The 60948-nt window shown below is 39.0% G+C and overlaps 3 protein-coding genes across 18 annotated transcripts; all 3 read right to left on the minus strand.

The window, feature by feature from the left end:
* Positions 1–9392: 9392 nt before the first annotated feature.
* LOC148835588 (SLAM family member 9-like) lies at positions 9393–19843 on the minus strand. Its single transcript, XM_088913929.1, has 9 exons — positions 19533–19843; positions 17749–18033; positions 15141–15380; positions 14234–14323; positions 13298–13408; positions 12925–13038; positions 12143–12253; positions 11770–11883; positions 9393–11143 (listed from the first exon to the last, which is right to left on the minus strand). The coding sequence occupies exons 1-9, from the start codon at positions 19600–19602 to the stop codon at positions 11130–11132; spliced, it is 1149 nt and encodes a 382-aa protein (XP_088770055.1). The 5' UTR covers positions 19603–19843; the 3' UTR covers positions 9393–11129.
* Positions 19844–21568: 1725 nt separating this feature from the next.
* LOC148835589 (uncharacterized) lies at positions 21569–45892 on the minus strand. Of its 15 annotated transcripts, XM_088913914.1 has the most exons (16): positions 45801–45892; positions 39081–39371; positions 38286–38528; positions 37221–37319; positions 36028–36096; positions 33027–33209; positions 32010–32192; positions 31155–31322; positions 30337–30519; positions 29324–29503; positions 28416–28598; positions 27102–27284; positions 25458–25640; positions 23551–23673; positions 22994–23058; positions 22294–22376 (listed from the first exon to the last, which is right to left on the minus strand). In XM_088913914.1, exons 1-15 carry the CDS (start codon positions 45856–45858, stop codon positions 23009–23011), a joined length of 2379 nt encoding a protein of 792 aa, XP_088770040.1. In that variant the 5' UTR covers positions 45859–45892; the 3' UTR covers positions 22294–22376; positions 22994–23008. The 15 variants fall into 15 exon arrangements, with proteins under 15 accessions (XP_088770054.1, XP_088770048.1, XP_088770044.1 ...); XM_088913928.1 differs by having other exon boundaries at positions 21569–23058; positions 27102–27281; positions 28416–28595; ... (1 more) ...; positions 32010–32189; positions 33027–33206; XM_088913922.1 differs by having other exon boundaries at positions 21569–23058; positions 30337–30516; positions 33027–33206.
* A 5173-nt stretch (positions 45893–51065) lies between these two features.
* Positions 51066–60724, minus strand: LOC148835590 (uncharacterized). 2 transcript variants are annotated; one of them, XM_088913931.1, is made up of 6 exons: positions 60591–60724; positions 59139–59426; positions 58104–58355; positions 57454–57570; positions 56703–56741; positions 51066–54105 (listed from the first exon to the last, which is right to left on the minus strand). In XM_088913931.1, exons 1-6 carry the CDS (start codon positions 60646–60648, stop codon positions 52382–52384), a joined length of 2478 nt encoding a protein of 825 aa, XP_088770057.1. In that variant the 5' UTR covers positions 60649–60724; the 3' UTR covers positions 51066–52381. The 2 variants fall into 2 exon arrangements, with proteins under 2 accessions (XP_088770057.1, XP_088770056.1); XM_088913930.1 differs by having other exon boundaries at positions 51066–54117.
* Positions 60725–60948: the final 224 nt, after the last annotated feature.

Consider the following 60948-nt stretch of genomic DNA (forward strand, 5'->3'; position numbering starts at 1 on the left):
TGTTTCATCTGGTACGCACCCACATTTTTAAGATACTTCACAAAAAAAGACATATTAGGTGACCCCTGTCAGATATACATACATAAGTGATGAATGTTTAAAACAAAACAGGCAGAAATATATTTGTTGAATTCAGAAGCAAGCAAGAAAGTGTAAATTTTGAAAACAATGCTTTGTATCTTTTTGAACTTATAAACTTTAATTCTATAGTATTCATCTGGCTGGCTGATGTCCATTTTCAAGGTGCCTTAACACGGTGGTAGTGAGCAAAGTTTAATGCCCTCTGTTTAGTGGATAAATAACTGAAAACACAGAAGAGTAATAAAACAGTGTAGTTTATGGCATCAAGCAGGAGAAGGCGGTGGTGGTTGAGGGGGAGCACAGGGAGAGGGAATGAGCAGGCGGACAAGAAGAGACAAGGGGTGGGATGAAGGTCAGGGTGAGGCTCGGAGAGCAGAGTGGGAAAAGGAAGGAGGAGCAAATGGGATCCATGGGGAGACAGAACTGCCAACAGATGAGGGCGGCACATAAGGGAAGAAGGTAGAGGAAGATGGGAATGGAAAGGATAAAAAAGTAAAGAGGAGTCAATGGGGGTTGTTGGCACAGGACTGAGTGAGAGGTTGAGAGTCAGGTTACTTGGCCCTTTGGTATTTTTCATCTCCCTTGTAGAGTCCTACACACTTCCGCCCATCACCTTTGGCCCTAGGCTCCTCCCTCTCGGCTCCTGCTGCTCATGATTCTCTCTCTCTGTCTGGCTCTATCCAGCATCCTATAGTACCTCTGTGTCAGCCAATGGGCATCCTACAGCTTATAATATCTCCCTTTCCTCCTGCTGCTTTGCCCAATGTCTAACACAGTCCAACACCTTTGTTGCCTCCCTCTCAGCCTGCTGCTCTCAATGCTGTCTCCTCAGGCCCAGGTCCCACTGGTGTCCTACCTTCAGCTCAGTCAGACCATTCCCAGGCCTCTGGATATCCAACATGACCCACCAATCACTTCCAACCAAGTTTTTTATTGGCTGTGGATGGGTTATCAAAGTGTTTCGGCCTTCTGCCTTTTCTATTACATACTCTTCTGACAAGTTTTTTGTCACATTTTTTTAATTATACACAATCATTTTTGCAGCCTTTCTTTGGGACCTGAATTGCAAGCAAAAGTCTATTCTCAAATGACTTTCTATTTCTAATCCATACTTGATGTTCTCATCACAGCTCATTTCCCAGGCTATTTAAACAATGTCAGTGATGCTCTCACTCCTTTCCAGTTCCTCTCTTTAAGAGAGGACTCATCGTGTCCCGTAACTGGTTCCTCTTTCACCTTAACAATATCTTTCTAAAAATCAGGATTTTCTAACAAGATGTTTTGTCGTCTCTTGTTTCGATATAGCCTCCCCAGCAGGTCACCATGGTATTCCCGACTACTTAACTAAGAAACTCGTCGCTGGTCTTCAGACGGACACTACACATGAATCAGAATCAATCCTGGTGCTCTGAAGAAAGCGTCCCTGTAGCTTTAATCGCTGCACTCTCCCGGTGCCTGCATGTTCCTCCCATCTCTGTCTCTGCTTGTTCTGTTTTGGTGGAGGCTGCTTCTTAACCAGGTGAGTTAAGCCAAAATGAGTAAAAATACTCAGTAAACATTCACAAAGCATCTGATTCTTGGATGTCATTATTTCTCATTATTTAAATTTCACCTCTTACCATTGAGTGATGACAACAAAAGAATTTGAACTGGGAAATGCCCTCTTAAAGAGAACCTCTTTCATTATAAATGCAGATTGTGTGCTGAAATGTTTGGCTTCAGGTGTTTGCTTAGTCAGGAGGATGTGGTTTGTTAAAATTGGTAGATTTGTCAATGCTTGTATCCGATCCCAAAAGTAATAGCCATGCTATTAGTCAAACCTTTAATTTTGTGTCATTTTTTTCAACTTTAAGGTGATAAATAGGGTATGATCAACAGAGCTGCTGGGCTCATAATAAGATTACTTCTTACAGTACCCTTATATAAACAACTATATTACTAATGTGAGTTGCAAGATCTAGAAAATAATAAGCATTAAATAAGCATTTTACCGAGGCAAAATATAAAATAACATTCAAATCATATTTCTTTCACTCAGATCTCTGTTTTAAGTTCATCTAGCATTACTTACTGTTTTTGTCTAACTCACAGTAAAGACTAAATTATCTAAATATTGTAATTATATTATTTAATGTAATCTAATTAAGAAGAGTTAAAAAGTGGAATGTTTTTATTAGGAAAATGATGATTGAAGAGCAAAAAGAACATAAACTGAAACATTGTATTGTTTCAGTGAGCAACTGTTATCAGTTTTTATGTGTATATAACCTATTCTATTTATGGATATTGTGGAGCAATTCTTATCTCACTGATCTGTTACTCCAGTTATCATGCAAGTATTGCTAAACATATTCATGGAAATGTTACAACCATACAGTATTTTGATAAGCTGTGAACTCGTTTTTTGGTTATTACCAGCAAACACTGAACTGGTGTAAGATTCACAGGAAACAATAGCCTTTTGAATTTATGATTTGATTATACAATTAACTTATTCACAATTAAAAAGTGAAATATCTGAAGTATATTCTGAACTGTGTACATACTGTAAGACAATAACTAAAATATATACTTGAATGTCAAGTCTAGAGACATGTTGAGCCATGATAATGGTACAGTACAGTATATTAGCCTGTACAGGCTAAATGTTGACAGAACTCCTGCAATCGTGACCTTCCTAAATTCTTGTCAGGGAACCAAGGAGCACAGAGCTTTGCTCATGTTAACCTAGAGCAGGCAAGGAGCTGCTCAGATGACTGAGAATATAGCCTGTCATAATACAAATGAATATACTGTACGCAGTATATTGTTGTCGAGATATTTTTCAACTGGCTACTTACCAGCATGCCTTTATTTCAGTAGGTTATATATCAGTATCACACCTGAAGAAGGCTCCACGGCCGAAACGTTGTGTTTTCTTTCTTCTTTTTTTCAGCATGGAATAAACCTATTACTTGTTCCTATATATCAGTAAGATGTTTTTCCATTCCCCTTTAGTCTGTGCAGGTAGGTTAGGTGATCACAACAAAAGTACCACATTCTATTTTACATCTGTGTTTGTTAAAAAGAATGCGGCTAAGCATATAGTAACTTCAGATTAAATCTGTGCATACTGTAACTTCATAACTAGTCCAGATGGAAAACTATTGCACCTGGTCTCCGACACACCTAATGAGCTCATGTACTGTGCAGCGTTGTTGAACTTCACTTCAATTGCGTTATACAGTATGTGACCATAACACTTACTACTGATGTGGAGGGAACTGGTTTAGAATGCTTTAGTATTTTGAATTTTTAGTGATGCTTTATTAAAAATTCACCTGATGACGCCAGGATTGTGTGATGAAATGTCTGCATCTGGAACCAAAAACCGAGAACACTCTACGCGTTCCAAAAAGTGCTTACATTTTGATAGACGTTTTCTAAAAGTTACTTCCTTTTCACAATGAAAAATAAATGAGCCATTTAATACGGTATGTAACTCGGATTCAACTACCAGAAACCATTAACAGTAGAAATAATAAAAAGGGCTGTTCAAATTATTAGGCAAATTTGTGCCGTCAGTCATTCTTCAGCATATAAAGGATAAAAAGTTTACAAAGTTTAAATTGTCCTGTTTGCCTGGAGAAACCTCAGATTTATATATTGCAGCATATGGCCTTAGAAAACAGAGGTCTCTTCACCGTCTTTTGACCTTCACATTAGATGTCCGATAAAGCAAACTGTATTGTAATAAGGGACTGAAACCTGTGCTATTTCCGCTGGAACACGTCCAAAGTTCCCGTTCGTTCACTCTGGGTGTTGCAATCCAAACAAATCGTCGGAAAATTACAGGACAAACTTTGAAATTTGAGCAAGGCAACGGATACGTTTTCCCGAAGTCAATCCTTTCATGGCGATTGAGTCAGCCGTTTACGCGAGGTAAAGACGTGAAAATGTATCTAAATCGCTGCAAAAAGGCCGTGGAAATTTCCACGCTGAGGCTCTGCTGCCTACTGCGCTCCAGCCCTGCCCTGCAAGGGAACAGGCCGTCTGCCGGCCTCTCACAGCGCAACTGCGCCCTCTGGTGGCCCTGCGTGCGGGGGAGCCGAGCTGCTTCCACCCCCAGTAATGGCAGCAACAAAAGAAATTGACGGCATAGTCAAGAAAGCAGGTGAAACAACATGTTGTTTGTGAATTAATCAATTAAAAAAAAGTGGACTCGCTGAAAATACGTTGATCGAATTACGTTCGCGAAACACGGGAGTAAAAGTGCTTCCCAGTGCTGGGATGCGACCGCTGCAAAACATCCGCACCTGCTAGATGTTTGCACAGTGTGGATGTCTAATTTCATGTCTGGGGGAGAGATTTTTAAAGCAGACGAGTGATCTGCTTAACAAAGAAAAAAATCGGTACAGTTAGGAACATTTATTTTTTTTTTAGTTGACAAAGTTAACAACGTCTACAACGATTTATTTCCTGTGAAAAATATTTTTTATATATATATAATCTCCTGAAAGACTCGCTGCGTCTTTACAGATCGATACGTTATTGTCCACTGCTGTGGAAATTTGTCTTTGGCTTCTGCCACAGCAGTACAAAAAACAGAAGCAAAACATAAGAGTCGCATAACATCACAGTATAGGATAGAATACAGTATAGGATGAAATAATGTAACATTAGTTGAAATCCTTTTATGTATTTTTGTAACCATGAAGTGCACATTACTTCAAAAGTATATACATTTACATTACCTGTCCAATATATATATATAACATTTTTTTCATATTTGATATACAGTATATCCAATTAGTAGTTCAGGTGGGTAGCTGCGTCAGCATGCGTAGGCTGCAAAGGAACAAGTAATAGGTTTATTCCATGCTGAAAAAAAGAAGAAAGAGAACACAACGTTTCGGCCGTGGAGCCTTCTTCAGGTGTGAGAGAGACAAGGCAGTAAGCAAAGGTAATGTAGTGGGAGAACAAAAGCTGGGAGAAAGGAGGAGCGAGAGCACAAAATCAGCAGCACAAATGCTAGCACTCAGTCAGTTATGGTAGATGACATTGGAAATCACAGGATCACAGGATCGATTGTTGATGAATCTTGCAATTCAGATGCCCAATTGCATCTGTCAGTATTGTTGTCAAAATCAGACAAAAGGCAGTCAAATTTGCGCAGGAAATGCAGCATGAGTTAAATTGCCAAACATGCCCACCATACAAGATGTTAATGAAAACAGTCCACCTGTATGTGTGCTGTTAGTCAATGGTACACTACAGAATGGGGTTCCACGGTCACATTAGACTTTGTCTAAGACTGTGCCGTCAGTGAGGCAAAGCACACCTATGCACAAAAAATCATGGCCCCTTCCTGGACACCAGAGACAGGCGGCGCATGTGGCAGGGCATCCATACCATTACTGATTACAGGACTACCCCACGTGTCAGTGGCAGTGATGCCTCCCTCCCAGATGTGCTGATCAACTTCTATGCACAGTGTGAAACAATGAACCTTGTGCCTGTGAGGAAAACCACACTTCCTCCCGACGATCAGGTGCTTTGCCTGTCTGCAGCTGATGTAAGGAGGACACTACCCAATGTTAATCCACGTTAGGCTGCTGGACCCAATAATACACCTGGTCGCGAGCTCAAGGAATGTACAGTACAGCTAGTTGACGTCTTCACAGATATTTTTAATATCTCCTTGTGCCAGGCGGTCATCCCCGTATGCTTCAAATCCACCACTATCATACCAGTGCCGAAGAGGTCAGCCGTGTCCTGCCTCAATGACTATCGCCCCGTGGCACTCACACCAATTATCATGAAGCGCTTTGAGAGGCTAGTCATGAGCCACATCAAGTCCAGACTCCCTACCCCTCTGGGCCCCCTTCAGTTTGCATACCACCCCAACCGGTCTACTAATGATGTTGTATCTCTTGCCCTTCACCTGGCCCTGTCCCACCTCGATAAGAAAAACTTATGTAAGAATGCATTTAATATTTCATTTCAGCATTTAATACAATCATCCCCCAGAAGGTAACAGAAAAATTGAGCTTGCTGAACCTTAACTCCTCCCTCTGTAACTGGATTCTGGACTTTCTGACCGAGAGACCTCAGACAGTCCGGATCGGTAATAACATCTCCAACACCATCACCTTGAGCACCAGAACCCCCCCCCCCCCCCCAGGGCTGTGTGCTCAGTCCACTGCTGTTCACACTGATGACTCAGGACTGTACTGCCCAGCACAGTTCAAACTGCATCAAGTTTGCTGATGACACGACAGTGGTGGGCCTCATTAGCAACAACCATGAGTCACCATACAGAGAGGTGGTGGAGCAACTAGTGGACAGGTGCACAAACAACAACCTCTCTCTCTTCATGTAAACAAAAGAAAAGAGATAATCATTGACTTCAGGAGAGCCCACGCTGATCACTCCTGACTGTACATCAACAGCTCCCCCGTGGAGACAGTTAGAAGCACCAAGTTTCTTAGTGAACACATTACAGATGACCTCACTTGGTCCCTCAAAACCACCTCCCTAGCCAAGAAAGCACAGCAGTGTCTCTATTTCCTGCGGTGACTGAGGAGGGCAAACCTCCCCCCCCCCATTCTACCACTCTCTACAGAAGCACCATTGAGAGCACCTTGACCAGCTGTATCATTGTTTGCTTAGGGAATTGCAATGCATTGCCCAGGACTAATGGTTACTGCACAGTAACAGTAAACAGGAAATGCTGTCTGCCCATGTTGTGTTATGTTGTTTCATGTTTAAATTTGTAGGTGATCAAAGTTCCTAGTAATAGATACTTATTTGTGACTATCGGTATGTGCTTTGCTTGCGGTAAGTAGCTTTCTTTGTGACAGTTGCCATGTTATGTTTGCAAAGCAAAGCAGAAACAAAAGAGAAGAAAGAAACACAATGTTTTGGCTGTGGAGCATTCTTTGGGTGTGTGACACATTGAGTTTCTTTTCTTCTCTTTTCAGCTTGGAATAAACCTTTACTTGTTCCAATATAAATACTCTCTCGCATGCTGGGTGTACAGTACATGTACAGAGTGTAAAGTCTGTCAGATTCATTTCCATCCCTTTTCTAGGTGATAAGGGAGTTCCACAGGCTTCTGTCCTGGGTTCCGTCTATTGTGTATCAGCAATATAGCTGATGTTTTAGATGTAGATGTTTTATACCATCCTGCTATAAGATTTATCACTGGTGTCCCCCATTACGGTCATCATTGTAATTGGCATTATTCTATTGATTGGCCCTCTTTGTATTCTACATAAATGCTTCACAAATTTAAATTAGATTACAGATCTCTAATTGAGACTACTGTACACCTTCATAGTTTACTGTGATGTTTTGGTTACACTACACAGTTCTAGTTTCTACAACATTTGTACAAACATATGTCCAAGATTGTGTTTGAAGCACAATGCAGCAGCCAAAAAAATCTTTTGGGGGTTTTTAAAAAGGGCATAACACTTACAGTATGATAGAAAGAAAAAACTGCATTGGTTCTCATAGTAAATAAGAATAAGTTGATTTGTATTACGACATAGAAGAAATTGACAAGACCTGAAGTAATAACAAATATGCTTTGCTGAAAATAAACATTGTACCAGTGATGTCAATAAACTATGCAGATGAGCAACTGTAGGTACCTAGGGCACTGGAAATGTTTGTGAATGCTTTTTAACAGAAGAAAATTGCAAACAACTGACCGGACACAAAGCAAAAGTTCAGAAACATTCAGATTAGGCTTGGGAATATTATACTGACATAGTGGGGATAGTCAATAATGCCAAATACAGAGCTAACAGTGTAAAATAAATAATTAAATACAGGTGTATTAAAAAGATCTCTAACCTGCATTCAGGTATCGGACATACAGTTTCTTGCAAAAGTATCCAGTAAAAGTGCAAATCCTTGAGTTTTCACATTTTGTTGCTTTAAAGCTTGCAGTCAAGACACTTTGAAATGTCAGTCGGTATTTATTATATACACAACCTACTACACGCAAAGCAAAAAAAATGAAAAAGAAATAGAAAATATGAGAGAAGAATGAAAAAGTCATGATGGCATAAGAATTCCCTAAATGAAATTTATTTAGGTTTCACAAATTACCTTAACTAGCCATTGGATGAGTGGGGTGTGTCAATGTGCATAAGTAGTTGTTCAAATGATTTTATAATAAATGCATCTGTGTCTGTAAGATCCTTATGTCAATTAGCGAATTGAAACAACTTAGAGATAAAGCTGTGTAAAAGTACAGGCCAGAAGAAAGGAATACACAATTTCAAAACACAGAGTGCTTGTAGAGTTAAAAAGTCTGATGAGTTGTGCTACTGTGAATGAAAGGAAACATACACATTAAAAGGCACATTTAAAAATGAGACTACAGGTGGAACATAGCACATCTACTGTAGTACACAGGAACCCCAGAAAGCTGAATGAAGTTGCTCAGTGATCAACAGTGCCATATGATGGTGAACTTTAAGAATTGCATCAGCGGTAGATTACTGTTATATTCTCACACACAGGTGATCTGAGAAAATCTTGAATTCTACTAATTCAGTTGTGAACAAATCTTCATCTACGAAGATTTATCTAGCCAAGAGGCTTGTACCACTATTGCACAGAAAACAAAGCACCGAACAAAGCACTGTTTCAGATTAAAACACCCCCAGATACACATAGTTTCAGGTCACTCTGTTGATTGGTCTCGTCATCTAGTCATGCCAAATTGAAATTCTTTGTCCTTGGCAGGTTCAGTTTTAATCTTAATATACAGTATCAAAATTGTAATTCCAATTGTCACCAGCAGATGGTACAATTTTGCAATGCAGTACAGCGTATTGAGCCACCACCCAATATTTCTCCCTGTCGGCTTAGAGGAGAGATCCTGGCTCTAGAGTTTCCCGTGACAAACTGTTCAGTTATGAAGTCAGTAGCTGGGAGTGGCACTTCCTTAGGAATTCTCTGGGCCAGAAGCTCCCAGCGCCTTCCAGTCTGTGTCTGTGCTACTTACCACTTCCTACATTACCGAGACCAGAGCATACCGCTTTTGTGTCAAGCTATATAATACAGCAATATAATAAAAATATAGTCATGCTGATCCAGCTGCTTACTTGAACTACTCCACTTCTGCTGCGATCAGCTATGCCTTCCTCTAAATCTCTTTCTAGATCTCTTCTTCGTTCCTTCTCCTCCTCCCTGTGCCACTTGCTCCCCGCTCGCACTAACACTAAGTATGTGTTACATACTGTACATCACACAGATGTTACTGAACATAAATTAGATTTTTAAAATCTTATTAAAATCAAAAGACACATACATTTTGGTGAGTTAGTCATTTTTTAGTCAAAAAATGTTCCTGAAACATTTTCTTTTACATTTATGTTTCCTTTCGTGGTACTGTACATTTTTTCTTAAACACATTTTAAAACTGTAGTACACACAGTAGGCCTGTTAGAATAATTGATATGCAGCATTACATTCCTGGTGAACTGTGTCACTGTTTCACTTCACAATAAATTGTATTTCCTTCTTCACCCCCAATTTCAGACAGGGACAGTGAAAGTTTGCATCGTGTCTATTTAGTGACCAAAGCCAAACTGCCTTCCTAAAGCCTCACACCTCAGGTGTACAGAATTAATGTTTCTTATCACTTTGATATCCTGTTTCTAACATCACTGTCTCTGTTTGTTAAGTGCTGATTTCCTCTGATTTATTTGTGGTGTGGTTGAATTGAATTGATTAGGAATATTGTTCATTTTTTTAATGTACTTTCTATGGTGTGAGCTGATGCCTCACACCTGAAGAAGGCTTCACAGCCGAAACGTTGTGTTTTCTCTCTTCTCTTTTCAGCATGGAATAAACCTATAACTTGTTCCTTTGCACATATACCAAATGTCTGAATCTCCAGCAACAGTGCTGTTTAAACATTAGTCCCAAATACAAAAATGCCTTCTATCATTCTCCTTCCTGCATTTTACTTACTGAAATTAATACTGAAATATTGGTGGATTTGTTCGGTCTTTGTAAGAGTTTTGGCAAAATATGTACATTTATTGTAGATAAAGTAGAATTTGAAAGACATCAAATTAAAGAACAATTTATGTTTTGTTAATTACCAGTCTTACCTAATTTTCATATGAGCCACTTGCCAAAGTTATCATCCTTTCCAAAACTTAAATAATAAGTTAGATAAGTTAAACAAAATACTAGCTGCTATCTACTCAATAAGCTAGCTGACCTGCTCTGCATGTAAGGAAGGGTTATGTCCTGATGACACGGAAGGAGAGAATATAAATATTTCCACTCTACAGCATAGATATTTGTTATTGCAACAGATGTATCATGCAAAATAAATCATAGCCTCATAACATTAAAATAATAAACACATGCAGCTAAAAATTCAACACTCACTCATCAACAAGCATTTTAAAGTACAGAAAAAGTTACTAACACAGATTATTCATTTGTTCTTCAGGTGAATGACAGTCACATGTCTTTCAGTACCACTGTATCTGGTTCAGTTCATGTCCTGTGCAATGAGCTTACGACTCCATTCAATCCTTAAGCAGTGTTGAGAACTGACATAAAAGTGATGTTTCACTACAGTGATATTAGTGCTGTGTCTCCTTAATTCAGCCACACTTGAGAAATCGAGTTTTCAAACTTTGCATTAACATATATTGATAAACATATTTTAAGGAACTTAAAATGATAAAGCATCAAAGTGGTGATGCTGCAGAATGGCTCTCACTTGTCTCATTACTACACAACATATACGAAATGCTGCCAGGTTTCCAAATAAAACTAATCAGTCCTGTTGCCACTCTTTTTCTACAACATCAAGTCACATGTTTTGTTTTGTCTTCAAAGAATTCTACTTCCTCGAAGATAACATATTGCATGTATTTATATCATCTCTTTGGATGGAGCTTAATGATATCTTTCCAGTAAGATTTACTTTTTTTCTCCATAGGCACTGCTACTGCAGTCCTCTATATATGGTATATCAAGTGTCCTCAGGCCAGAATTCCATCTTCATCAGCAAGGAAATAATATTATGGAACATCATCTGTGTGAACAAAATTGTAATTAAAACTTAAAAACTTCAAAACTGCATGTGACACCGGAACAAATCTGAAAATATCTGAATAATCAAACAACTTGCATTCTCATATCATAACACTTGCATACAGTGCCAAAAACAGATTCATGAATGCCCAATATCAGTATGGCAATTGCAACAATTACAATTAGGTGGTGAAATAATTAGATAACAGGCAGCCCAGTCCTATATAACGTCCAGAATCTTAGCGAGTTTGGCTTTCACCATAAAGATTAGTGGAAATGGATCATGCCACAATCAAAAGCAATTTCAGAAGATCTCAGAAAAAGAGTAGTTGATTCTTAAACGTTTTGTGAAGGTTACAAAATCGCTTATAAAAACAAAAAATAAACAAAATGCCTCTTCATTTTGTTTTTAAGTACAAAGTACAAGTACAAGTACAAATTTCGAACAATTTTTTTTCTTGACAAGTAATTTACTGAAATTCATTACTTGTCGTTACTTGTGATTGTGATCGTTTTTTTATTATAGTTTTGACAAAATATCTACATTTATTATAGATAATGTAGAATTAGTAAGATCTGAAAGTAAAGAAAGGTTAATGTAAAGAAAAGTATTTATCATCTATTAACCTGCTTCTGATGTGTTCTGGGTGTCTCCAGGTTGCTTCAGGGTTTCATCATCTGATGTGCTGGGGATTTCTTTACTCTCAGGCTCTTCATTCTGCTTTTTATCAGGTGTTTCATCTACATTAATTTTAAAAAGGCTGGTTATTCTAGCACAGATTTAAATTTAGAGTGAAACTATCAAAGCAAGAACAACAAAAAAAGCTGTAAGAGCAATACAACAAGGTTGTAATGTGAAATACGTTATACGGTAAATGTGAAGAATTGCTCGTCATGTAGCACTACTGGCTTTTGCTTATAAAACCAGCTCAAAGGAGAGGATAGTTTCTTATTCAAGAGGATGGTTTAATATTATTATTCCATTATTATTAGTTATTACCTTCTGATGGGACAGGCTTATCTCTGATTGTTTTCCCACCTTCTGAATTCTCTGTTATTTTTTCAGTCTCCGATTCATTGTCCACATCTGAAGCACCTTTAGCTGCAGGATCTTAGTAAAAAGAAAATAGTATTTCTGAGAAAGTTTGATTTTAAAGGTTCATAAAATAAAGAGATTCATAAAATAAGGAAAACAGTTGTAAGTCTGTTTCTGTCACTTTCGCTGATATCTTGGATTCAGATATCAACCAGTGCTACATAAGCACAGAATCTAGGGTTAGAAAAACTACCTCGCTAGGTTTAGAAAAAACATAAAACTTTGCCTTTAGTCTGGGTGATGGCTGTGTTCTTCATGGCTAAACTACGATTGTGTGAAATATTAAAGGGTGGTAGGCTTTTGCCCATGGAACCTGTTTCCCCAAGTGACACCTGAGACCAAAACTTACACTCATACTGTAATTATACTCTCATTCAAACTACAGATATACCATTATAAGGAGCCTACGTTTAAAAGGAAGTTTAACCCTGAGCCTTGCTTCAGTTTTTACCTAGAGCAATTTCACAAAATGGTAAGCACATTAAACCGAAAAAATGAAAAAAAAACTGAAAAAAGTCAATTTACCAAATTTACAATCATTTCTGCACTACTGTCTTAAGACAAAAAATTCCAGTTCACAAAAATCCACTTCATTTGGTTCTAGACAAATAAAGAACCATATTTAATTAATCACTTTCCCTACGGGATTAATAAAGTATTATCTATCTATCTTATCATCTATTAACCTGCTTCTGATGTGTTCTGGGTGTCTCCAGGTTGCTTCAGGGTTTCATCATCTGATGTGCTGGGGATTTCTTTACTCTCAGGCTCTTCATTCTGCTTTTTATCAGGTGTTTCATCTACATTAATTTTAAAAAGGCTGGTTATTCTAGCACAGATTTAAATTTAGAGTGAAACTATCAAAGCAAGAACAACAAAAAAAGCTATAAGAGCAATACAACAAGGTTGTAATGTGAAATACGTTATACGGTAAATGTGAAGAATTGCTCGTCATGTAGCACTACTGGCTTTTGCTTATAAAACCAGCTCAAAGGAGAGGATAGTTTCTTATTCAAGAGGATGGTTTAATATTATTATTCCATTATTATTAGTTATTACCTTCTGATGGGACAGGCTTATCTCTGATTGTTTTCCCACCTTCTGAATTCTCTGTTATTTTTTCAGTCTCCGATTCATTGTCCACATCTGAAGCACCTTTAGCTGCAGGATCTTAGTAAAAAGAAAATAGTATTTCTGAGAAAGTTTGATTTTAAAGGTTCATAAAATAAAGAGATTCATAAAATAAGGAAAACAGTTGTAAGTCTGTTTCTGTCACTTTCGCTGATATCTTGGATTCAGATATCAACCAGTGCTACATAAGCACAGAATCTAGGGTTAGAAAAACTACCTCGCTAGGTTTAGAAAAAACATAAAACTTTGCCTTTAGTCTGGGTGATGGCTGTGTTCTTCATGGCTAAACTACGATTGTGTGAAATATTAAAGGGTGGTAGGCTTTTGCCCATGGAACCTGTTTCCCCAAGTGACACCTGAGACCAAAACTTACACTCACACTGTAATTATACTCTCATTCAAACTACAGATATAACATTAAAAGGAGCCTACGTTTTATATATTTTTTTTGGATCTTGGATATTTGTGGACTGGATTCATCCATCTGTTCTTTAACCCCTTCTTCCAATTCAGGCTTGTGGGGTGGCCTACACAAGGCAGGATTCAACACACACTCACACCAGGGCCAATCTTTCCACAAGACAATTAACCTACAGTACCAGTATGTTTCTGGACTTTGGGAAGAAATCAGAGCACCCAGAGGAAACCCACGCAAACAAGGGGAGAACATTCAAACTCCACACAGACAGCACCGGGGTCTGGGATTCAACCCAGGCCACAGTGTTGCTAGGCAGCAACACTAACCACTGCACCCTAGCCTTAAACACTGAGTGGAGAATTGGTGAAATTAATAACACGGCATTTTTTTCATTAATACTTTGCTTACACTATTGTTGTATATTACAGATGCCAACACACCCTTACCTCTGTTTCTTCCATAGTTCACGGCAAAAGACAAAAGGGTAATGAGTACGATTACTACTGGCAGAATTAGGATTAAATGCGTACGTCCTCCTAAAAAATATAAATGATTATAATGATATAAACATAATGATTTTTTATACATTTTCACCATGATACACAACATATTAACATTTTCCTTGTTTATACACAAAATGATAATTTTCCAAATATCTCCACTGCCAAAGTGCAAAATTGCCAAGAATGGTCGTTATGAAGACCATTAAACATCACGCTTAACAAACGGGCTGGAGTAATCAGCCGGACCACCAGTTTGAATAACACTGCCATTAAGAAAGGTGTTGTCTCGGCAACCGGCTCTTCCTTGGCAAGGTCTGTGGCCGGACACAAAGAGGGACAACACCCTGGACAGGACAGGAGCCCACAGCAGGAAACACTCACAAGCAAGCAAAGGAGATTCCAAAGCCTAAACCTAATCACGGTTCTGTTAATGATTAACATGAACATATTTAAAATAGGAAGCATTTACAATAAAAAGGATTTATAAAGGCATTACGTGGGAGAATATAAAGAAGTTACCACAATAAAGCTACATTTCTTCAAAGATGGAAAAAAGATTCCATATGAAAGAACCTTTAAAAATGTTCAGCTTTTGCCATTTGAAATATATGTTTTCAACAATGTTAGCAACAATGTTATCGGAGTCTTACTTAATATGGCCATTTTTTTTGCAAATATTTTAACGAAATATAATACTTGAAAATATAAAAGGAGGGACACTGGTTGTGTCAAAATATCACAATGTAGTTTGACTGTGATACTAATTACATGATTATTTCAAGTTTGACTGCAATCAGGGGGAAGGGGTCTTTATAAAACTGAATCACAGTGACATTTTTGATTGTCTAACCTGACGGGGGTTCTATGACAAAGGGCTCGCTCTCCTCTTCACTCTTGGGGTTTCTAACTTTACAAACGTATTCAAGGATTTCATTTCTCCAAATCAGCAGCTTCTCAGCAGTGTTGCTCCATGAACCCTCCCGTCCATTGATGCTCCAGCTGTATTCTCTAACGGTACTGTCGCTCTCACAGGATAAACTGCACTGAGTTTCATTGCACCTTGCAGTTATATTTGGTTTGGAGACCGGCCCTGTAATGAAAACACTGATTAACATCAATTAACATTTTTAGATAAAAAAAATATATGAAATTCTGAATAAAATGCAATTTGGTTTCCACATTCTGTGTCTTAGTGAAAAGCACAAAAAGCCTGTGAGCTTTCTCCAGTTTACATCCTATGTCCACCCCTCATCACAAAGCCTCTAGTTCATGATTGGGGTCTTGACAAACTACTGTATGTCCATGGCAGGTATCCACAAGACACAGGTACAGGACCGCCAGGACAATTTAGAGACACCAGTTAACTTGGCCAGCATGCCTGTGGGAGATGAATGGTATACTGGCTAAGAATGGCACCTGGAGAAAACCCACACAGACATGTGGAGGACATGCTTACTCTGAGACAACACCACTGCCACACCTCCACACAGTCCTACTTCCTACTGTGTGCATGGAGCAGAACTGTATTTCCCCGCTATTCTGTTTGCAGGCTGTACATTCTACAGGAAGAGCACAAAAGGTTTCTGACTGGCTTTTCTTCCAGATCACAGGCATTCTTGGGAGGTCCAAACCTCAGGCTGGTCATGAAACTTCTGGGAAGCAGCTGCCGTGAACTAAAGACTATAGACCTGGTCCCATCTGAGCCGGAGATGGGAACTTGGGATTGAGTCCATGTCTGCTGTTTGGATTTTAAAGAGATCCTTCTTTACAGTTTTATTAATCTTCCATCTTACATTTTGCCTTGGATTTTTTTTCTGCTTGTCGTTTTGTTTGTAACTAGGGAAATGTTATGTAACCGAAAATGAAATGTAACTAAGGAAATGTGGGTGGTTTGCGCAAGAGGGGGTTACTGTTTTTAAATTTGTTTCCAGATCTGTTGAACCTAAAATTAAATTAGCAGAAGGTCCATTTGCTACAAGGGCTCTACCGTATGCTCGCTGGGGTTCTCTCTGTTATTCTTATTTACCCTAGTTTTGGAATGACAAGGGCTTGAAGTCAAGGAGCTGAACAAGGTAGCATTTCCTATGACAGGCTCTGATTGTGAATCAGTAGCAAAAAATACTAAGGGGTAAAATCTCAATTTCAGTGGTGAAGTTTCCACAGGGTTTCACCCAGCACACCGGATATTTGAGAAATATCATTGCAAAAGTTTTCAGGTATACACACAGAAACTTATGTTCCATGTGTGTCATTTCATCTCTTGAAAACGGAGCCGAATACTCCACCCTTTCTAGCTGCGGTCACTGAGTTAGTCACAGACAACCCAAGAATTAGAAAGGACAAAACTATTGCTGACTTAAGCATCAACCTTGTCATCATTCATTCTGACCTTTTCAAGTTCCCTTAGACTCCGTGCCTATTGAAGGAGGCTAACATCAGCACAATTTTAACAGTACCAAAATGTTCAGTATTTATAACCAATTACCAGCTTGGCTGATATTCTCCATATTACATTTGAATTGATATTTTGTGTTCATCTTTAAAAATCACCAAAGCTTTCCCAGTAAAATGTCAGGAAAAAATTCTGTAACTGAGACAGTACTTTTGACATGTTTAGTACAAATTGCAAGAAGTTCTGAAGGCTTGCAATCAAGTCACTACACACTTTAACAGGGTGAGTGAATAGCAAATGCAGGGCTTCAACGTACAGTACCCAGGGGAAACTAAAACACAAACTTAGAGGCAGTTTGAATTTAGTGAACAAACAGTGGTCCATTTGACCATGTAACTGGCCGAATGGTTTTCCTGCCGAATGTAACTGGCAGGATGTGGGGAGCGTTTTCAGGTTTGAAAACTAACATAGTAGCCTTTCAGGTGCAAAATTTAAAAACCTTTGGTTGTCGAAGAAATCTGCCAGTTTCCATTCAAATGGTGCTGTGTTTCATGAGGATAGAATGAAAGGGTTAAAAGGGTTTTGGAGTATACAGGTCAGGCTGCCATCTTGGTTCACACAGGACTCTCATTGTGTCAGAAATATAACGGATTATCTGTCTCAGTGTGCTGTCACTCTTTTTGCAGTATAAAATTATAACCCAGCTTCATACTTTATTTCTAACAGTTTCTGAGTGAAAATAAGGTGCACTATGAGGGTTATACACCCTACACACACCACACAAATGATTAAGCACTTTCTGTACACAATAGTATTGTTTAGGAAACAATTTAATAACAGCTAATAAAACATGAAGCACTTTGGCTCTACATGGTGCTACATTAGACCATTTTCATAACAATTTCAAATATATCTGGAAAGCCATTAAACATGCAACAAATGAGCCCTGGAACCAACAGTACTGGTTGTGCTTGTTATGCCTCTGTATATTAATTAGTATTTTGTTAATTATTTAGAAGTGTTGTTTTATGAAACTACACAAATGTAATAGATACTAAATACTTACTGATTACTTCAATAGTGAACTCTTGTGTCTGCACTATTCCATTAATGTCTACATTAAGAGTATAACCACCAGAATCTTCCTCTGTTAAGTTTTTAATGGAAAGAGTTGCATTTTTTTCAAGATGTGTTCGTCCTGCAAAAGGAGGATAATATTCTGGTTTATTTATACTGGAATCCCATTCAGCAATCTTATTAACTCCGAACTGCCATATGACGTCTTGAATTGATCCACTTAAACTTGGAGATATCTCAACGTGGCCATTTAATAATCCATAGATGATTTCATCTAAAAGAAAAAAAAATAGTTGTTATTATTACTCTTCGTCTCTTTATTGTCATCTCCATTGCATCATCACAGCCATGTTCTCCAGCACTTGTGAGCTGCCTGTTGTCTGAGGCCCCTGAGAGCCACTTTCCTCAGGTCAGGGCTAACTCCACTGTAGGCACAGTGGGGAAAAGGGCCTCGGACCAGTCTGGACTCCCCGCATGCTGGTATGAGGGCTCCAGATTATTACTGTAGGTTTACAAATGATCATTGCACAGCGAGAGAATATAAAAATAATCCGAAAAAACAAAAATGAAAATGACCAAATTTGGATTATTTAAATTACACGATTCATTGGTTTGCATACAGTATGTAGAAATAAACCATTACAGGCAAGTACAGATATTCAAAACTATTTTGTATAAAGATTCCTACCAGTTCAAGACAGGTAAAATACTTGCGGATCGGAATGAGATCTGATAATATCAGTACTTCTCCTTTCACATTCACCTACTGTATATATTGTGTTGCTGCAACAGAATATAAGAACATAAACTTTCTAGCAAACACTAAGTACACCAAGGACCTCAGCACATAAAACCCACAGAATTTAACATAACATCATGAATTGTATTATCAAGATTTCAACTAGTGCTAAACTGTAATATTGTATATACCACAATGATTAAATTATTTTTCAATGAGAAATAATAATCACTTTAAAACTAAATTTACCTTTACCACAGATGTACTGCTACTGTATATTTTTTTTCTCGCCTAAAGATAGGATATCTATATTTTTCCACAAAATGTTAATTATGCTTAATATAATAACATTGTAAGTATTGGAGTCTTCCAAAGTTGTTTCTCCTTGAGACAAGTGACAGTATTTACTGCTTAATTATTTCGTGTCAGAGACAAATGAATTAGGTTATTTTTCGATTATTATTAGGTTATAGTGTCTTCATTGTTTTAAGTATAATAAACTTAAGAGTTATAATCAAGATCCTAGTAAACTGTTTAGACGCGTTCAAGCTTTCGTACCATGTGTTGAATGAAGGGCATGTTAAAAATGGATATTTCAGGAAGTGCAATAATAACAGCTTCTCCCATTTTCTTTTCACCTCGAATAATGTGTGGAGCAATTTTATGTTTTTACCACATTCGCATTACACCCGATGCAACATTTCAACTGTTCATTTCATGTAAATGTTATTCATGCTGATATTCGGTTGTTGAAATCTACTACGCCGTGGAGCTTAATGACGCGCCGCCTCGCAATGAAGGACCCAGATCTCAGAAGGCCCGTTCATGTCCAGTCTCAACCAATACTTTCATCTTCAAGGTACGGTAAGAGATATACATCATCTCAGCTGGGCCACGAATGAGAAATAAAGGCAATCAACTCTTTGTACTAAATTATTCCTAAAGGTTTGTTCATTTTTCTTACCTCGGCTACAAGAAGACACAATACACGAGAAAAATAAACCTGATTATTTGTAATTTCTTTTGAGACATACCTGTTCTGGCGCTACGGGTCTGCTGCAGCACGGCAGGTAGTAGAATAAAGAGGCATGCGTTTATTTGCATTTCTCTACCTTTACATAATTTAAGTAAAAAGAAAAGACTAGTGTAACAAGCGTCTACAGAACCCCGGGCGAGGCTGAATTGAAAGTGAAAGTAAGAAGTCTGTTTCCTGTTTTTTTTTTCCCCTCAAATTTGCTGGAACAAAAAAGGGATTTTTAAAAGCAAAAGTGAAAAAAACAAATTTCCCATACAATTCGTATTCAGAAAAACTAAAATCAATCACAGTACTCAATATCGTAAGTATGATTGTAATCATACTGTACATTGAGGTTTAATTTATTTGTGTTACTCTTTCGCCATCTAGAGATAAAATACACTGCTACACTTCCTAAATTTGTAAGACTAATAATCGTCAATTGCATTAACCAGCAAGCACAGACAATATATATAATTAATTAGTTCAGTAAATGTAGGGGAATCGCACATAATGTAGCGATCCTTTTTATTTCTTGAAGTCTTACCGGCAGGTGTAGTAGTAGAAATCAGGACAGCATGGCTGAATCCTCACACAAGTTTATTGCCCTTTGTAATTAACAGGTGCGTGCAAGACTCTACAGTTGGTAGCAGTTAGTTTCCTATATATAGTGGATGTTTAGGATAAAATGACTTATTATTAAATTGTTATTTCTAAACATCATACACCTTTTGTTTGTTATTTCAAGCCGTAAAATAATCCAGTCCATTCATTTTTTAAATTATGCCAGTATACATAACTTACATAATATACAAGCAGATATAAGTCTTCCAGGAAAGCTGAAAAACTTTTTTTCTTTTTTACAGAACTGATTATAGTAGTGAGCTGTTCACCACATTCTAGCCATTCAAAACTGTAGAAGAAAATGATGAATCATGTAAAACTTTATCCATGTCATTATAAGTATAAATGTAAAGATAAAGACACCTGGTCAGTTTAATTTCTCATCACTACTGTGCTTTGTGTATGGAGTATTGATGATCTCCCTGTGATCACTCGGGATTTGGGGTTCTGGTGTCCCTTGCCTTCCAACCACATGCTGCCTGCGTGTGTGTCTCTCAACTATCCTCGAGGGCCCTGTGATCAACAGACTTATAGTTTCATCTTGTGCCCTGTGTCTCCTGGTTAGGCTCTTGATTTCCGCAATCGTTACCAAATGATTACATTACTTATAACTCATTAACACTGGATTCGTGAGTGCTTTATGCAGGACTAGGCATCATCATTATAACTAAAGTATTCATAGAGTGAGCTACAAAGCAAACAACACACCCTCCTTGTTCACTTTGCTATCTGTAATATTACACTGAAAGTCTAACAAGTCATTATTGTTTTTTCTCCTTTATCCCAGCTGCTTAAACATAGCTGCTACTAGTCTGGTAACACTCACCATGATCATTCAAAGGTATCAATGCATTCATTGTGTTCTGCTTTTCAATTTCATAGATGGCCAAGAATCATCCAAACAAAATAATAACTTCTCTGTACAATACGTTTTAAAAAACAGTTCAAATGCGGACACACTTGATCCTGAAAAACTGTAGATTTGCAGTGTCTGTAGTATCTTTATGAGAGTGAATGGTGAGGGAGGAGGGACATCAGGGCATGTCCACCGAATGTTGTTTTGCAAGTGTCGCATGATCAGTGCCCACAATCCTCGTCAGGTCCTCCAAAACCCTTGTCTCTTGCCAGATGGACAGAGGAGCATCTCCCATTTCCTTCCTCCATTGATCCGTAAAAGATTCTCTTGGATTCTGCCCTGCAGTTCCAAAGCTGTACATACTGCACAGTAGGGTGCTCTTCAGCAGAACCTTCTCCTCGTGTGATGCCAGTTCTGATTGCTCTCATTGCTCCTCTCTGGTTATGAAATACCACTTGGGTAAGACATTAATACTCAAATCTTAAACACTGATCAGGAAGACAAAAACTCAACTGAAATCTATTGTCCTATGTGCTAATTGTCAGTTTATGGCTTTTATTAAAAAAATATGAACATTTATTAGTGATGTGAGGGTTTTAATTTACTGTAACAATTTGAAATTGGAAGAGTAAATTGTGACAGTTCCTGACCAATTGTTTAGGAAATAAACAATTTACAATCATACACAAGTTCTAAATAAACAATATATAGAATGTATTGATACAACATTAAAACATGCATAACAAACTCAATAGAATATATTTGTGAAACAATCTGCTGTGGAACAAAAAGCTGATTGTTCACTCTGGTAAAACAAATATCAGAGTTAAAATACATTGACTAGAATGCATTACAGTGGGTTTTACAGTCTCATATAATTCAGCACATTTATATTCTATTTATAGTATACATTTACTATTTTGACCTAAACTATCAAATGTGTTTGGAATAATAGTTCAATTGAGAATTTTAATGTGAATAAAGTAGTTTTATACTCAAAGATTCATTGGAGAAAAATTTCCCCCTTCCCCTTAAAAGACTGTCAGGAGTCTGTCTCAGAAGTTAAAAGAAGCTTTTATTTCATGCGCATGGGAGCAAAAACACACAGAGATGCTCTGTGTTTTTTTCTCAAAGTAATTAAACTAGAACAGTCCTTACTTATCTTTCTGTTATCTATCACCTTCCATGTGCTTACAAGAAGTTCCAAAATCACACATCCCTATTTGCTAAAGCTAACCTCTTTTAATACAATTGGTTACTTAGGTTCGTAGCACACCATTCCTATATAACGGTTTATAATTACATAGTAGACCTTGTGTCCAGCATTCTTCCGGTCCAGTTCAAACCAGTTCTGAATGTCCATCTTGTAAAATATTGCATCTTCTGCAGGAAAAAGTGTGTACAAAGTTCAGAGACCCTCTCAACATGTCATTTTGCTTGGATCTGGCCATAGGGGAGATGTGTGGGGAGATCTCAGTTCGTCCAGGCTATAGCTTCACACTAGGATATTCAGGATATCAACAAAAGAGTCCAATTGTCTTATTGTGTTGGTCAGGTGAAATAGCAGTGGGTTCACAGACACAAGATTGCTTCTTCAGAAAGATTTTAGAAACAATATTGAGATGAGGAGCCAGTGTGTTCACCAATGAAAAACAAGTTTGTGATAGCTTTTAAGGCGCGACATCACAGCTGGTTACTGGTTGAGGTGCTATCAGCTGTAGCTCTGCTACCCACCCAACAGGTCCCCATTCGTGCATCTTCCTTTGGGTGATGAACAGTGACCTTGGACCCGTGCTCTTGGGTAGAAACAGACTACAGGCTCCCTGGAGCCCATCTGCGCTGTATATCATTTGATGGTTCAGCACTGGACACAGCTTTACAATGCTTCTTATCAGAGGGGCCTCTTAAAGACATTCCTCTACATTTACACAGGTCACGGCACAAAATAATCTATAGAAACCTTAATAACACTTAATTCTAAGTGAAACATTCTGCCTTACTGTTGCGTTCCTTCTTCAATCGTCTTTTTCTAGATTTAATGTTTTACTTTCAGATACTGTACAACCTATGAAAAAGGGAAAAAAAAGATTTATTTTTTGCTTGTTATTGTATTAACTACTTAAACCTACAGGACAATATGATCAGTATTGTTTTCTTATTTAGATATATTATATTACACCTCATTTTATATATCTGAATAATGATTTTGAACAAGTCTGGCAAAGTATGGCAGCCTGACGGAGTGAAGGACTTGCTTGCAGCACGTTAGTACCTGTTGCATACTTGATTCAAGACACAATCTAGACAATAACCTTGATCTTCTGTGTATCCTAACTGGAAGATAAACATAATATTGTGTGTGTATACTCTGTTTATGTAGAATGACCCTACATGAAGCCCCTGAAATCTGTCGGGTTTCCTGCAAGTGTTGATTTGATATTATTGAATATTCTGTAATAGATTTGAAAATTATGTGCCAAAGAGCAGGTTGTTTGTTTCATTAATGGCAGTATCTGGATTCCTCTTCCGTAACCTAAGACAGACAGCAGAAACTCACCCTCTGGCTCTGGTAATGTTGTTGGTGATTTCTCTTTCTCTTTAGCATCCTGTTTATCTGCTGAGTCACTTATTCCTTCAGCTGATGCTATTGGTGGTGTTAATGTTGATTGGACAGTTTTATCTGCATGAAAAAAAACGTTCCCAAATTATCAAATTATGATGAAGCCTCATTGATTAATACAAAAATAGTGAAAATTATGTCTGTGTCAATATTAATTAAAAGACAAAGAACAGGAAGCCCAATATCAAAATCATTTAAAGTCTAATAAAGGAGATACTTTTTTCATGTGGTGCTGTTTTTACAAAGTGTGTGCATGGTGCATTACAAACGTCTGCTTATACTCCAAATATGTTAAAAATATTGCATTTTAATATTAACTACTTCAATTACATCAATTGGAATGTACCTATATATATTCAGCTGAAAGAAAATGAGAGATTTCTAACATTTGCAGATCTTTCTCTGTTAAATGTTACAATATTATCAAATATTGTATACATAACAGATAAGAAAGTTTTGAGAGAAAGAGCATATTTTTATATTTTAATGTAAGCATCCAGATTCTTCTCATATATTCTTATAGTCTAAGGACATCAGAAACTAACCCTGTCTGATTGTGTTACTGCAAATGGAATTGTTGGGTTTGATGGGGGTTGGGGGTTTATCTTTCTTTTCAGGTCCCTTAATATCTCCTGAGTCACTAATTTCTACCATCTGATTTTCTTGGATCAGAATGGCTTTATGATGTTGATGCTGCTGACTGGACATTCTTCTCTGCTTAGAGAGAAGAATTCCCAAATCATGATTTAGTCCTCTCTCACTGTTTAATACAGAAGGACTATGAGAGTTGTGCCAGTTTTAGTATTGTTGTGCCAAACAAAGGGCATCAGCCGAGAGTTTGTGTGTTGAAAGGCGTCTTTATTTCATATGCATATGGGAGTCTTGCTCTTGTACGCAAGACTCAAAAGACAACACTTACAGTGCTCTTTTATACAGTGAAACAAATGATACAAGATATACTCCCCCATGAATCTCTGCTTGCATTGTGGCTATATATGGTCATTCTAGAAAGCTGACCAGTACTTATATTTTCTTCACTGCTGGCTTGCGTGACAAGCAGCCCCTTCTGCCTCGACCTGAATAAACCATTTGTTCCAGGAGAGATCACTCAGTCATTTCCCTGACAACTATACGTAAAGATACAGTGTGGTATATAATCTTTTCAAAAAAGGCATCCTGAGACTGAGTTAGTAAAATATAAATATATAAATAGCCAACAAGATATAATACAAACTTTTAGTAAGTTCCCTCAGTATCAATTACAAAAGTGACAAGAAGGCATCATGTCAGAAGTTTGGAAGTGTGGAAAGCGTATCAATTACAAAAGGAAGTGTTCTAATCTGTGCACTGCTGGTTAAACTATGACACCAGTGATCAACAAATGAGAATATGCAGAGCCCTCCATAACTACTGGAATAGTGATGTCAGAATTGCTATTATTGCTGTATACTCAGCTATTTGGATTTGAAATGAAAAGATGGATTTGAGGCAAAAGTACAGAATGTCAGCTTTTATTTGCGGGATATTTATGTGCTTATATATTGCACCATTTTAAAAAACATAATTTGCAATACCATATCAAAAATAAAAACTTATACTCCAAATATGTGCAAAGTCTTACGTTGTTAATATTAATTACTTCATGAATTTGTATGTATACACTTCGGCTTTGAAAAAAATTGATTTAACATTTGCAAAATTTCTGCTTTTGATGTTACATCATTATCAAACACTGTATTTATAACACATTTGAAATTTTTTTAGTCAGAAATCAGGTTACCTGTATCTTAATGTAAACATACTGACTCTTCTCCTATATTCTTAAACAGACAGCAGAAACTCACCCTCTGTGTTTGGTGGTGGTTTTGCAAATGGGAATTTTGTTTTTGGCTTTGATGGGGGTGTTGGAGGTTTATCTTTCTTCTCAGGTTCCTTTGTATCTGCAGAGTCACTTCTTTCCCCAGCTGATGGTCTTGGATCAGGATGGCTTGATGCTGTTGGTGCTGCTGGCTGGACAATTCTCTCTGCTTAGAGACAAAAATTCCCAAATCATGATTTAGTCCTCTCTCACTGTTTAATACAGAAGGACTATGGGAGCTGTGCCTGTTTTAGTATCAATTACAAAAGTGACAAGAAGGCATCATGTCAGAAGTTTGGAAGTGTGGAAAGCGTATCAATTTCAAAAGGAAGTGTTCTAATCTGTGCTCTACTTGTTAAACTATGACTCCGGTGATCAATAAATTGTATTATGCAGTGCCCTCCATAAATACTGGAACAGTGAAGTTAGAATTGCTATTTCTGCTGTATACTCAGCTATTCAGACTTGATATGAAAAGATTAATTTTCATCTCAGCTTTCTCAAAAATAAAAACTGCTACGTAAACTCCAAATGCTGTAGATAGTGGAAATGCTCAGTTGACACCCCAGGCAGGGTTAGATTTAGCATTCACACACTACTCAGACAATTTTTTAAGCTCAGGGTAGGATTTTGAGTCCTAGAACAGATTTAGGATGAGTGGTTTTCACTTCCTATCTGAACTTTTTTTTGTCAGAAACTCCCAGGGGCCTGGATGTCGCGGTGCACCGCACGGCAATCATGTCTGAAAACTGAATCGGTTGGATCAAAAGTCGTAACCAAGCATTATTGAATGTCATACATTCTTCTGTCAGTGATCTTCATTGTATCCCACTCATTCTTTTTGGTTTGGGGAACATATCAAAATCCTATGCCCAGAGAAGTTCAGATATATACAGCGGAAATGCTCAGCTGACACCCCAGGTAGGGTTAGGGTTAACATTCATACACTATTTAGACAATTTTTAAACTCAGGGATGAGTTCTGGGTCCCAAGGCTGGTTTATGACGAGTGGTTTTTAGCTCCTATCTGAATTTTTTTTTCTCAGAAACTCCCAGAGGCCTGGATGTCGCGGTGCACTGCGATGCAACTGTATTCAAAAACTGAATTAGTCGGATCAAAAGTTGTAACCTAGTATTATTGAATGTCATTAAAATGCCAGTACTTCTATCAGTGGTCTTCTTTGTTTCCCATTCATTTTTAATTTGGTTAGGGGAACATATCAAAATCCTATGCCCAGAGAAGTTCAGATATATACAGCGGAAATGCTCAGCTGACACCCCAAGTAGGGTTACGGTTAGAATTCACACACTACTTAGATAATTTTTAAGCTCAGGGATGAATTTTGGGTCCTAAGTCAGGGTTAGGGCGAGTGGTTTTTTGCTCCTACAGTATGTGCAAAGTATTGCATTGTTAATAGTAATGACTTAAGCATGAATTTGAGTGTATACTCTTAATCTATTAAAAAATAGATTCAACATTTGCAAATTTTCTTCTGTTTGATGTTACATCAACTTCAAACACTGTATTTGTAACAGATTCAAAATTTTGAACCACAAAGATGGTTACCTGTTTCTTAATGTAACCATACGGATTCTTCTCCTGTAATCTTAAACAGACAGCAGAAACTCACCCTCTGGGTTTGGTGGTGGTTTTGCAAATGGGAATTGTGTTTTTGGCTTTGATGGGGGTGTTGGAGGTTTATCTTTCTTCTCAGGTCCCTTTGTATCTGGTGAGTCACTTCTTTCCCCAGCTGATGGTCTTGGATCAGGATGGCTTGATGGTGTTGGTGCTGCTGGCTGGACAATCCTCTCTGCTTAGAGACAAAAATTCCCAAATCATGATTTAGTCCTCTCTCACTGTTTAATACAGAAGGACTATGAGAGTTGTACCTGATTTAGTATTTGGTTTTAATATTTCTGCTGTATACTCACCTATTCGGACTTGAGATGACAAGATTAATTTTCATTTCAGCTCTGTCAGATATTATTTGTGAGTATTTCTGTGCTTATATATTGCACCATTTTAATAAATATCATTTGCAATACCATATCTAAAATAAAAACTGCTACGACAACTCCAAATACTGTAGATAGCAGAAATGCTCAGTTGACACCCCAGGTAGGATTAGGTTTTTAAGCTCACTGCTGGGTTTTGGGACCCAAATCAGGTATGATTGTTTCCCACTCGTGCTGTTTGGTTTGGGGAAAGTCAAAATCTGATGCCCAGAGAAGTTCTGATATACAGTAGATCGCGGAAATTCTTAAGTTGAAACCCCAGGTATGGTTAGGGTTAGCGTTCACACACTACTTAGACAATTTTTAAGCTCTGGGCTGGGTTTTGGGCTTGAGTCAGGTTAGGACGGGTGGTTTTTTGCTCCTATCTGAACTTTTTTTTTCAGAAACCCTCTGGGGCCTGGTGATGTGTTGCACCGTGCGGTAATTGTATTTTGAAACTAAGTTGAAACTGAGAGCTTTGATCAACGGTCTAGATTGTTTCTCACTCGTACTTTTCAGTTTGGGGAACATGTCAAAATCCTATGCCCAGAGAGGTTCAGATATAGATCACGGAAATGCTCAGTTGACACTCCAGGTAGGGTTAGTGTTAGCATGCAAACACAACTTAGACAAGTTTTAAGCTCAGCGCTGGATTTTGGGGCCCAAGTCAGGTTTAGGATGAGTGTTTTTTTGCTCCTACAGTATGTGCAAAGTATTGCATTGTTAATAGTAATGTCTTGTACATGAATTTGAATGTATACACTTAATCTATGAAGAAAATAGATTCAACATTTGCACATTTTCTTCTTCTGATGTTTGATGTTACAATATTATCAAACACTGTGTTTGTAACAGATTTAAAATTTTGAACCACAAAGCTGGTTACCTGTATCTTAATGAAGACATACTGGTTCTTTTCCTATTTTCTTAAACAGACAGCAGAAACTCACCCTCTGGGTTTGGTGGTGGTTTTGCAAATGGGAATTGTGTTTTTGGCTTTGATGGGGGTGTTGGAGGTTTATCTCTCTTCTCAGGTCCCTTTGTATCTGCTGAGTCACTTCTTTCCCCAGCTGATGGTCTTGGATCAGGATGGCTTGATGGTGTTGGTGCTGCTGGCTGGACAATCCTCTCTGCTTAGAGACAAAAATCCCCAAATCATGATTTTAGTCCTCTCTCGCTGTTTAATACAAAAGGACTATGAGAGCTGTGCCTGGTTTAGTATCAATTACAAAAGTAACAAGAAGGCATCATGTCAGAAGTTTGGAAGTGTGGAAAGCGTATCAATTTCAAAAGGAAGTGTTCTAATCTGTGCTCTACTTGTTAAGTAATCAACAGGATAAGTAATCAACTGGACCAGTAATCATCAAATGTGAATATGCAGTAAGCTCCATAAGTACTGGAACAGTGAAGTCGGAATTGCTATTTCTGCTGTATAATCAGATATTCGGACTTCAGGTGAAACAATTAATTTGAGGCAAATGTACAGAATGTCACCTTTTATTTATGGGATATTTTTATGCTTATATATTGCACCATTTTTAAAAACATAATTTGCAATACCATATCAAAAATAAAAACTGCTACTTTTTTTCCAAATATGTGCAAAGTATTACATTGCAAATAGTAATGACTTGTAAATGAATCTGAATGTATACACTTCATCTATGAAAAAAGCAGATTAACATTTGCAAGTTTTTTGCTGTTTGATGTTACATCATTATCAAACACTGTATTTGTAACACACTTGAAATTTTCAGCCGAAAAGCAGGTTTGATAATGTATCAACTGTATTTTCTGTATCTTAATGAAGACATACGGATTCTTCTCCTGTATTCTTAAACAGACAGCAGAAACTCACCCTCTGGGTTTGGTGGTGGTTTTGCATATGGGAATTGTGTTTTTGGCTTTGATGGGGGTGTTGGAGGTTTATCTTTCTTCTCAGGTGCCTTTGTATCTGCAGAGTCATTTCTTTCCCCAGCTGATGGTCTTGGATCACGATGGCTTGATGGTGTTGGTGCTGCTGGCTGGACAATCCTCTCTGCTTAGAGACAAAAATTCCCAAATCATGATTTAGTCCTCTCTCACTGTTTAATACAGAAGGACTATGAGAGCTGTGCCTGGTTTAGTATCAATTACAAAAGTGACAAGAAGGCATCATGTCAGAAGTGTGGAAGTGTGGAAAGCGTATCAATTACAAAAGGAAGTGTTCTAATCTGTGCACTGCTGGTTAAACTATGACACCAGTGATCAACAAATGAGAATATGCAGAGCCCTCCATAAATACTGGAATAGTGATGTCAGATGTAATATTTCTGCTGTATACTCACCTATTCGGACTTGAGATGAAAAGATTAATTTTCATTTCAGCTCTGTCAGATATTATTTGTGGGTATGTCTGTGCTTCTATAATGCACCATTTTAAGAAACATAATCTTTTTGTTTTGGGGAACATGTCAAAATCCTATGCCCAGAGAGGTTCAGATATAGATCACGGAAATGCTCAGTTGACACCCCAGGTAGGGTTAGTGTTAGCATGCAAACACAACTTAGACAAGTTTTAAGCTCAGCGCTGGATTTTGGGGCCCAAGTCAGGTTTAGGACGAGTGTTTTTTTGCTCCTACAGTATGTGCAAAGTATTGCATTGTTAATAGTAATGTCTTGTACATGAATTTGAATGTATACACTTAATCTATGAAGAAAATAGATTCAACATTTGCACATTTTCTTCTTCTGATGTTTGATGTTACAATATTATCAAACACTGTATTTGTAACAGATTTAAAATTTTGAACCACAAAGCTGGTTACCTGTATCTTAATGAAGACATACTGGTTCTTTTCCTATTTTCTTAAACAGACAGCAGAAACTCACCCTCTGGGTTTGGTGGTGGTTTTGCAAATGGGAATTGTGTTTTTGGCTTTGATGGGGGTGTTGGAGGTTTATCTTTTTTCTCAGGTCCCTTTGTATCTGCTGAGTCACTTCCTTCCCCAGCTGATGGTCTTGGATCAGGATGGCTTGATGGTGTTGGTGCTGCTGGCTGGACAATCCTCTCTGCTTAGAGACAAAAATCCCCAAATCATGATTTAGTCCTCTCTCTCTGTTTAATACAGAAAAACTATGAGAGTTGTGCCAGTTTCAGTATCAATTCCAAAAGTAAGAAAAAGGCATCATGTCAGAAGGATGGAAGTGAAGTGTGGAAAGCACAGAATGTGTCCGACAGTGTTTGTTTTTAACACATGAGCACATGGTTCTAATCTGTGAACTGCTCCCCCTGTTATCAGTGTACCCTGGAATGCACTGAAATCCATTGCAGCAAACATAGCTTCTCTGATATATGCCTTGGTCGCTTGTATCAGCCACTCTCCTCTTGGTTAGTAATTTCAGCCTCAGCCAGCTGTACCATCATCCCCTACTCTCCTTTTTCTAGGCCTGGCAAAACCTGACTTGAACTGAGTCCTGTCTGAAGTGCTTAGTGGCTATAAATATAATGACAAGATATAGGTGTCCTTTATACCACAGTGACATGCCAAAGTTATCAAAGTTTCCTGTGTTTGATGGAATATTATCAAATGTTATATCTTTCTCAAATCTGAATATTGTGTGCCAACGTATATAATAGGTTCTTTCAATCATTAGAGGTGGCGTCTATTGTTTCCTTATATATTGTAATATAGACATCAGAGACTCACCCTCTGGTGGTGGCTGTGCTGTTTTTGGTGGGATTGTTGCTGGTCGTGTTGGGGGTTTATCTTCCTTCTCAGGTCCCTTTGTATCTGCAGAGTCACTTTTTTCCCCAGCTGATGGTCTTGGATCAGGATGGCTTGATGGTGTTGGTGCTGCTGGCTGGACAATCCTCTCTGTTTACAGACAAAAATCCCCAAATCATGATTTAGTCCTCTCTCACTGTTTAATACAGAAGGACTATGAAAGCTGTGCCTGTTTTAGTATCAATTACAAAAGTGACAAGAAGGCATCATGTCAGAAGTTTGGAAGTGTGGAAAGCGTATCAATTACAAAAGGAAGTGTTCTAATCTGTGCTCTGCTGGTTAAACTATGACACCGGTGATCAATAAATTATATTATGCAGTGCCATCCATAAATATTGGAACAGTGATGTTAGAATTGCTATTTCTGCTGCATACTCAGCTATTCAGACTTGAGGTGAAACAATGAATTTGAGGCAAAAGTACAGAATGTCAGCTTTTATTTATGGTATATTTATGTTCTTATATATTGCACAATTTATAAAAATATAGTTTGCAATACCATAGCAAAAATAAAAACTGCTACTTTTTGTCCAAATATGTGCAAAGTATTACATTGCAAATAGTAATGACTTAAACATGAATTTGAGTGTATACACTTCATCTATGAAAAAAATAGATTTAACCTTTGCACTTTTTCTGCTGTTTGTTGTTACAATATTATCAAACACTGTATTTGTAACAGATTTAAAATTTTGAACCACAAAGCAAGTTACCTGTATCTTAATGAAGACATACGGATTCTTCTCCTGTATTCTTAAACAGACAGCAGAAACTCACCCTCTGGGTCTGGTGGTGGTTTTGCAAATGGGAATTGTGTTTTTGGCTTTGATGGGGGTGTTGGAGGTTTGTCTTTCTTCTCAGGTGCCTTTGTATCTGCTGAGTCACTTCTTTCCCCAGCTGATGGTCTTGGATCAGGATGGCTTGATGGTGTTGGTGCTGCTGGCTGGACAATTCTCTCTGCTTAGAGACAAAAATCCCCAAATCATGATTTAGTCCTCTCTCGCTGTTTAATACAAAAGGACTATGAGAGCTGTGCCAGTTTTAGTATCAATTACAAAAGTGACAAGAAGGCATCATGTCAGAAGTTTGGAAGTGTGGAAAGCGTATCAATTACAAAAGGAAGTGTTCTAATCTGTGCACTGCTGGTTAAACTATGACACCGATGATCAAAAAATGAGAATATGCAGAGCCCTCCATAAATACTGGAATAGTGATGTCAGATGTAATATTTCTGCTGTATACTCACCTATTCGGACTTGAGATTAAAAGATTAATTTTCATTTCAGCTTTGTCAGATATTATTTGTGGGTATGTCTGTGCTTCTATATTGCACCATTTTAAGAAACATAATCTTTTTGTTTTGGGGAACATGTCAAAATCCTATGCCCAGAGAGGTTCAGATATAGATCACGAAAATGCTCAGTTGACACCCCAGGTAGGGTTAGTGTTAGCATGCAAACACAACTTAGACAAGTTTTAAGCTCAGCGCTGGATTTTGGGGCCCAAGTCAGGTTTAGGATGAGTGTTTTTTGCTCCTACAGTATGTGCAAAGTATTGCATTGTTAATAGTAATGTCTTGTACTGTACATGAATTTGAATGTATACACTTAATCTATGAAGAAAATAGATTCAACATTTGTGCATTTTCTTCTTCTGTTGTTTGATGTTACAATATTATCAAACACTGTATTTGTAACAGATTTAAAATTTTGAACCACAAAGCTGGTTACCTGTATCTTAATGAAGACATACGGATTCTTCTCCTGTATTCTTAAACAGACAGCAGAAACTCACCCTCTGGGTTTGGTGGTGGTTTTGCAAATGGGAATTGTGTTTTTGGCTTTGATGGGGGTGTTGGAGGTTTATCTTTCTTCTCAGGTGCCTTTGTATCTGCTGAGTCACTTCTTTCCCCAGCTGATGTTCTTGGATCAGGATACCTTGATGGTGTTGGTGCTGCTGGCTGGACAATTCTCTCTGCTTAGAGACAAAAATCCCCAAATCATGATTTAGTCCTCTCTCACTGTTTAATATATAAGGACTATGAGAGTTGTGCCCGTTTTAGTATCAATTATAAAAGTAACAAAAAAGCATTATGTCAGAAGTTTGGAAGTGTGGAAGAGAAGATACTGTCTCCAACATTTCGTACAAATGTGAGCACTGGCCTAGTACAAATGTCCAGTTTTGTAGGCTTGTTTCATTAATGGTGATAACTGGTTTCTTCTTATGTATCCTTAGACAGACAATCTTCTCTCACTGTTTAATACAGAAGGACTCTGAGAGAAATTCTCATCATGATTAAATCATGAAATAGCCCCATCATACATTTTCTAACCACTGTTTCCAAGTACTGTTTATTAGTAGGTATCATCAAGGCTTGCAACACTTTTCTGAGTTATGCCCAGCTGCCATTGCTACTCCAGTGTTTCTCTTCACTAATAAGAAAAACAAAAGATTTTGATTTGACTCTGATGAGAAAAGTAATTTACTTGTCACTCGTTTTGAATTGGTACAATCTCCTCAGCTTCTTGTCTGGGTAGTCAAATCACTCGAGTGACTGAATCATACCACGCATACTACACTTCCAAAAGCCCTAGTGAGCAGAACTCAGGCGAGTGTTGAGAAATAAGCAAAGAAGTGGGAAAAGACAGAGTATGCAGCAGCTAACCCTAATCGACACCCAGGAGAGGACATGGGCACTAGGGACTGAGAGCAGGGGAGGAAGGCCCCCTCCCCCATACCCAAAACTGGACTGGCAGACAAACAGGGTGGGGGGTGGGGGGAGTGCATCGATGGACCACATGGTTTGACAATCCACTGAAGGACAGCCGGGCAATAGGGATGCCAAAGACTACACAGAATTTATTTGCTGTAGCACAATGAGGCCAAGTATCTGAAAGGGGCTTCTTTCGAAGAACGACGATGCTGGACTGCTCTTCTGGCACATTTGGTTCTGGTAACTGTGGTCCATGAGGTTCTTCACGAGCTCTGTGTGTGTGTATGCTTCTTGAGGGTAACTGTGTCACATGTTCTGTGAGTTGGCTGGGCCCTGATAGGAATCGCTGTGTCATGGGGAGATGTGTTTGTGTGGCAGGTAGATTGAACAACCATAATTAAATGGGGTGTTATGCAGAATGACTGTCTTGCTTGCTCTGTTGGTGACTGGTGGTTCCAGAAGGGTGGGGAGATACACCTCTTTTTTGACTTGTTAATTCAAGCGCCCCACCTCTACCCCATCTCCACCTTTGCAGCTGCCCCTTGGCGAGGTCCTTTCCCAGAAAGGGGGCCTGAGCCCCCTTCTCCTATGGCCAGGAGGCTGCCCCTTAGACAAAAGGGTTAAGACAGAATTTCTTGGACATTTTTATTTCTTGTGAAAATACATTTGTATTGTCTTCTGGTGCTCCGCCTGCTGCTGTTAAATAATGAAAATTATCAAGTTAAAACTGAAATTGCAGTTTATTATCCATGAAATGCACCATTTAAAAAGTATAAGATATAATACTAACTTTGTATCCCTTCTGATACTCATTATGTTTATTTCTTTCATTATTATTTGATGTGGGAATGCAAAGACTTTTTAATTATTCTATTCTGGTCTATGTTTTCATAACAAAGGGTTTTCAGATCGAGACCAAAAATTGATTAATATTCCAAAGAATATTTTTTTCCTAACAAAGTTATGCATATTATATTTTTCTTTTATTGTATTATAATATAATACTTTTTTATATTATTGTATATACAGTATATGTTATTTCAATTATATTATCAAGGGAAATTTTAATTTCAACTTGAATCTTGTTTTTCAATGGATTAGAAATAGAAAATAAATGACTATTTTTGATGATTAATTTGGAGATTGTGACTTCATTATATTTATTAATTTGCTTTCCTCAGAGCTTCATCAATGCTTGATAATGCTCTAGAAGGGAATAGTACAACAGCAAGAAAGAACAACTGGAACATTGGAACAAGTAAAGATTTATGCTCTGTAGAAAGGAAAAGAGACACAATGTTTCAGCTGTGAAGCTTCTTTAGGTGACATCTGAAGACCAAGGTGAACAAATAACCCTTTATCTGTGTCTTTGCAGCGTACACGTGCTGACGCAGCTCCCTACTTGAACTGGAACACTGTATCTATTTCTCACTTCCTCTTATGCATTACTGTCATCTCCCTCAGTAAACTGAAAATGAATAAGATCGTTCTTAATCATGAATCATGAAACTAATTTACTACTTTATTTATTTTTGTATATAATTGTAAAAATTTAAGATGTATTTTGAATATATTGCTTTTCACAACTTCGCCAATCTTTACAGTCACACATACTGTCACGCCCAGTACACATGGAGGGCGCTCTACTTCTCTCCTGTTTCTAGTACCCTGTGATTATTCATATCTTTCTGGTGTGTCTTGTTGTGTAACCTATTTACTTCCTGCTTCTGCTCTGCTGCTCGCTCAGCATTAAGGTTCGGATGTCCTGAGATCCGCCTAGCACCAGGTCACTCCTGTCCGTGGCCTGAGGGCATAGGTTTCTATACGGCATTCCCTGAACAGCTGAGCCCGGGCTAACCCCCGTCTCGCCGCTACGCATAGGGTCTATTTTTGCTCTCCTGCCATTCCACGGTTTGTTTCTTCCGACATCTGTGACACATACACTAGACTGAGAGAAAAAAAAGCTCCTGGAAGTCCTAAACTTTTGCCATTCACTGTAAAAAATGTGCCATATATGACATCAGTGCAAACACAGTTCTTTAAAATAGACTGTGTCTATTGAAGAAGAAATCAAGACCTGACCTGAGTCATTGTTAGATTGCAGAAGTAAATCCTTCTCTTTAGACTGTTCATCAGACTGTTCAGCATTACCTGAAAAAGAGAATAATAAAGAGTAATAATGCGACCAATTTAAATTAACAATGTCAGTACTGTGGCATCTAGTGATTGCTCTTATGACTAGAATGCATTGGTGCCCATGTGGGCAACAAAAGATTTAAGATTTAATACAGGGTTACTGAACTGCGTATCAGAGAGATATTAGTTCTATAGTTAGTTGTGCCATGTTGCTTTTTACTATCCTCTGTAACTGAATTCTATTTTTCACAATTCTCCCTAAGAGGTTAAGCGTGGTCTGGAGAGTTTCCCCTGCTCCTCACTGTGTTAAACTTTCCAGATCTCTGTGAGAGCTGTGTGATTTTCTGATTAAAGAGTGTAAATTCCATCCTGTCTTACCACTGGAAAATGCTTTAACACTAAGGTGCACAACACTAGATAGTGTAGGCATTCCATTCCCACATAGAATACTCACACAGGGCGGTACAGGCTGGAGTCAGTGTTCTGTAGTTAGTGGTACGTGTTAAGAAGCATATTTAATACTTTGGTGTTAATTTGACTGGCAGAGAAAATGGTAATTTCTATAAGAATAAGAACATAATGCCTTTCTAATAGCCAAGAGGATGTGGTTATTCCAATGGTTACCTGGGGTGAAAATCTATACCAAATACCAAAAAAAGACTCCCAACTCAGAAATGTCTGTTATTACAAATCAGTATTGTATATTGTGTTTTCTGATACAGAAATTTATGTTAAATTATATAACTAAAGCAATCATCACAGTCTTTTTTCTATTATTAAGTTTCGCTTTCTTAAAATATATGTAGATTAACCTTTAAAATGTGAAGAATAGCAGTCAAAAATAATCTGATCTTTCCTTTTGGAAAATAAAAACAGTGATGTGGTTTTTGACACAATCTGTACTACTCAACATTTAATCATGTTTGTCACAATAATGCAAATGTTTTCTGAACTGCCTTTAAGATTTTAATAACCGTATAAACACTTAAAAATAACAAAGTAAAATGTTCTTGTTTTGTTTGTCTTTGGAAATCTGGGAGAAATGTATTCTTCTATGCGGTAAGACATCAAGTCTTATACCAGTTGAGTTGGTTTTCAATGGCACTCAGCGCTCACAGTAAATAATGAAGAGAACATACCTTTTTTATAATAATAACAGGATACCATAATTGCTATTATTACTAAGACTGCACAGGATCCTACAGCAATGAATGCAAGACTCCAGGTTGGAAGGTTGTCTGAGAAACAAGCAAAATTAATTAGCACTGGGCATGAACACACGAAACAAATCAAATTTCTAATCTCACATATAAAGCAGAACTATGTAAAAGACATCAGAAAATCTGGGAGAGCCACCGCAGACAACTTCCTTGCTCTTATTGTGCTTCAAGTTGTGCCATTACTATTTGTTCCCACAATTCATAGTCTGCTTGTTCTTAAAAGAACACAGGAACTCAGAAAGTGTACTTTGTAAGATGCATATAGACATGTGGTATGATCCATCTAACAATGTAAAAATATTGTAAAAACAATTAAACTCCTGAACAGTGTACTGCATCTTTCATAAAAGATGTTCATTTGTTCAGGCAGTCCTTAAATAAATGATGTACTGTATTAAATCATTCAAACTCTTGCTCCACTTAAAAATAGTTTTTTTCTATATACAAAAATACCAAACAGTCCATGCTTCCTGCACTTACATTGCACATGAATGATTTATTGTCCCCAATAAAGGGAACAGGAATGTGACTGTCTGTTTTACTTTGTTTTTTTTAACAGTTCTTAATTGTGATGTACAAGTATAGACAAATAATGATATACAGTAATACACATGCTTACAGTAACACACATGTAGCACTTTAGATAAGACTTTTAAACAGCTTTTTTATGTACAACATAAGTCGACAAGTGACCATTTGTCTTACAACTTTTTGAAAATATAAAAGTTATATTAGCGTGTAATAAGTAAGACATAAAAAGGTATTATGACAAGGAAAAACAACTGCTAAACATAATATTCAACAATGTGCTGATTTAAACTACTGAACGTGTCGGAAAAAGACAACACTGAGGTGTAAGAATATAAAACCCTTGATTTTAATGAGACAGATTGTCCTTTTATCCTTATTAACAAAACAATTTGCATATCAGTAGTCTGAGTACCAGTTCTGTCAGAAATATTAACTAAAAAAATGAAATCTTACCTCTTCTAATACAGTCTGTAATTTTAATAGGGTCACTCCTGGCTTCACTCCTTTCATTGCTGGCAATACATATGTATTCTGTGTCATCAGTCGCATTTCTCAGTTTCTTAATAATCGATCCGTCTTCAATTTTGCTTCTAGTGCTGCTCCATCTGTAAGTGGTGTCTGTACTATTTGCCTTGCACTCTAAAATCACTTCAGAGTTGGTAACCGTGCAATTCACTACTGGTTTAAGTACTCGGGCTGTGGGCAGAACAAAGCATTTGTAACACTTTAGAAACATTAAAAGTTGTGATTTTGATGTTAAGGTAAGTATTTTCTCATTGTGTGAAAGTAATTGTAAAAGTTCACATGCACATCTAAGAGATAAAGTGCATAGGAGAACAAATGGGTTTTATAGTTTCTGTTTAATGATACTTTCGGAAAATAAGATGGAATTTATGTGAAAAATCATCAATAGGAATCTTTTGCACTGGATCAAGATGCAATTGCTTCAGAAATGAACCCTAGTTCATTACCCTAACCTACTGTATCTAACCTACTTACTCTGAATAGGAATTCTGGGGGAAATATCTGATCAAATTTTAATTTTTACTCAAAAAAGACGTATTATTTTTTGAGTAAGAATTATTTAAACCATCCCATCACTTTAATTTAGTAAGACAAGACAACGTGAAGCTGCGGACTGTGAAAAAGTGCAGGTATTTGCAGGTATTCATGTCAGGTCTTCTGTTATTCTTGTGTACAGTACTGTATGTACCCAAGCTCAATAATATGAAAGCATTTGTTACTTACTGAATATTTCTAGAGAAATCTTTTCTGTGAGTGTTTTCGCAGCAACCTGCAGCTCAGTGGAGTATTCCCCTTTGTCTTCAGATGTCAGTGTGTAAATTGTTAGAGATCCATCACTGCAGTGCAGCCTCACTCGACCTCTATAGATGCCATAGTATTGTGCTTTACCATTGCTCTTGATGCATTCCGCAATTTTGTCTGCATTATATTTCCATATTATTTCATCCCAAGAACTGTTAACCTTTAAGTGAATGCTTTCACCCAGAAATCCTTCCCGATGTAATGACACTTCACCTTAGTTGAAAAAGAGAGAAACGTTCATCACCACCTCGCTATTTTTAGTTTTGTACCTGTCAGACAATTGCATACTGTATATGCATTTATCAATACTATGAAAGCAGCTTAAACATACTTTACTTGCAATAGATCCATGAGAATTCGTACTGTTTCTTTGTACTGTTCTGTCAGTGACTCTGGTGAATGAATTTTATTATATATAATGGGTAGAATAATAGACTGAAATAAATGGGATACTACATATGATAATAGTCTGGTCTATGGATGCACTGGTGATACTGGGAGATGAAAAGAACCTGGAGCAAGTTAATATGTGGTCTAGCAACCATTATCAAGTTCAAGTTTGTTTGTCAGTCCAGCCAAATCTAGTTCTCCAGGTCTACGGTGTGAATAAAGACAGACACTGACAAGACAATGTTGTAGAGTGTAGACAATGTAGACATTTCTTTACAGGGTACAGGGTACATAAAGGGCAATGTACAGAGTGCAATTTACTTTACAGGATTGTGCAAAGAATTAATCAGACAGTATGCCTGACATTAGATGAAAAAGAACTAGGTTTCCAGATTTGGAGTAGGTGCAGTAGGTACCAGGGTGTTGAGGAGCCTGACAGCCTGTGGGAAAAAAGCTGTTACGGAGTCAGGGGAGCTGGCCCATGTACTGCGACACCTTTTACCAGATGGTAGGAGGGCAAAGAGGTTGCAGGAGGGGTGGGAGGGATCGTCCACGATCCCAGAGGCTCTGTGTGTGCAGCGTTTGTGGAAGATGTCCTGAATGGATGGAAGGGAGGCTCCAATGATGTTTCCTGCTGTTTCTCTTCGTAATCCAAAGATTTTTTTTTTACTTCCCGTTCTTGTTTTTTGGATTTGTGGTCTGAGACCTTACAATTCCCAAACCAAACAATGATACAGTTTGTCAAGATGATCTCGATGGTACCTCTTTTAGCCTGGTGTGCCAGTGCCTGGGGATAATTTTTTTTTCACTTTTTTAAGTGTAAATGTAATAGACATATCATCAAAGGAGGTATTCTGCTTGAAATTTATTAGAGTGCTTTGAAACAGCCAAATTATTGAATAGACCTTCGATGGTGATGTGTCTTTCCCGGGAAGGTGGTTCTGCCACAGACACCAAGGCATAAGGTAATTAATACACCAACCAAAAGTCCTTTGGCAAAAAAATCAAAGGTGGCAGAAGTTACAGACACCGCTAATTTGGCGGTTTTGAAAGCGATACAAAATCTTACAAAACGTTTCGACTCACAGGACGAGAAGCTCCTAAATGTACATGAGCAAATTAAACAAAACACCGCGATAGTGGTTTCACTATCCAAATCCCTTGAGTTCACTGCTGCGGAACTGAAAGATTGTAATTCGAAAATCTCAGATTTAGAAAACGGCTCAGCCTACTTCAAAATGAAAACAGATTTAAAGAAAATATGTTTGGAACAGGAGAGATACAAACGCGGATGGGGTCCCCTGCTAAAAGGGCTGAAAGAAGAGAACTCTGAAAACACCAGAGAAAAGGTGATTGAGATACTAAGTCGGATTGCTCCTGAGTACTCTACAAAATTTCCAGAGGTTGTGGACACAGTTTATCGGATGGGAAGAAGAGAGGAATACAAACAACGACAAGTCAATATAGCTATAACCTGTAGCTTATATAAATGGCCGCCCTGTTTCGGCTAAAGAAGAATCCTCTGTTCGTTATCTAATTTAGTATAACTGAGGATGGTAAAAAAAAAGAGAGTCGGGGACACTTAATTCCGCTTTATTCTACTACCTTGTTATTCTAGGCGTAAGACTTTTTTGTTCTTTACTGTTCAAACGGTTTTATGTTCTTTGTTCTTCGTCCTAATTAAAACTCAATTATCTTTTATGTCCTTAAACGTTAGGGGATTTAAAAATGCTGTTAAACAAAAAAGCCATGTTCCTGTTCTGCAAAGAACAAAAAGCCAACATTATATTCCTACATGAATCTCACTCTACAGCAGAGGATGTTCAGTTTTGGAGCAATCAATGGGGTGATCACATTTTTTTCAGCCATGGATCCTGCTGGTGAGCAGGGGTGCGATTTTATGTAATAATTGTGTGGGTCAAGTTATACACTGTAAGACAGATGAAAATGGTCATTGGGCTGTAATTGTTTTAGCTTTAGATGATTGCTTTCTTATCTTGGCAAATATATATGGTTACAATAATCTTAAACAGAACAAAAATCTGATGGAAGAAACCCTTGAAATAATAAATCAGCTAAAAATAAAATTTCCAACTGTTAGACTAATTATAGGAATTGACTTTAACATATGTCCTGATGAATGCCTTGACAGAGATCCTTCTCAATACGACTACCCCCATAAAACAATAGTGAATTACTTTGCTGACACTTTAGGAGTTGTCACGCCCTCTGCAGCCAGAGGGCGCTCCTTCTCTACTGTCCTTTGCTGTCCTTCCGGTGTCTCTCTCTCTGGGGCTATATATTTCCGGGTCACTTATTCTGCTTCGCTCAGCATTGACGTTCGGATGTCCTGAGACCCGCCTAGCACCAGGTCGCCGCTCCGTCCGTGGCCTGAGGGCATAGGTTTCTATACGGCACTCCAGAACTCTTTGCACTGCTGAGCCCAGGCTAACTCCCCGTTCCGCCGCTTCGCATAGGGTCTTTTTCCTCTCTCCTGCCATTCCACAGTTCGTCCCTTCCGACATCCGTGACAGAATGCTGAGCCATCTCCGACCCCACGAGTGTCACTTTTTTGTCTTGCCGCAGTTTTTTCTTTTTCTCTGGGCTTTTTTTTCACTTCTTCTATTCTAATCGCGGGATGCTACTACTGACTTCCGCGCCTGTGAGCGGGTCCTGTGCCTGGCTCTCCTCGGGTAGATCACTCCGATATCAGTGATAGGATGTTGAGCTTTTTCCCTGCTTTCCTATTCTCATTGCTGGATATCACTCCAAGCATCCGTGTCTGTGAGCGGGTTTTGTGCCTGGCTCTCCTCGGGTTGTTCATTCCGATATCAGTGATAGAATGTTGAACGTGTTTTTGTCTTTTTATTTTTGTTTTTTGTTTGGTGTTTTGATTTTTCACTTCCTGGTTTCCCCTTCTATTTGGTCCCCCTGTTCCCGGTGTCTCGGAACTTTTGGTTCCCATCTGTTTTTTGTAGTTTGTCACCCTGGTCTCCCAGGTTTATGTTTGTTGTGGTTTGTGCTTGTGTACTTGTCTTTTTTTTGTTTTAAGTCTCCAGAGCTCTACCTGACCCCCCCTTCCTCTACCCAATAAAGGTTTATACCCTGGAGGAGGGGGCAGCTCTCAGCCGTGGACTCCCGGAGGTTTCCTTTCAGTTAAATGAGGTTTTTCCTCCCCCCAGTGCTGTGCAGCTCACTTATTTATATGGGCGTCAGTAGCCGCCCATTAAGTGGGGGGTAGTGTCACGCCCTCTGCAGCCAGAGGGCGCTCCTTCTCTGTCCTGTCTCCTTCCGGTGTCTCTCTCTCTGGGGCTATATATTTCCGGGTCACTTATTCTGCTTCGCTCAGCATTGACGTTCGGATGTCCTGAGACCTGCCTAGCACCAGGTCGCCACTCCATCCGTGGCCTGAGGGCATAGGTTTCTATACGGCACTCCAGAACTCTTTGCACTGCTGAGCCCAGGCTAACTCCCCGTTCCGCCGCTTCGCATAGGGTCTTTTTCCTCTCTCCTGCCTCTCCACGGTTCCTCCCTTCCGACATCCATGACAGGAGTTGGCGATATTTGGAGGAAAACGCACCCATATAGTAAACAATACACATGGTTTAAACCAAATGCTACTCTTAAATCAAGAATTGATTATTGGCTTGTCTCTGATTCCCTGTTTCAGTTCGTATCGTGTGCAGAAATCTCAGCTGCCCCACTCACTGACCATGCAGCAATCTCTCTAACTCTAATAGCAAATAATGGAACCACTCCAAGAAATATTGGAAATGTAATAATGACTTGCTGAATAATTATGCTTTTTGTTAACTATCTTTTGTAAAGATAGAGAAGTTTTTTACCAAAGCTAGGACAGCAGGTGGAATTGCCTAAGTAATTTCTTTGCATTGCTTTGGGTTGCATTCAATAGATGCACCACTGACCAAATACCTTTATTAAACCAGAATTTAATATTTACCTTTTCTTAAATAATGCGTTTTCTTTTTCCAGATGTAGGAGAAATTTAATTTATTTATATTTTTAATTATTGTGGTGGGAATGGAGAAGCTGCTGGGTAGATAAATCTGCAGATACTTTCTGTTTAAACCAAAAGAATTCTACCAAATAAGGAGATATCTCTTTGTAGTCAGCTATTAAGCCTACCGTAGCTTGAGTTTTGGAGATGTTGTTGGCTAGAGAATGTTTAATCCTATCCTCTACATTTTTATTTATACAAATCCCCAAGTATCTGACTTCAGATTTAATTCGTATAGTTTGAATTTATACAAGTTGGTTATCATAAATCATCATTATTTCATATTTTTTAAAGTTTAAAGATAATCCTGAAACATTTGAAAATGTCTTAATGGTTTCAATTGCCAAAGATACCTGATCTTTATCTTTTAGAAATAATGTTTTATCGTCTGCCATTTGGCTAATACTAATAGGAGTGCCCATGGCATTCAACGGCTTGATGTTACTGTTTTTGATTAGGATTGCTAATGTTTCTGCAGCCAATATAAATAATAACGGAGAAATGGGACAACCTTGTCTAACTCCCCGATTGATGTGGAATCGTGGTGACGTTCCATTACTAAGAGAAACCGAACTGTCAATGTTATTATATAGTAATTGAATTATTATAATACATTTAGAGCCAAAACCAAAATTTTGTAAGGTTTGACCAATAAACTGATATTCCAGTCTGTCAAAAGCCTTGTAGAAATCTAAGCCTTGTTAAACCGTCATCCGATATTAAGTTTTGATGATCTAACAAGTCCAACACTAAACGTATATTATGGCTGTTCCTTCCTTTTAGAAATCCTGATTGAGTCTCACTTATTACTTGCGATTATTACTATTTTTACAGAGTAAGAAGTGGACGTAGGCAAAGGTGGTCCACCGCATCTGTGACTTTAAGTGGTTAAGTGGTTTAAGTAATTAAGTGGTCCGCGGTTTTCATAGAACTTTGAGAACCACTGGGTTAGAGGACATAAAGTTGAAACATAGAAGCATAGAAAAATGCAAAAATTACATGTACATCTAAAACATACAATTAAAAAATACAGTGATAATATACTCCCTTATATAATACTTATCAATGAGTTAACTAGAAATTTGCCAAGTTATGTGGTGCGTTTATGTCCAGGCCCGTAATATAATGTATCCATTTAAGAGTGCAATGAGTGTGAGTGGTGGGAGTCTCAACCTGCATTAATCACTAACATATTTAAAGAAACATGGAGGTACCGTATGTGCAATTTGTTCTGGTTTAATTTAAATTGCTACCTGTATTTCAATAGATAGAATTAATTTCAATCTGTTTATAACCATTTTGAATTAAAACCTACTACTACCAAGAGCTGATAAGCAGTGTAGACAGTTGAGGATAATTAATGAAAGACAAAGCGCAGGTCCAGACAATGAATGTGGGAAGAGTTCCTACAATAGTGCGCAGATCAGAAGTTATATGACATTTGTAACTTGTGTTTTCAGATGTAGAAATTGTGTTTCCCTTTCTGTAGAATAAATCTACTATTCCCATTCCAAAAACCGCCAGGCTAACAACCACCATCTCACGGAAACTCGCAATTTACACAGAAACTCTCAAAGAATTTAAATGTGACACCATAACTTCACAGAATAGGTCCTAGACATCTTAACATAGGTCTGACATTTACTATACTTCCACTGAATCACCATTAGGCTGTGATTTTCCTTCCTACTGTACATGTTGTACACTAATTAGTGTAAGAGCAAACACACAGACATCTCAATAAGTTTGTTGATGACACAGCCCTGGTTAGGTTATTAAAATACCAAGAAAATAATGGGCCCATTCTAAATGATTTTAATAAATGGTGTAATAAGTTCTCTTTGAACTCAAATGTCTTGAAAACACAGGAATGTTCCCCTCAGACCTGCTGTATTAATGGTCAGAAGGTCAATTACTTGGGACTGGACTCATAGACACAAAGATGTGATAGATACTGTGATTCTTAGGGAACTCAGCTATTTCAAGATAAATGGAATTATTTTCACACTTTTCTAGAAGTATTGAAAGTGTCTCAACATATTGTCTCACTTGTTGATTTGGCAACTTCAGTTTTGTTAATTATGATAGTTGGGAAAACCTACTTCAATTTCTTCAGCACAAGTAGGTAATGCTGTATGTCTCTTCATTTAAACGGTGTCTTAATGTGAATCTAACTTGGTACAATTCTAGTTTAAACATCACATAGTGTAAAATAAACATCATATCAAACTTACCAGTAGTGAGGTTCGTGAGCAGAAACAACACTGCAATAAGAAAACAGTGTTTCTCCATGTTTTTGTCTCTGATTTCCTGAGCTCTTCACAGATAAGAACAAACTTTGGAATGCTGTTTTTCTGCTTACCGTAATAACTATAATGAATGCTCCAATGAAATGTCTGGTTTGACAGGTAAAGAAAATTAAAAGGTGTTCTAGGTGGCGTTTTATTTCTGTTAATGTATTTTTTTCCTCTAATTGTTTGTAATCACCCCAAATCAAATCTTAGGGAGTGTAATACCTTTTCCTAATGTTATTTGAGATTACTGTAAATTGTATTCTGAACAATGTGGTAAAGCATAGTTAAACTGAAAATGAAAGTATATTTTGCAGTTTTCCAAATCATGACTGATGTAGTTTCAATTAGAATAAATGATCCTACTAAAATTAGCTAAAGTGCTTCATTGTAATCAAAGAGGAAAAGGCAGCATGGCATGTAGTTCTGTTTTTGTAATATTTTACATTAATAATTATTGTTTTGATTATTAATTATCCCTTAGATTTAACTACATGAAATACCTTCCTATTACCCCAGTGTAGATGGCTGGGGTGCAAGAGATGCAGTAAATAAGGTTGCTGGAGGTACAGGATGTCATCTGAGTGATCTGGAATTGTCCAGAGGGGCCTTGATGAGCGTGGTATGCCCAGCTATCTACACTGGGGAAACAGGAAGGAGACTAGCCGACCGCTTCAGAGAACATGTTAGGGCTGTGAAGATTAAAGAGTGCTCCGAGCCCATCGTTTCTCATTTCACCTCAGACGGCCATGATCACACTGATCTCTGTTCTCAAAGAAGGGTTTCTCAACTCCCATAGCAGAAAAAAACAGAAACGAAACTCATCCTGAAACTAGGTTCACACTTCCCCCCTTCTCTCAATGACCGACTTATTTTCATGTAATCTTCTCTGTTCTCATGCAGGTTTTGACTTCAGACCTTTCTTCACCCCTCTCCACTTTGCACTTCCTGAGTGGCCTCTCTGCTTCTCTGCCCCTCCTGCCTCCTGCCCTCTCCCGGCTTTTGCTCTTCTGTGCTGTTTCATCTTTGCTGTCTGCCCTGTCTTTCTCACACCTGAAGAAGGCTTCACAGCCGAAACGTTGTGTTTTCTGTCTTCTCTTTTCAGCATGGAAACTTATTACTTGTTCCTTTGCAGACTACGGATGCTGATGCAGATACACACCTGAACTACTGTGGTATTAGATATATATTTGCAGGTGATGCAGCGAGTTGTGTTGCAGGGGAAAGTGCCTGGTGTGGATGAGTGCTGAGGGTGGTCAAGGGAGCTGTGAACAAGAAGGTTATGCAGATTAGGTGGTCGGTGATATGAGATGATAGGGCGGTCAGAAGAAAGTTCCAGTGGAGAGATCATCCTGTAAGATGGGAAAGTTGTCATTAATGGTCCTGGGGACAGAAAGGGTGTTAGGGTGGTAGATCTGAGGGCTGTTTTTGGCTCTGGAGAGGGCCCTGTCAATAACATGGGTGGGGTTAACTCTGTTGATGAAAAAAGAGTGCATTTTGAGGCCTTGGTTATGGAAGTCCATGTTGTCACTGCAAAGTTTTTCGGAGCCTGATGAACTGCGGAAAAGGGGAGAGGATTTTTAGTATGTGTGGGGTGTAAGGAGCTGTACAGGAAATAGCTGTTATATATTCTTTTCAACACATTAACACTGTGAAGGTCCCACTGGTTACCAGTATTAATCATCTGCAGATCTGATACAAGTAGACCGCTCTGGCCTTAGGTTAGGGTCTTGGGATAGAGGTCAGCCTGAACCCCTTGTTCCATCATGCACAGGTCACAGCCCATAGAGCTCATCCCACCACAGAGCCTCAGGGTCAGCAAGAGTTTTCTGAGCACTACATTGCTACAGAAGAAACGCGTACTCATCAAGAGTTGGAAAAATGAATTGGTTGTGGTTCTAAAGGTGTTTTCATTTCTTCAACTATTTGCAGCCCTTAAACCCACAAAATATTCTGGTCTGAACACTTCTGGAGAAAAAGTAATTAAAAATGCCACCGTACCCCTTAAACATGTTATTCAAAACAATAATAAAGTCCAAATAATTAGTTATAGTTAGTTAAAATAGTTATAACTACTTATAGCTAATTAACACTGGATTAGTGAGTGCTTATACAGGACTTAGCATCATTGTAACTAAAGTATTCTTTCATTTAGAGTTAGAGCTACAGAGCAAACAACACACACTCCTCCTCCACTTTGCTATTGGTAATGTTACACTGAAAGTGTAACTTAAGTCATTATTGATCTTTCTCCTTTATCTCAACTGCTTTATCGTAACTGCTGCTAGTCTGGTAACACTCATCACGAGTCCTCCAAACAAGTCCATATTGCCAGATGGACAGAGGAGCATGGAAGATGCTGTAGTAAATGTGTTAGTATGATGAAGGGTTAAAAAGCAAACATTTGATGGCTGGATGCTATCTGTTATGTCTGTTATGTAATTAGTAGTAGCCTCTGGTCAATGCAACTCACTCTGCTACAGATATGTCTGATCGAATGCTTTAATGTCATATATCCTGTTTTCTGTAGAAGCTTGCAAAACTAACTTCTTGGCGGGATACCAGGGATATCTCAATATAAAAATTGTTTGAGTTACTAACAAGTAAAAGTGATGATGTATGCATAAATGTTCTATGAAATATTGTGGTTTCTGGTTTAAGTTTAACATTGCATTTTGTATTGTGAGACCTGTGTTCCTTTCTTTATTTTTAATAACAATTTGATCATTATTATGTAATGATATTTATTATTATAATGAACTTGTTCAAAGCTCAAAATAGAGCAAAAGACAGCTCTCACTCTCAAACATTGGCTCTATCTCAGAAAAATGCAAAAAAAATGTCAGTGTTTGTCGGTGGTAGAGGTAGAATTCATTATCATGACAGCTTGCAGGAAGAAGCTGTCTCTGAATCTGGAGGTTTTTACCTTTCTGCTCCTATAATGCTTACCAGAGGGAAGGGGAGAGAAAAGTGAGAAACCAGGATGACTGGTATCTTTAGTGATACGTCCATCTTCCTGAGACAGCTTCCTGTGTGTTGTAAGCATGTCTACAGTAGAGGGGAGCTGTACTCCAGTGATGGACTGGGCTGACCTGATCACCCCCAGACAACGAGCTGCTGCCAAAGCACACTGTAATCCCACACGTGATCCACTCTCAATAGCGCACCTGTAGAGAACAGTGAAGGCAGACAGGTGAGATCAATCCTCTTCAGGAGACTGGGAAAGAGAAACAGAGTCCAGGCTACAGAGGTGAACTGATCTTCAGGCCCTTATTTCAGTACTGATGTCAGGGCACAGCAGCAGTGCACAAGAGACTAGATCTACAGTCTGCTCCTTTGTTTTCATTACATGATACATAGTTTGTTGATCAGATGGTTTGTCCCTGCCAGTGGCCTGGATTTTATTTTTATCAAATGTCACAAAAAACTGTTTTTATTGAATCCTGTGAGATATAAGCAATTTTGTGTAGGCTACAGGTTAACAGTTCTCTGGCTACAGCTACAGTATGTTATACAAAACATAAAACACAATCCTTCAGTTGTAAGAATATTTGAAGACAGACCAAAATTTGTCCACTGTCTGAGGAAGTAAAGGCGCTATTCTGCCTTCTTTGTACTGTAGCTCCGCTTACATGCAGGGACCATGTTAAATCATTAGTAATGAAGGTACCCTGGAACTGGAAGCTGCTAACCATCTCTATAGCCTCCCCATTGATGTGAAGAGGGGTGTGGTCTCTACCTGGCTTTCTAAAATCAGTGACCAGCTCTTTGGTTTTGCTGACGTTGAGGGGGGGATTATTGTCAACGCACCAGGCCTCGTGAAAACCGACTGCTGCTAGTTGAGATTTTAATTTTTCCACTTTTCTTTTCCGTAACTCACTTTTAGTGGGAAAGTCCAAAACATATGTTTTGTGTGCAGTTTGAAAATGTTGTTCTATATTTCCCTTTCTTGCTTAGACGCTAGCGTTGAAGATTTGAATGCTAAAGTACAAAAAAATAATCATCTTCCCATTCCTTGTGGTACCGGTAAGTTTTTGGTCTCTTTGCTTCATCATTTTCTCTCACAACTATCAAACTTATCAAGCTGCTGGCGAATTTGTCACGGCCAGTCTGTTTCGCTCCATTATGCACTGTGGCGAATGTGAGATTCGTGCGGCAATAACCAAGAGACCGTTCTTGGGTAGCACTCACAACACTATTTACAGAGCTCCTGAAGCCTTTTTTTCAGCATCAGCCAACACTCAGGGAAGAGACTTTTACAACACATTCAACAAGGGTTAAACACACACATGGGCAGTCAAATGTATGACATTACATGCATAGATCTGAATGAATTTTTAGGCTATCAAAAAAAAGTAAACAGTCAAATAGAATTTTTTTTTTTGCCAAACATCGACTGTTTTTTTTCGATCAACATCGATCAATCAACTGGTTGAGCACCCCTGCCCTAAACAGACTTACTCCAGATAGTAATGGTGGCATGGTGGCGCAGAGTGTTGGAGCCCTGGGCTCACACCTGGTGTACTTCCTGTGTGAGGTCTGTATTTTCTCCCTGAGTTTGTGTGGGTTTCCTCCCACAGTCCAAAGCATTCTGGTAGGTAATTAGCTTCTGGGAAAAATTGGCCCTGGTATGAGTGAGTGTGTCTGTGTCTGCCCTGGGGTGGACTGGCGTCCTGTCCTGGGTGTACCCTGCCTTGAGCCCATTGCTTGCTGGGATAGGCTGCAAATCTCACCGTGACCCTGATTTGGAAGAAGCGTTGGAAAATGGATGAATGTCTGGTTTATTGATGTAATCGTGACTGTTTAATCTGAGTTAACTATTTGGACTCCTTTGGATCATTGTGGACCAGTTGATGTTTACATGCTTTATTATGTCAAACATTTAGAAAAGGGCAACAAAGCTGGGAACTGCAAACAAGCTTTCCTCACTAAAACTCAGCATACCCCCTTTCCATACAGAAGCTCTTGTGGCAACAGGCATTTTCTTGCTCACCTTTTCTCCTTATATCAGAGTAAATTTTAAATTGTGCACAGTGATGAGGAAAAAGAGTTTTTAAATCCTCAATATAATTATGCAAATTATAATTGCTTACCATGCAACCATCTTTGCTTAAATAAGCAAGAGCGTTATTTAATATTAAGTAAACTGATATTTTTTCAGACCCTACATGAAGAAGAAAAATTAATAATTAAGAATTGGTGTAAGAATTGGTAAGAATAAAAAAACTTTATTTTACATAACACAATTAAACATGGCTTCTCAGAGCACTTTACAGAATGACAACAACAACAATCAAAAAGAATACACAAGATAAAACACAATTACAATACACAGAGGAGGCTGTGGATGGTGGTACTAAGTTTAGTAGGAGCAAGAGGGGTAAAGAACAGAACCAGTTAAGTAAAGGCTCTTCTAAAGAAGAAGGTTTTGAGTCTGGATTTGAAGGAGTTTAGAGAAGGGGACTCTCTGATATCCTTGGGGAGAGAGTGTCAGAGCTTTGGGGTATAGCAGGAGAAGGCCCTGTCACCCATAGAATGTAGATGGGCTTGGGGGACAGATTGGAGACCAGAATTAAAGAGCGAAGGTTGCGAGGTGGGGAGTAGGGCTCAGACAGGTACTGAGGTGCCAAGCCATGCAGAGCCTTATAGGTGAGCATGAGGATTTTGAAGTCGACACAAAACTTGACAGGAAGCCAGTGCAAGGACTCCAGGATAGGAGTAATTTGATCACTCGCACAAGACCTGGTCAGGATTCTGGCTGCCGAAATTTGGACATACTGGAGTTTGTTTGTCAATTTGGGAGAAGACAAATGTGTTGATCGCCTTTTCAGACACAGTTAGTGATGACATAGGACGTAGTCTAGCGATATGGAAGTCACAAAACAAATCAATCAAAGGATCTGCAGGTAATGTGTGTCTGAGAAATGAGAACGGCTTTCATGATGGGCAGCACAGTGTGCAGTGGTTAGCAATTCCAGGGGTGCAGCCTGGGAGGAGTTTGGCGGACCATTTTTTCTCAGAAACCAGTAACCTACCAGCATGTCTGTGGGCTGTGCAAAGAAACCAGAGCACCTAGAGGATGGAAACCCACACAGCCACAGGGAGAACGTAAGAACCACACAGGTGTCACCCCAGGGATAGAACCAAAGGACTCAGGATTGCAAGGCAGCAATGCTAATCACTGCCCCATGGTGTTAATTAAATTATTCAAATACAGTATATCTTCTCTGTGTTATTTGCTTAATCAGGTTATTTTAATCTACTCATTAAGACTAATTTGAAGTCCTAAGAATGTTTTGGCTCTAAAATATGGTAAATAAAATGGATATGCATTCAGAATGCACCTGTAGGAATAAAAACAAAAATAAAATAGTACTCAGAAAAGATCAAATCAATATATGAATAATTATTTCAATTTTCTTTCTTGTATATTGAGTGAGGGATTATTTCATTACCTGTTCCGTTTATCTGGTGTTTGCGAAAAAATTATTTTCACATTTTGACAAAAAAGAATTCCACTCTTTTTACTGCCCATTGTCTGCAGCCTGACCTTCCCCCACAGGCTTTGAACTGTCCTTATTCAAGTCTGACTCACTGTCGCCTGTCTGTCTGACCTCCATCTTAAGTCTGTCCCGCTTCTCGTCCCTCTTCGGACTCTCCACCCGCGGCTCCGGACTGTCCCGCTTCTCGTCCGTGTCCTGACTGTCCACCCGCGGCTCAGGTCTGTCCCGCTTCTCGTCCCTGTCCCGACTCTCCACCTGTGGCTTCGGTCTGTCCTGCTTCTCGTCCGTGTCCCGACTCTCCACCCGGGGCTCCAGACTATCCCGCTTCTCGTCCGTGTCCTGACTGTCCACCCGCGGCGCCGGTCTGTCCCGCTTCTCGTCCGTGTCCCGACTCTCCACCCGCGGCTCCGGACTGTCCTGCTTCTCGTCTGTGTCCCGACTCTCCACCTGCAGTTCCGGACTGTCCCGCTTCTCGTCCGTGTCCTGACTGTCCCGACTCTCCACCTGTGGATTTGGTCTGTCCTGCTTCTCGTCCGTGTCCTGACTGTCCACCCGCGGCTCCAGACTGTCCCGCTTCTCGTCCGTGTCCTGACTGTCCACCCGCGGCTCAGGTCTATCCCGCTTCTCGTCCATGTCCCGACTCTCCACCTGTGGCTTCGGTCTGTCCTGTTTCTCGTCCGTGTCCCGACTCTCCACCCACGGCTCCAGACTGTCCCGCTTCTCGTCCGTGTCCTGACTGTCCACCCGCGGCTCCAGACTGTCCCGCTTCTCGTCCGTGTCCTGACTGTCCACCCGCGGCTCCGGTCTGTCCCGCTTCTCGTCCATGTCCCGACTCTCCACCTGTGGCTTCGGTCTGTCCTGCTTCTCGTCCGTGTCCTGACTGTCCACCCGCGGCTCCAGTCTGTCCCGCTTCTCGTCCATGTCCCGACTCTCCACCTGTGGCTTCGGTCTGTCCTGCTTCTCGTCCGTGTCCTGACTGTCCACCCGCGGCCTCGGTCTGTCCCGCTTCTCGTCCATGTCCCGACTCTCCACCTGTGGCTTCAGTCTGTCCCGCTTCTCGTCCGTGTCCCGACTCTCCACCTGTGGCTTCGGTCTGTCCTGCTTCTCGTCCGTGTCCTGACTGTCCACCCGCGGCTCCGGTCTGTCCCACTTCTTGTCCATGTCCCGACTCTCCACCTGTGGCTTCGGTCTGTCATGCTTCTCGTCCGTGTCCCGACTCTCCACCCGCGGCTCCAGACTGTCCCGCTTCTCGTCCGTGTCCTGACTGTCCACCCGCGGCTCCGGTCTGTCCCGCTTCTCGTCCATGTCCCGACTCTCCACCTGTGGCTTCAGTCTGCCCGGCTTCTCGTCCGTGTCCCGACTCTCCAACTGTGGCTTCGGTCTGTCCTGCTTCTCGTCCGTGTCCTGACTGTCCACCCGCGGCTCCAGACTGTCCCGCTTCTCATCCGTGTCCTGACTGTCCACCCGCGGCTCCGGTCTGTCCCGCTTCTCGTCCATGTCCCGACTCTCCACCTGTGGCTCCAGACTGTCCCGCTTCTCGTCCGTGTCCCGACTCTCCACCTGTGGCTCCGGACTGTCCTGCTTCTTTTCTGTGTCCTGAATGTCCACCTGCAGCTTCCAGATGTCCTCCTTCTTGTCCGTCTCCTGACAGTCCCCTGTCAGCTTCTGATTGTCCAGCCTCTTGTCTGCGTAGCATTCCATCAGCTTCTGAGTCTCATTACACTCATCCACAGACGTTGCCTGACCTGAAAAAAAAACTTTTCAGTATAGACATTACAAATGTGGATGTATTTTTGTTTCAAGACATTTGAACTCAGTTGAAGAACCAAATATCAGAATTAAAAAAATAAGATTGAAATATACTGAAAGTGTATTGTCTACATATAAGAGAAAATACAGTTTCCTGAAAAAAAGCAAAACTATTTCAATTTAGATATTCACACACAATGGACAAAATTCCCCTGTCCACTATATGTTATATAAGCATTTCACTTTAAATATTAATACTACAGTATTTTTTGTTTGTTTTGCAAAAAGAGCAAACAAATTATTTTGTTTAGGTAACCCCAGAAGATGCTGCTATGTTTGTTAGTTGTACTGTTATACTCATTTGGAAGAGCCAGCTGTGAGTTTCTCATGTCTCTATTCACAGCTATGAACCCGGCGATCTCATACAGGAAAATGAGCAGGTGGAGGTGGACCCCCCCAAGCCATCAACTTTTGAGATGCTCATCTCTTATTATGCTACACCCTCGTACCAGAGGCTCAGCATTGGAGTTCCTGTTTAAATCGCTCTATTTTGATTACACAAATATTTTAACATAAATGTGTATGCTTAACATTTACAGTGCCTATAGAAAATCTACACCACCCGGACTTTTTCACATTTTATTGTGTTACAGCATGGAACCATGATGTATTTTACTGAGAATCTTTTGCCACTCATCAACACAAAGTACTCTATAATGACAAAGTGAAAAATATATACATTTGGCTAAATTAAAAAAAAAACACACAGAAAATAACTGAATGCATAAGTATTCACTCCCAATACTTTATAAGGTGGTAAGACCACCTTTGGCAGAAATTACAGCTGTGAGTCTCTTTGGGTAGGTCTCTATCAGCGTTGCACATCTTGACACTGGAATGCTTGCCCATTCTTCTTGGCAAAATTGCTCAAGCTCCATCAAGTTGGATGGGGAACCTTTGTGAGCAGCAATTTGGAAGTCATTCCACAGATGCTCAATTGGATTGAGGTCTGGGCTTTGACTGGGCCACTAACAGGACATTAACCTTTTTGGTTTTAAGCCACTCCAGTGTGGCTTTTGCTGTATGTTTCGGGTCACTGTCCTGTTGGAAGATGAATCGTCTTCCAAGTCTCAGTGCTCTTGCAGACTGCAGCACGTTTGGTCCAGGATTTTTCTGTACTTAGCTCCATCCATTTTCCCTTCTACCTTTATGAGTTTTCCACTCCCTGCCACAGAGAAGCATCCCCAAATCATGATGCTGCCACCACCATGCTTCACTGTTGGGATGGTGCTCTCAGTGTGATGGGCTGTGTTAGGTTTGCGCCAAACAAAATTCAGTTTTGGTCTCATTAGACCATAGAATCTTCCTCCAAACTGTTGAGTCTCACATGCCTTTGGGCAAACTCCTGCCGAGATGTGATATAAGTTTTTTTTCAACAAAGTCTTTCTTCTTGCCACCCTTCCATACAAGCCAGGTTTATGAAGTGTGCGTGATATTGTTGTCTCTTGGAGTTTCTCCCATCTCTGTCATGGAGGACTGTAACTCCTTCAGAGTTGCCATAGGCCTCTTGGTGGCCTCCCTTACTATAGCTCTTCTTGCCCAGACACTCAGTTTTGGAGGATGGCCAGTTCTGGGCAGATTCACAGTTGTTCCATATTTTCTCACCTTTTTAATGATGGACTTCACTGTGCTTCAAGGTATATTCAATACCTTGGAAATTTTCTTAAATCCTTGCCCTGACTGGTGTTTTTCAAGAACCTTGTCTCGGATCTGCTTGGAATGTTCCTTGGTCTTCATGGTGTTGTGTTTCCTTGGAAATGCACTAAGTGGGGAAACTCCCCGACACAGGTGTATTTGTTCTAAAATAATGTGAAATACCTCAACTGCACAAAGGTGGACTCCAGTCAAGTAATTATGTGACTTGGAGAAGAGAGTTGGTTACTTCAGAGGCAATTTAGGTGTGTCAAAGCAAAGGGGTGAATACTTTTTAATTATTTTCTGTGTTTTATTGTTAATTAATTGAGTAAAATTCTCAATTAAATACATCATGGTTCCATGCTGTAACACAATAAAATTTGAAAAAGTCCAAGGGGGGTGTAGACTGTCTACAGGCACTGTATAAAGAAAATGAAGTAGTTCTTAGCTTTTAATTGACCAATTAGAGTTAATAAAATTCACTCTTGTATTCTTCTGAATTACTTAGCATTCCAAGCTAAAAGCCTCCAAAAGACTGTTGAACTTTGTCTTAATAGAGCCAAATCAAACCAGAACAGGTGTGCCAGAAGTATTATTTTTTAAGCAAATTTAACAAGCCATGTAAGTATTGTACGCTAAAGAAGACTGCCACATTTGACCACATGAACATCATGTAATATAATAGCATTATAAAATTATTATACAAATGTCTGTACGCCTGCACACATACAATAAGTGTGCAAGTATCAAACAAGAGCAAAAATACTCCTGCTTATGTAATAAGAACATATACAGTGCTTTGCAAATGTATTTAGGTTTTTCCTATGGTGTCAAATTTGTGAAAGTTTTTGTGCACAGCTGTATTTTCCACATTCTACCAGGTGTTTGTAGTACATACCTGTGTGGACACTATTGTCTCCTGACTTCATCAGTGGTGCTGTAGAATACAAACAACAATAAATATTAACACAAAGACGTCCAAAGACTTAGGCGGTGTCCTAATGTTCACACTGACCTCCCCTTCCTGTGATGTCGCGCAAGTGTGGACCTCAAGTGTGTGGGTATTTGAGGGTGCACTCTAATAAAAAGGTTAAAGGGACACCCTCACGTGATGTCACTTGCCGGTTATGCTGGTTAAGTCAAAAAGCTGTCTGTTGTTCATGCTTCTTTTCGAGTCGCTAAGGGCATGTAAATAGATACATTTTTCATTTTCCACTCGCACTTTGATGAAATTGATGAAATCCCATGGTCAGCTCAGTTGCTAATGTTAATACAGTATCATGATATTACAATGGATGATTACAAACATCCATCCATTTTCTAATCCAGTTCAGGGTCATGGAGGAAGCCGGAGCCTATCCTGGTAAGCACAAGGCAGAACACATCCTTGACAGGATGCCAGGCTATCGCAAGGAAGACACCCAGACACAAACATGCAAAAACACCCGGGCAAATCTTCTCAGAAGCCAATTAACCCCCTGCGAACATGGAGAGAACATGCAGACTCCACACAGACAGTCCCCCAGGTCTGCAGTTGAACCCAGGGCCCCATATCTGTGAAGCAGCAATGCAGACTACCATGCTGCTGGATTCTAAACATGTGGAAGAACTAAATTAATTTGTGCTTTCTCATAAAAAGAGTAGCCCACCTGTTTGAAGTCTCTTGCAGTAAAATTTCCAAAATAAAATACCCAAAAGTATTAAAATGAGGATCACAGAAAGAATTCCAATTACAATAGAAATCTGATTTCCATTTCCATCATCACCTAAAAAAAGACAGAAATGCATTAAATTCATAGAAAGTAAAGGTACATATTTTTTTCTCAATAAAATCAAATTAAGCTTCCCTTATACCTCAAAAGTCCCTAGATCATATAAAACACATACTTATACATTTTAATTCTAAATCATGGGATAGAAAATGACCAGTCAATCAATTTGCTATAAAAAACCCCATGTATTAGGAGCAGAAATTTTATGACAGTTACAGTAACACATAAGATTAATCTATCAACCATGAACTAGAATGGTATTCATCACAATATGCTGAAATTATATTAAAAACACATCCGTAACAGTAAAGATTGATAAAAAAAAACTATGATAAAGAAAAACTAAACTGAAAACCAGCCATATAGCTGTAGATGAATCACAGGGACAGAGTCTTAGGCTAAAATCTAAAGAATTGACAGAAGACATATTATAACAAATAACAAATAACTATATGCTATGAACCTAAACACATAACTTTACTGTTGTACTGGTCATTCATTGAGTGTGAAACCCCTAGTTACAATACCGGGTTTAAAGCAGAGCTCAGCAGAAAAGTCCTCGCTGCTTCTCTCGCTCACAGGGTTGCTGGAGATACACCTGTACACCCGGCCCTCGCTCTCCTCTCTGCTGATCTGCAGCTCTTTCCCTGCAAGGACCTGCGGAGGAGCTCCAGACACTTCCCATCTGTACTCAGTACTGGGGCTTGTGTCCCCAGCACAGCGCAGAACTGCAGCAGAGCTGTTCGCAGTGCAGGTTACCGCTGGTTGTGTTACCGAACCTAAAATTGTAGGAAAACAAGTGGGATCACTCTTTGAGAGAGAAATTAAATATGAACATGTAAATATGAATTTGATCTGGTGCTGTAAAATATAATAATGCTATCCCTCTATTTCATTACCATTTGGTTCTATGATTGAAAAGTCAAACCTACATAGGAAAAGGAATCACTTCAAAGGTCATAACAGACACCATACACTTACCTTTAACATTTCTATGATTAGGCAGAGTGGGGAACAGTGACTAGGGTGGTCTTGTGGCAACAGTGAAAAGAAGGGTTGATAAAAGGAGAGAAGGGAAAACAACAAATGTATCCAGAGGCTGTAGACGAGGTGAGTTAGTCAGTCTTAGTCAGAAACGGAGAGAAAGGGGGATTGAGGTGAAGCAGACTGACCAGGATTTGGCAAGAGAGAAGGGAAGGGAAAGGGGGAACCTAAGCAGATGGCTTAGTAAGAACAGAGCCAGTTGTTTTCAGTAAGGAACTTCAGTTCACAGAGCAGCCTGATCAAGAAGAGGTGAGAAGGTGCTAGTTAGTGGAAACGAGACAAATGTAAGGTCCTGGCGAAGAAAATGGTGCTGGAAAAGATGCAAGCAGCAACTGCACATGGAGGAGTGGATGTGCAACGTAACAACTGACAATTTCCCAGGCTTCTGTTAAAAAACACCATAGACCACTAAGAACATCTGACATGCAGCGAATATGTCGGACATTTAGAAAGACTGACTTCTGTAGATGTTGCATTGGATACATTGTAATCTTAATTCTGAAATAATGGCTACTCACTGATGACTTTCACTTGATACTCAAAGACTTTAATTCTGCCATCTTGGACCACCTCTGCTGCGTACGTTCCACTGTCCTGTAGGCTGAGCTTCTCGATCGTCAGGCTTCCATTTTCCTCGTTCAATGAGATTCTGTTTTTGAACCTTCCATAAATTGTTGTACCAGAACTGTCAAACTCAGCAATTTTGTCTTCTGAAAACTTCCAGGTAATATCTGTCAATTTTTCAGTAATGGCAGGACTTAATTGTATGGTTCCATTTAATAATCCAAAGCGTGACTCCAACTTGCCTAAAGTGAAAAATATGACAATATTGGAATTAGACTTGAATTAAGTGCATTTCTTTAACATTTTACTTCATTTCATTTCACCCGTTTAAATGTGTTTTTCACTATATTTTAGTTGTAGCTAGTGAGATTACTAACAAAAGAAGAAAAATGCTTTATTCATTTATATTTGATCATTCTAAGCTGAATATAACAGAGGTTATTTGCTGTGCACCTGTTATAGTGAGAAATCCACTGGAATTTGAAAGGCACAGCAAACCCACTGGGTCACTTTGCTGGTTTATTGGACCATCAGGCTTGTTCACTCACCTGTGTATTCTGTGTTACTTTAGGTCACCCGAACCTCACCTGTGTCAGATATATGTAACAGTGCTCAGTGACAGTACACATCTTACAGAAGTGATGTGACTAGAAACCTAGACAGTGTGTTATTCTCCTGCTACAGACGATCCAGTCTTCTGGTGAGCTGGAGTTAGCTGCTCTTTAGGGAGTGGCGCCGTGTACAGTCTGTACCCCTTGATTCGACCGTGATCGAATCCTGGCAGGGGCAGAGCAGAGCTGAATCTGCCATGAATAAATAACTATGTGGAATTCACATCACTATTGGTCACATTAGTATTAGTATTCACATAACTGTTGTTTCATTTTTTCAAAGGACAGATTTCTGTGTAGAAGAAGGGTAGAGTACTAATGAAAATCCAAAGAGGCTGTGAAAGAGGAATCGCATTCACCATTTGCACTGCTGTGGAAAATTTCATCTGGTCACTGGTCAATCTAACACCAAGCAGGTTAGTTGTGTCAGTTTGCTCCTGCACCGCAATATGCTAACTCACAATGTGTGAGGAAGAGGGCTAAAAATCACAATTTATCATTCACAAGTAAATGGTTGAATCGTCCAACTACATATAACATATCTGATAACATAATAAACCAAATAAATATACATTGATATAGAACATGTTACATTTGATATAAAATATAACTCATATTTTGCAAAGATAATGACACATTTTGCGTTTGGTCATCACGTTCAGCAATCTTTCCATTAGATAAACAGTATCGAGGTAATGTCTCTATGTCTGTTCATTTAAATGCTGTCTAAACATTAATTTAACTTGAAAAATTAAAACATCACATAGTGTAAAATAAACTTCATATCAAACTTACCAGTAGTGAGGTTCGTGAGCAGAACAAACAATGCAATAAGAAACCAGGGTTTCTCCATGTTTTCGTCTCTGGTTCCCTCAGGTCTTCACAGATAAGAACGGACTTCGGAATGCTGATTTTCTATTTACCGTAATAACTGCAGTGAATGCTCCACTAAATTTCTGGTATGACATCAGGAGAAGAAAAATGAAGCTGCTCTGGCCAAATTTTTATTTCCATCTATAAATGTTTTTCTTCCAAACGTATTTTGGCTTGACAAATCAAATGTCTGGAAGTGTAATCAATTTTCTTAATGTCAATTGAGATTACTGTAGGTTGTATTCTGAATAGTGTGGTAGAGAATAGTCAAATTGAAAGT

The sequence above is a fragment of the Atractosteus spatula genome, chromosome 4 (genome assembly GCF_055471065.1).
Source record: "Atractosteus spatula isolate fAtrSpa1 chromosome 4, fAtrSpa1.hap1, whole genome shotgun sequence".
Taxonomy (NCBI): Eukaryota; Metazoa; Chordata; class Actinopteri; order Semionotiformes; family Lepisosteidae; genus Atractosteus; species Atractosteus spatula.

Excerpts from the sequence above, each read along its gene's own strand:
- LOC148835588 (XM_088913929.1), bottom strand. The coding sequence starts at position 19,602 with ATGCAAATAAACGCATGCCTCTTTATTCTACTACCTGCCGTGCTGCAG. Across the intron at positions 14,324-15,140 it reads TGTCATAGAACCCCCGTCAG|GAGGACGTACGCATTTAATC; the intron begins GTTAGACAATCA and ends TATATTTTTTAG. Across the intron at positions 13,039-13,297 it reads TAAGCCTGTCCCATCAGAAG|ATGAAACACCTGATAAAAAG; the intron begins GTAATAACTAAT and ends AAATTAATGTAG.
- LOC148835589 (XM_088913913.1), bottom strand. The coding sequence starts at position 45,858 with ATGGAGAAACACTGTTTTCTTATTGCAGTGTTGTTTCTGCTCACGAAC. Across the intron at positions 39,372-45,800 it reads GCTCACGAACCTCACTACTG|GTGAAGTGTCATTACATCGG; the intron begins GTAAGTTTGATA and ends TTTTCAACTAAG. Across the intron at positions 31,323-32,009 it reads ACCACCACCAGACCCAGAGG|AGAGGATTGTCCAGCCAGCA; the intron begins GTGAGTTTCTGC and ends GTCTGTAAACAG.
- LOC148835590 (XM_088913930.1), bottom strand. The coding sequence starts at position 60,648 with ATGGAGAAACCCTGGTTTCTTATTGCATTGTTTGTTCTGCTCACGAAC. Across the intron at positions 56,742-57,453 it reads CTGCAAGAGACTTCAAACAG|CACCACTGATGAAGTCAGGA; the intron begins GTGGGCTACTCT and ends TGTATTCTACAG. Across the intron at positions 54,118-56,702 it reads AGACAATAGTGTCCACACAG|TTTTTTTTTCAGGTCAGGCA; the intron begins GTATGTACTACA and ends TATACTGAAAAG.